General features: G+C 42.4%; 3 protein-coding genes across 7 annotated transcripts in view; 1 reads left to right on the forward strand and 2 right to left on the reverse strand.

Annotated features, from left to right (window-relative positions):
• Positions 1 to 14690: 14690 nt before the first annotated feature.
• Positions 14691 to 35003, reverse strand: LOC133018518 (WD repeat-containing protein 37). 2 transcript variants are annotated; one of them, XM_061084894.1, is made up of 14 exons: positions 34869 to 35003; positions 31635 to 31804; positions 25187 to 25283; positions 24653 to 24748; positions 24464 to 24528; positions 20026 to 20161; positions 19353 to 19424; positions 19159 to 19203; positions 18540 to 18616; positions 18185 to 18422; positions 17806 to 17947; positions 17393 to 17527; positions 16835 to 16949; positions 14691 to 15663 (listed from the first exon to the last, which is right to left on the reverse strand). In XM_061084894.1, exons 2-14 carry the CDS (start codon positions 31770 to 31772, stop codon positions 15532 to 15534), a joined length of 1488 nt encoding a protein of 495 aa, XP_060940877.1. In that variant the 5' UTR covers positions 31773 to 31804; positions 34869 to 35003; the 3' UTR covers positions 14691 to 15531. The 2 variants fall into 2 exon arrangements, with proteins under 2 accessions (XP_060940877.1, XP_060940876.1); XM_061084893.1 differs by having other exon boundaries at positions 18185 to 18425.
• A 437-nt stretch (positions 35004 to 35440) lies between these two features.
• On the reverse strand, positions 35441 to 44352 carry gtpbp4 (GTP binding protein 4). Its single transcript, XM_061084058.1, has 17 exons — positions 44244 to 44352; positions 42508 to 42678; positions 42278 to 42381; positions 41436 to 41572; positions 40908 to 41008; positions 40564 to 40656; positions 39910 to 40101; positions 39076 to 39141; positions 38701 to 38790; positions 38481 to 38591; positions 38297 to 38374; positions 38027 to 38078; positions 37832 to 37932; positions 37444 to 37641; positions 37171 to 37236; positions 36224 to 36367; positions 35441 to 36096 (listed from the first exon to the last, which is right to left on the reverse strand). The coding sequence occupies exons 1-17, from the start codon at positions 44289 to 44291 to the stop codon at positions 35944 to 35946; spliced, it is 1905 nt and encodes a 634-aa protein (XP_060940041.1). The 5' UTR covers positions 44292 to 44352; the 3' UTR covers positions 35441 to 35943.
• A 2342-nt stretch (positions 44353 to 46694) lies between these two features.
• The window catches only part of larp4b (La ribonucleoprotein 4B), a 25842-nt gene continuing 1094 nt past the window's right edge, over positions 46695 to 71442 (forward strand). The window contains exons 1-16 of one of the 4 annotated variants that reach the window (XM_061083789.1): positions 46695 to 47279; positions 51541 to 51674; positions 59063 to 59243; positions 61472 to 61645; positions 62012 to 62093; positions 65166 to 65302; positions 65946 to 66049; positions 66573 to 66683; positions 66882 to 66935; positions 67059 to 67265; positions 67458 to 67564; positions 67698 to 67961; positions 68757 to 68781; positions 69059 to 69229; positions 70273 to 70466; positions 70960 to 71071. In XM_061083789.1, the coding sequence (XP_060939772.1) occupies positions 51594 to 51674; positions 59063 to 59243; positions 61472 to 61645; positions 62012 to 62093; positions 65166 to 65302; positions 65946 to 66049; positions 66573 to 66683; positions 66882 to 66935; positions 67059 to 67265; positions 67458 to 67564; positions 67698 to 67961; positions 68757 to 68781; positions 69059 to 69229; positions 70273 to 70466; positions 70960 to 71071 (2004 nt within the window). In that variant the 5' untranslated portion in view covers positions 46695 to 47279; positions 51541 to 51593. Of the gene's footprint in view, positions 47280 to 51540; positions 51675 to 59062; positions 59244 to 61471; positions 61646 to 62011; positions 62094 to 65165; positions 65303 to 65945; positions 66050 to 66572; positions 66684 to 66881; positions 66936 to 67058; positions 67266 to 67457; positions 67565 to 67697; positions 67962 to 68735; positions 68782 to 69058; positions 69230 to 70272; positions 70467 to 70959; positions 71072 to 71442 lie in introns of all 4 variants that reach the window. The other 3 variants (XM_061083788.1, XM_061083791.1, XM_061083790.1) reach the window with 3 other exon arrangements.

A 71442-nucleotide genomic window follows, 5' to 3' on the forward strand; every position in this document is an offset into this window, starting at 1 on the left:
TGACAATATCGGCAGAAATGTTGAGATGTACTGAAATTTTCTGTAAATCCACCTATGTTATGTGACCCCAAATTGTCACCGGCAATGCAAAAGACAGTTGCCTTAACAATGTTTCCAGAAATATTCTGTCCATTTGTCTCCAGTTCTGCAAGATCGGTTATCAATTGAGAGAACACTTTCTCGTGGCCAAAATATTTGAAATCAGCTTCTCGGCACAAAAGCAAAAGCTGCAAGTTGTCAACAGTGGATCGATGAAAAGGTTCAAAATTTGCTAGAGTGAAGTAGACTCCAAGAATCTTATGTTTTTTCTTTGCCGAGCCGAGGGGATTTACCACCTCAAAAGCATCTTGATAAAGTATGACTTTTAAAGTGAGCCCTGACTCAGCGAAAAGAGGGTTGGATTTAAATACCGATCCATCACAGACATCATTTAAAATATGAGGTGTACTTTCATTCTCAGACGTAGAACCCTGTTCCAGCACATAGGTATGTTTTAGCAGAGTTGTCAATGTATGTTTTATGGGAACATACTGAGCATATTGCTCCTTTCTATTTTGATCAAACCCCAAAAAAATGGGTTGTGGATGCACGTATGGAAAATTCTCCTCAAAATAACATTTTCTGTTGTACTGTGTGGAAAGGGAGGAGCTGCAGGAACCATGAATATCTTCATCATCTAGGGTCTTTAACACGTCATCAATTTCAGTCTCAGATAGTTCAGTTTTTGTTTGAAGAGATGCTTTCAGTTGACTTTTCGTTTACTGCAGGCACATTCCATTAAGACTATTCATTTCTTCTACAATCACCTGTATTGTAGAGGAAGGGATAAGTTGTTTGACCTGCAGTTTCATATAAAACATGCACAGATTTCTCATGTACAAACTTTTCATTTGTGCAAGGTCTGAGACATCTGCCTCAGGCTCATCATCAGCTGACCCTTCATCTGCCTGGCTTTCAGCAACAGAGGACTGAGACTCACTAGGAACTGAAGGAGGACAGTATGCACCAGAGACATGCAGAGCTGTGGGGCTTTTGTGCTTCCTAGATAGGTGGGCTGTGAAAGATGATGTCACTGAAAAAGTTTTATCACAGTCTTTAAATGGGCAATGCACTACCTCTCTTCTTGAAATGTGAGACTTTAGGTGACAGAGAAGGTCTTTAAGGTCGATCAACTGTTTCTGACAATGAGGAAGTTGACATAGAAAGGGTGCCTGCAAAGTTGGACACTGTGACACAGTGGATGACTGCCGATGATGGCGGTAAACATGACATTTAAAAGCTTTGTAATTTCTGAACTGAAACTTACAACTTTCCATACAACACGCATACTGATAATGTGGCTCATTTCTATGAAGCCCTTGATGCATCACATATCCTTTTAGGGTATTCCCTGAAGCACCACAACTACGACAGGTGTAATCTTTTGACATCCTTAACTACAGTGCAGTACTCACCTTTTACTCCATGAAATCAAATCACACCATCTATCTGCAGAGAGAAAAAAACAACAACTTTATGAATCATGAAATCTGCCAAAATCAAAATAAATGCTATTGGTTGTGAAATAGTTGACCTCAACTGTGTTAGCCAATCTCCCCTCAACTAAATAAAACATTGGTTCAAGGACATGACCGTAATCTCTCTCTTTTTTTTCTTCATCGCTCACTGAAAACAGTCTTTGCCTGGAGGATCCCTTGCCTTAAAGCCCAGGCAAAAGCTTTAAAAGTACAGCTGTCATTTGGGAGATGAAGGCAGGGTTTTCCCTATCACTATAACCCTTGCTTAACTGTAATGAACAGGCAAATAAAAAAAAATAACTCAGCATGAGCAACTTTTTTTTTCCACATCCTTTATTGCTGCAGGAGCAACAACATCCTGCTACAAACAAATGTAGGGCTGCAGCTAACGATTATTTTCATTATCAATGAATCTTTCGATTATTAAAACGATTAATCAATTACTTGTTAAACCGATTATTCATTTATCAAGATAGTTGGCGATTAATTTAACCCTCTGGTACTGTGTGTGGGTGCGTGTGTGTGGTCGTGCACATGCGCCAGCCCACAAGTGCACAGTGCTGATCAGTGAGGGGGGGGGGGCCCGGGGCCAACGTGAGTGCGTGCACAGCCCTGCACACGGAGCCGCTGCAGAGGGGCCGAAGCCGCGGGCTGCAGACCCCTGGCCACGGCGAAAGAGCGATTTGTTTACTGCTCCGTCGTTAAAGAGATGCATACGTCAAAACATTAGTTCGGCTTTAATATTTGTTCCGCCTCACATTTCCTCCTCCCGGTCACGTGTCCCACCTGTTATGCCTCCGTGCGCGCCACACAGTTTGAGAATCACTGCCCTAAGGGTATAAGTGTGTGCATTTTTTGCCCACAGTGTATTATTAAGTTACATAAAATTAAGCTTCCTAGCCAAAAATTATGCCATTTCAAGTCATACAGTGAAAGTTATGGCCCAAAATCGAGTGAAAATGTTGTCATAGTAAGTTAACATTTCAATCGACGATTCGGTGCCTTTTGCCGACTGAGTAAACTCAGAGCCATGGTGGTAAATAAAGATACTTGCCTTGTAGCTTCGTCCTTCCTCCAGCCTCGACGTTAGCTGCTGTTCTCTGAAGTTTCTGTCGGACCAACTCGAACGTGAACCGTCGCACGCGCGGTGGTTTTCCATCTTGTTCAGCGTCACGTGAAAGACGCATGTACAGTGTCCCAACAGCCAATGGCATGTCTTCTTGTTCTCAAACAGGTTCTGTTGACCAACCCAAACGCGAGCCTGGCTTTTCACAGCACGTGCTCCAATGGCATGATGTTGTTCCGGTCCAGGCCCCAGTGTGTGCTGTTAGACTTTTATTTTTTTGTGGTGTGTGTGTACGTGTGTGTTTCTGCAGGGAGACATAGCAGCAGTAGAATGTCTCCTGATTAAACGTGTTTTTTGTTTTTGTTTTTTGAAATAAATAATACAGTGTGGCCCTGCAATGTTTCATACTTTCTATTACTTTCTATTTCAATAATTATATTTTCACTGTTTACCTCTGAATTGCTGAAAAGCAATTAGACACAGATTATATTAATGCTCTGTCATTAAGATCTGTTCTGAATGACAGAATATACAGGTGCATCTCAATAAATTAGAATATCATGGAAAAGTTTGTTTATTTAGATAATTAAATTCAGAAAGTGAAACTCATATATTATATAAATTCATTACACACAGATTGAAATATTTCAAGGGTTTATTTCTTTTAATGTTGATGATTATGGCTTACCTCTAATGAAAACAAAAATTCAGTATCTCAGAAATTAGAATATTGTGAAAAAGTTTAATATTGTAGACTTACAATGTCCCACTCTCATCAGCTTATTAACTCAAAACACCTGCAAAGGTTTCCTGAGCCTTTTACCTCTTGAGCTGCACAATGGTCTCTAAGGCTGGTTCAGTAGGCTACACAATCATGGGGAAGACTGCTGACTTGACAGTTGTCCAGAAGATACACATTCACACCCTCCACAAGGAGGGTAAGCCACAAAAGGTAATTGCTGAAGACGCTGGCTGTTCACAGAGTGCTGTATCAAAGCATATTCATAGAAAGTTGAGTGGAAGGAAAAAGTGTGGTATAACAGGTGCACAAGCAACAGGGATAACCACAGCCTTGAGAGTATGGTGAAGCAATGGCCATTCAAGACTTTGGGGGAGATTCACAAGGAGTGGACTCAGGCTGGAGTCAGTGCATCAAGGGCCACCACGCACAGACGGATCCAGGACATGGGCTACAACTGTTGCATTCCTCGTGTCAAGCCACTCCTGAACCAGAGACAACATTAGAAGCGTGTTACCTGGGCCAAGGAGAAAAAGGACTGGACTGTTGCTCAGTGGTCCAAAGTCCTCTTTTTAGATGAAAGTCAATTTCATTTGGAATTCAAGGTCCCAGAGTCTGGAGGAGGAGTGGAGAGGCACAGAATCCAAGTTGCTTGAAGTCCAGTGTGAAGTTTCCACAGTCGGTGATGATTTGGGGAGCCATGTCATCTGCTGGTGTTGGTCCACTGTATTTTATCAAGTCCAAAGTCAACGCAGCCGTCTACCAGGACATTTTAGAGCACTTCATGCTTCCTTCCGCTGACAAGGTTTATGGAGATGCTGATTTCACTTTCCAGCAAGACCTGGCACCTGGCCAAACTGCCAAAAGTACCAATACCTGGTTTAATGACCATGGTATCACTGTGCTTTATTGGCCAGCAAACTCACCTGACCTGAACCCCATAGAGAATCTATGGGGTATTGTCAAGAGGAATATGAGAGACACCAGACCTAACAATGCAGACGAGCTGAAGGCTGCTATCAAAGTAACCTGGGCTTTCATAACACCTCAGCAGTGTCACAGGCTGATCGCCTCCGTGCCACGCCGCATTGATGCAGTAATTCATGCAAAAGGAGCCCCGACCAAGTACTGAGTGCATATATATGAACATACTTTTCAGTAGGCTGACATTTCTGTATTAAAAATCTTTGTTTTTATTGATCTTTTGTAATATTCTAATTTTCTGAGATAGAGAATTTTGGGTTTTCATTAGCTGTAAGCCATAATCATCAAAATTAAAAGAAATAAACACATGAAATATTTCACTCTGTATGTAATCAATCTATATAATATATGAGTTTCACTTTCTGAATTGAATTATCGAAATAAATGAACTTTTCCATGATATTCTAATTTATTGAGATGCATTAAAATCAGCACCAAAAATAATATTATACACAAATGACTGAGTGTTAATGGAACTGTGTTTGCATCTTACAGTCTGGCTAATAAACTGCCCTTGACAATATGAGCATGCTATGAGTGAACATCCAGTCATCATACAGTGTGTCTGCTTCAGTACTGAAGCAGCAGCTGCAATAAAGTAGCAGCATCTCCATCAGTGAAATGCTTTATTGAAAGCATTTAATTGCAGCTCACTTGGTAGTGCTGATGCCCAATAAGCAGAGGCTATATAGTCCTTGCTGCAGCAGCCCTAAATTCAAGTCCAACTCTTTGCTCTGCATATTATTCACCCTCTCAAGCTTTCCCCTTTCCCTATGTCTCTCCAGATGTCCTTTCAAAATAAATGTTAATATAATGTTAATAAATGTTACCATCTAGGTAATCACAGTAATTTTGGTTATTTTCAATGAAAATATTAGTCAATTAACAAAGAAATTCTAGTAAAATTAAAAATTAAATAGTTATTTTACTATTAATTTCTCAGTAATTTTAAATGATTTCTTATTTTTTTTATAGTTTTAAAGTTGAATTTAACAGTTTACTCCCTTAAATAACAGGCAAATATTTGTGAAATTACGATACATTTGTGAACGTATTTTAACAATAAATATGTGTATTTCTATTTGTTTTTTTTGTAAAAAAACAGAAATATCGTGGGTTTTCACAGTTACAGTAATTTCATGTTATTTTACATTTGACATGTAAAATCACAGTCTCTTCTTGTAAATTGAATGGTTTTTTAAAAATACAGAAAATATCTGTAAAATAAAAAGTAAAGTTCTGTTATATAACGTATTTTTTTTACAGTGTGGTTCGATTCCTGTACGCTCAGCTGGAGCTGCTGCTCTGGTACAAACACAACTATTCATCTTGTTCTTGGTCGGAAACGCCACAGACGCACAGTTTAGTTTTTTAGTAGAAGCGATCGAGGCTCTGCTGTCGACCAATCGTGAGTCGGCCTCAGCCACATACTGCGAATAAAGATGGACGCCACATAGGGTTGCAAAATTCCGGGAATATTCAAAGTTGGAAACTTTCCATGGGAATTTACGGGAATTTACGGGAATTAACGGGAATATACGGGAATTAACGGGAATTAATGGGAAATGTTGTGGGTAATTTATACTAACTGTATTTACCTTGTCATACACAGACATAAATATAAACATTTTGTTTTGTCATAGGCTGATTTGAGCCCTGAGGAAACTTTGGGCACTTGACTATATGCTTCTGCATCGTTGTGTCATTCTTAACATAGGTCTTTGCACAGTATTTGCAAATGTACACAGCCTTTCCTTCTACATTGGATGAGGTGAAATGTCTCCACACATGAGAGAGTGCACGTGGCATTGTTCTGTAGAATAAGATGAGAAGAAAGTTTGTAAAAAAACACTAATGCAATGCCAGAGATATAAATAGTTAGCCAAACAATTGGAATCGTCTGTAAACATATTTTACAATTGATGGATAAATGAATGGAAATAGTCTAGATGAACAGATGAACAATCCTCAATCAGCATGCTAATATATTTTCCCAGTAATATCATGGAAACTTACCTGACTAGTCCTGCACTCTACAGCAGGCCTCAATAGTCCTGCTGTAGAGTGAAGCATGCTGGGAATTATCTGTGCATGTAATGGAAGAATGCACAGTGGAGGGTTGAAACTCAACGTTCCATACATCTTTAAAATAGAGTTTTGAATGATGTTTTTATTGCTCAGCGTTTCATTTGCGTTTTTTTTGTTTTTTTTCAAAATTCCCAAAATCCCGAGCTTAACTTCCCATGGAAAGTTTCTGGAAAGTTTCCGGAAATTTACCGGAAACTTTCCGCCTTTTTGCAACCCTATTGCCACATCTCAACTTCCTCCCACCATCCAGAGATGACGCCAAAATATCCTGGATACTAACGCTGAGATGTTTGTTAAGATCAGAAGATATCAAAGCCTTAAACTTCGATTGTTGCTGATTTAGTCTCAAATATTTAATCACACGCAGACATGAAAATGTTTTCTTTAACTTTTTAAAGGTCCCAAAAATATCACAGTAAACTTTGTCTGATTATGTAAAAAGTGTTTTCAGCCTTTTGCCAGAATCTGGTTTTGTTTCTTTTCGCGTTGAAACGTGAATCGTCTCTTTATGTCATATTTCTGTCTCTCCTCTCTCCAGTCCTCCGGCAGACGGCGAGGAACAATCCATCTTCGTTCCAAATGAAGGCGGCGGCTTACGGCTGCAGGACGGCGTCTTCTTCCACATGTTCGTCAGCTCGTCGCCGTGTGGAGACGCTCGACTCAACTGCCCCTACGAGACCAGTGCTGCCTGTGAGACACACACGATTATACTGGTGTCAGACCAGAACACTCTGAAAGGTTTCAGCTAAAAACAGAAGATAAATATCTAGTATATTGGATCAAATCATAACGACTTGATTATGCTGCTGCTATTATCATCTGGTGCTTCAGTCAAACATTCAACATTCAACAGAAACGTTAGAAACCTGTCGGAGTAAAGTCATGACCTCACTCTCCGCAGGTCATGAGCATCCTCACCCGATTGGCTGCTCCTTAACGAGGTAGTTGACGTGCAGGGGGCGGGGCTCTGGTCACTTTCTATCACTCTGAGAACATAAAGTCCGATTTGCTGCTGACACTCTGATTGGTTCAGTTGTTTTTGTAACCACGGAAACAGACACATGACAAGAGATTGAAATCAGTGAAATAATAAATCAGTGCAGAAGATATCTCGCTCTATGGAACCTCAGCAGTTATGGCGCCTGATCTGATTCCTCCTCCTCTGTCAGATCCCGGCCGGAGGTGTCGCTCTCACCTCAGGGCGAAGGTCAACGGGGGGGAGGGCACGCTGCCTGTCACGGCACGAGGAGCCAATCAGAAACGGGACGCTCCGTCGCCGGGGCAACGTCTGGTCTCCATGTCCTGCACCGACAAAATGGCAAAGTGAGTGTGAGTGTGGATTAGAGTTGTGACATGTGACCTCCCAGGTGATTAACTGAGTCGATTTTGGTGGTCAAAGGTCAAAGGTCACACTTGCTTCAAAAACATGTTTTGGCCTCGAGGGAATTTCTTCAGCTTTTGATCAGTCATATTTGAAGTCACTGATTACCTGAGGTGATTTCAGTGCTCCAGGGTCAAAGGTCAGAGTGAATATGAATCTGAAAAAATAAATATGTATGATACGACTGCAGAACTGTTTTTTGTGTCGACAGGTGGAGCGTGGTCGGCCTCCAGGGGGCGCTCCTGTCCCACCTGGTGGAGCCGGTCTACCTGCACAGCCTGACCGTGGGGACGCTGAGCCACACGGGTCACATGGGCCGAGTCCTGACCCGGCGCCTGGCAGCCGTCAAGCACCTGCCCCCCCCCTACCGCCGCCGGCCGCCGCTGCTCAGCTGTAGGTCCACGTGGCGTCGACACACAAACACAAACACACACTTCCTCCTGTGTCCTGGAGACATGTGGTGTTGAGACGACTGAGAGAGAACATATCAGTCCTCTCAATATTTCAGATTTTTATAAATCAACAGTCATGAATTATTTGCTGGGAAATAAGTGAAAATGGCCCAAAAAAATTCAAATAAATAAATAATCCAACAGTAATAAGAAAGATTCCTGGATTTCCGGATGTTCACCAAAATAAAAGGGCCTCTCTCTCGGTTCACGTTTCGTGGAAATCTGTTCGCTAGTTTTTACGTCATCCTGCTGATTAACAAACAAAACAACAACAAACAAGCTGACAGGGATGAAAACAGAACCTGATTGGTGGAGGTGATATTCCAAAACATAACGAGAATATAATAAAATCCACCACGACCGGGCGGTTTCATGGAATTCAATCTAGCTGCAGTTGATTGCTTAATTAATTAAGATCCATAAGTTTCTACCGGAGGAAAATGTAAAAAAAAAGCCATATCTCATAATGTAAATTGAAAAATTCACGAATCCACAGCAACATTTATTTTTTTTAACTTATTTTTTATTTCGTTTTCAACAAAACAATCTGCATTTTCAGACAGTGACTTTCTTGGTCCATTTTTTCAACTGTATACAATATTGTTATACATGGTATTCAAGTACAGTGTGCAATGCATAGAAAGAACAACAAACATCAAACAGTGCTCACTCCGAGAGAAAAAGAGGGGGGATAAGAATAAGAATAAATGATTGATTACATACGTAATTTATTAAATTAAAAGAAGAAAGAAAAAAGAAGTTAAAAAATGGCCACTAAATGCAAAACAGCAGGCTTCCTGTTGTGTTTTTCTAATTACACCGAAAGACTTTCTTGTTTGTCTGGTCATGATACACCTGTGTATCGATTTTTGTGAAGACCGGTTAATGTGAACACGTTCCAGGGGTCTCGGGGGGGCACCGTTGAGCCATTTTGCGACGCCCATTGAAAATTCCTTCAGAATACGTAAATTTTCACCACTTTCTAACTTTCTGCAAATTTTGGTAAGAAATTGAGCATGTTAAAGCCCTCAAAAAGCCAATTCTCCTCCTTGGTGAACATCACGTCTTCCACCATGTGACCACGTGGTTTCGTCTCCTCAGGTCTGAGCGCGGTGCGGCCGGCGGGGGGGAAGGCCCCGAGCGTGAGCCTGACCTGGAGCCGGGGGGGCGGAGGCCCGGAGGAGATCAGCAGCTCCACCGGGAGGAGGCGGGACTCTGGGACGCCATCGCAGCTCTGCAGGAGCTCGCTGTTCGAGCGCTGGCGGGAGCTGCAGCGTCAGGTGGGTCAGAGCCCCCCCGACACGGGAACACACTGAACCTGCTGAGGGGTCATGTCAGGAGATTGCTCAAGGGAACTCAGGCAGAGAGGGGATGTGAGTGGCATGAGATTACGAGTAGATAACTTCAAACACAAATCACTGAATATGATTCACAGAATTCACTTGAAGGCAAATTGTTTAATTTCGTCTGTGTTTTTCTCTTTTTAACCTTTAATAAAAAACTGTTTTTCTCATGAAGAACAAAAAGCAAAAGCACGAGCGGTGAACTTATCCTCATATCCACATTAAAGTTGCTTTTCCAAACAATAGAATCTGCACAGATTCGTGAAGATGAGACGTTGGCTGAGATCTACCAAATAATTTAACAACAGAAGGAAAGCAACTTCTCTGGAAAACAGCACATTGTCCCCGAGCTCTGCCACATTATAAGTGCTTTTAAAAGCAACTCCTTCCAATGGGAAATTAAAATATGTATGACTTGGCTTAAAATTTGATGATGGCAGAAAGAGTGAATATATATTTATATAACTAGCACCTGGAGTCTTTAAAGAAGCTGCTCTTAATATCAAAGACAAATCATTTAATCAGCATTTAAAGACTAAACTGAGCAAAAAGAGAGAGAATATTATCCTTAAGCGTTTGATAACAAAACATCAACTTAACTCAGAAATCTGCTTTTCCATAAAAGAAATGTTGATGTTTGTAAAACTGACATTAAACATTAAATTAACTCTATAGATTATAACACAAATGCTCTTTTAATTCCTAATTGATCGAACCTGAAAATAATATGACTGGATAACGTGATAAGTCCTTTTGAAGCTTTACAGTTTGAGTCGTCCATCATGAGCTGAGATCGTTAGAATAAAGTTTCAAGGAACAATAAGCAAAGCACGAATATGATTGGAGGGAAACAAATCGCTGTTTCTGATTTCTGACATTCTCACTCAGCAAAACTTGGATGTGAATAATGTTTGATTTAGATGTCACTTCCTGGTTTCTGCTGTTGAATCAGCAGCATGGCATTCTGGGAAACCATAATTAATGTTATTAGTTACACCTGCAGTAACAAGTCAAATGTCTGCTGTGTAAAATGTGTATTTTCATGGGAGATATGATTCATTACAAGGAGGCTGAAGTATTTACAGACGTTATTTTTAATCTGAGGCAAAACATGAATCCTCCCGAATATCCACAAATCCATCGTGTGTCATTTGATTAGCGAGACTGAAACTCACCTTTATGTCCGTCTCTCCTTGTCTCTCATGGTCAGATATCGGGCGCCGGAGCCTCGACCGGGACGTACGCCGGCTCCAAGCTGAGCGCCGGACGCTACCAGGGGGCGCTGCAGCAGTTCACCAGCGCTCTGCAGGGCGCCGGCCTCGGGGCGTGGCTCCGGAAACCTCCACCGCCGGGGGGGTTACCCGTCAGCACGTGAGCCGCTGAGTTCGATGCTGAAAACGGAAGGTCGGCGTGAAGGTCGGGGGAGTTTACATATCGATGAAGCACAAAGAATGTGACGCTGGATAAAGAAGGAGGTTACGATATAACCTCGAAAAGACGACTTACATAATTATTTATCATTCAAACGAGCACAAAGGACACACAGCAGGAAGTAAGATAAAGCGGGAGCAGAGAAACGTTAGCGTTTAGCCTAAAAGCTGCTAATGTCAGCTCTGGACTTGTGTTGCCAACGACTTATAATTTAGCTAGCCGGGTAGAAAAATCTCTAAATGCTGCTAGATGCGCTAATTGCTGCGTCTACGTAAGAATCCGATAGCCCTTTACCATTAATTCCCTCAGTATTTTAACGCATCCAAAATTCCCAATAAAACTGTTTTTGTTTGAGTGAGAAATGGTGATTGAAACCGAGCCCGGAGACGTTAAGATGGACGACGCGTCTCAGCTTCCTGAGGCCAAAACACTCTGGATACAGGTCGTGTCCCATCTGCTGACATGGTGGAGGGTTCATGCAGCAAGCCACCAGGGGGCGAATCAGATGATTCAGATTCTCTTCTGAGGATCAAGTCGAGTTGTCCATCGAGTCTATGATCTGCGCTGCTAAAAATCGTATAACTGCGATGTCCCTTGAAGTATCACTTCATACTTCATCTAAAGAAAGCAGTTGTGCTGTTTTCAGATATTTTTACACATAAAACAAGTTCGGAGCAACGAGCTAGCGTTTAGGTTAAACTTTAGTTTTCTAAAACGTTGTTAGATTTGGATTTTTTTAAAAAGAAAGTCACTAGTTGGGTCTAAAGCTTCTCGATATCGAGCAACATATTGGTTATGCTCTGCTCTGGAGTCTAATGCTCTAGCTAGCTTAAAGTTCAACCATCGCAGTATCACCAATCAGCTCTAAACATCGTCTTACCTCTCAGCCACGAAGGCTACGCTTCAGTGTTTGTTTGTTTGTTAGTCAGCAGGGAAAACCATGGATCTGATTTAGAAGATTTTTGGTGTAACATGGTGAGATACGTCTCTAGCCTCGGCACTCGGAGCGCTAGGCCTCTAGTTTCATATGTTCATTAATCCGTAGAAATGAAATCCTAAATAAACCAAATAAACTGGTGGCACAAGAAGAAGAAACATTGAGGTGAAAATGGTCCAAAGTCAGTTTTAAAAGAAACATTTAGAACATATTTGCTAATATCAACAATCGGACACGGACAGATCCTCCTGATGTGTTGTAATTAATGTGAATGAAAGGTCAAAGGTCATTTTTGCTGTTAAATACCCAAAGAAAAACCAGTTGAACTTCCAGTTTTATCTTCCATCTACTTTTAATCCTGTGAGGACCCTTAAGATAAATCCTATTTTATTGTGTTCGGTTTCTTTTTGAAAATGTTCGTTGTGTTGGTAATGTTGATCCTACATGTTTGTGTTGCTCACCGTTTTAATTGTGTTGCTTTTGTTTTCACCCTCATGCATTTTGAACAGTGATATAATGTGCACATGCTGCCACCTAGAGGGAGCTTGTGGACATTACAGGATGTGCAGTCCAGACCAAACCTAAGAAAATGCTTTTAAAATGTAGTTTTTTCCATTTATATAATTTTAATGATTAATTTAGTTACAAATATCCCAAAGGTCGTTTGTGTAGAAGTTGTTTTCTATGTCTGACGCCTCTGAATGTTTCTGTGAAGGTTTCCTGAGGATTTCTACTGAACCCTGGTGGTGTTTATTGAAATGTAAACTTTTAATATTCGGTACGCAGAGATTATGTAGTTTATATTGGTCATGAGTATTTTTACCACTGCAAATAAATTGATTTATTTGTGATAGTTTCTGTGTCTCGTGATGAAATTGAACTTGAATTATTATGACGCCGGTGATCTCTGGGTTTCAAAAGAATAAACTCACACACACAGAAACCACTCAATGACAAAACATCCCAACACTACCAATGGTTTATTTGATTTCACAAGCAGACGCATGTTCCAGTTACAATCAACAGTTTCATCTTTTTATTATCTTGTGAGAACTGATGTGTGGGCGTCGGCTCTACATCAACCTGTCATCACACAGAACACTGAACACCGAGGAGCCAGCGTGACTGAACACTCACGTGGAACTGGTGAATTATGAAAGTGGCTCAGTGTTGGTAAAAAAGTAAAGATCGAACACAAACACACAGATTTTAATGTTCTTCACACAAACTAAACGTTGCAAAAACCAGAAATATGAAATGTAGCCTCATGTCATATAAAGGCTGACTAAAGAGCTGCAGCTGTAATACAAAGTGCAGCCACCAACAAACGGTTATAGCTTGTAACTTACTACATTTGCCTTTTAGACAAGCGCTGTGTTATTACAATGAAATCGTTACTGAGAATTCTCTATTGCTCGGAATACATTTCAATAGGCTCGCTAATTGTTTTCATATGAACGACACTGGAAATAAAAGGTTGTTTTTTACCCTCAAAGGAGAGAAATGTCGATCACGTCCAGAGCCCGACTGATTCATCGGTTTGCAGATATTAGAGTCATATCGGCGAGTATCAGCATATATTCATTTCAAAGTATTTCCTCTTATTATTATTAGACTATTTTTTTATCAAGTTATTCGGCAGTAAGGTGAGGAACCACTTCTCCAAAGATGATGTAGTTGTCTGAAATGAGATCTATATCATATCAGCATCTTTGTTTACGTTTGCAGATAACAGACGAAATGAAGCATAAAAGATCTTTATTAATGTTCATATTTTGTCTTATTTTTTGTTTATTTTATCGGCTAATATATATCGAAAGAAGTTTTTACTTCCCAATATCAGAATCGGACTAAAACCCGTGTCTGTCGGGCTCCTTCCATGCAGCTTCGTTACAAACCAGCAACACAAGCTCCAAGGATCTAAAATGAGAACGAAGTGAAGAAGTGATCACTGTGACATGAACTGTGCTTGTTTGTGTTACTGCTTGTTTGTGTTACCACGGCAACTAACGAGCTGAACCACACACACGTGAGAACTACAGCCGCACCACGGCTACGCTGCAGTCCGGATTCAAACTGCCCACTACGGATTAAAACACGCTTTTAAACATCGACTTGTAACACCAGACACACACACGCACACACACACACGCACACACACAGACACACACATCATCTCAGCCTCTCCCATTCACTTGAACACGTGTTCAGTGTTTTCATGGCAGTGACGAAGCAAAGCAGGGACAGCGAACGCATCACGACACTCCTCCAGAGATTCGACTTGTTTTTAAAGTACCAAGACAAACATGACACTGACACAATCCCCACAACAGTGTTTCAACACTAACGACTAAAGGGCTCTGCCATGAATTACAAATAAAAACATTGCTATTATCTTTTTAACAATCGTGTTAAGTACGGATACAACAGCCAGGCCGGGCCTCAGAGGGTTTTATAAACCCGTTTTACACTGGACACCAATTATGACATATTTAGAATCAAGCCTTTTAAGTTAATCTAGAAATAAGTTTTGATCAAATTATAAAATGTGTTATTTTTCTGTGCAACGTGTCCAAAGCAATTAAACAGCGTCACTGGTACGTTCTCCTTCTTCGACAGGAGTTTGGATCGATGATCACTTTTCACCACGAGTTTTCTCTGTGGACTAAAGACTCATCATCAACTGTAAAAAGACAAGATGGACGAAACTCTTCCAGAAGTTTATCTTATCCCTCTGATGTTTGATCAGTTTGGTTTCAACTGGTTATTTGATGGTATAAAAGGTGCTGAGACGTGGTGATTGGTCGAGACCTCGATACCGAAGCTCCCTCCTGCACAGACTCCGCCTCCACATGACGTCAGAGAGCACAAGATGGCGGTACCCTGACATTTTGGTTATATTTTTGTACAACGGGAGGAGGTTACAGTCTAAATTACCTAACAAACATCTTGTTCGATCTTTTCCAAGTCACCACAGAAGAAGAACCAGACAAATTTCACGTTAAAGGAGAAAAGTAGAACTCTCCCCTCGTCCTACGTTCAGAAGCTGAAGTTATCTTTTCTAAAACAGGGTCTGGTATTTTTTCTAAAAGGTGCATTACTCGCTCAGTCAGACGTCTTCACACTGAGCAGGAGACACAACTAACTGTCACCTGACCAAACACAACAACACGTCTAAAAGCTTTTCTTAGGATAATGTGGATTATAGATGTGACGCTGTGGATCTCAGGTGTTAAAGTTCAAATCAACAAGCTAATCAAATATTAACTCCAGGTATAAACGACCCATAACTAATTAAACTAGTGGATTTTTCTGCCAAACTTGAAGATTATTTGTCTAACAGGTTAAATTAGCTTCAAGCAGGGGATGTGCAGCGCCTCACTTCCTCTCCTGTTAGAACTCTGTGCTTTTTTCACCAGTTTGGGTTTTGTTTCTGTTTTCTCACGTCGATGAATCGCCTCAACACACAGAAAACAAACAGTTGCGTTCGGGTTTATATCAGTGGTGGTGATTTCCAGACTGTTGGTTCCCTCCCAGGTGGCATGGAGCATCTGTCTTTGGTCGGAGTGTCACTGCGAGCGCACAGCAGGAGGTCACTTCTCCTGCAGCAGGGCGGGAATGTTGATGTTCCAGCCGATGGCCTGCCGGTCGAAGCCACAGCTGAACAGGTTGCAGGAGGCGTTGTCCTCACACCAGGCCGAGCAGCACACCATGCGCCGGTGACCCTGAGCACACACAGACACACAAACACAAACACAGCAACTGTTAGACACTGAGCACAAGGACGAGCTAAGTGCTGTGAGACAAACAAGAGAGTAAACAAATCAGAATTCATGTCCAGTGACGGATTAAATCAATGTTGAGAGTGAATGTTGCTGCAAATGCAAAATCTATGGAGCTAGAACAGTCTCATAAGTAATAAATGCACACAGAAATGAATACATGCGCAAAAAAGACCCACAAATGTATTTGGGGATTTATATATATATATGTGACTCAAAACACAAATACATTTTCAATGCACACACAAATATGTTTCATTCCATATATAAGTAAAAAAATTCACATGTAAAACATAAGATTCATAAACATATTTCCGATGCACACACAAATAGAAAATAAAATTACAAATATACGCATGTAAAAGTATTTGCAATCTTCATCAAATACATGTTTGGAGCTTGTTACATTCATATATAAACTGTTGGACCTGCATTTACAAAGTGCTTTTAATTTGTAAACCTCGCTGCATTTGTGTGTGAGACTTTTGAGACTCTCCTGACAGGAGCCTGATCCACAAATGCGTTTTTTCTAAGAGGGGATCGTCTGTAGCCAATCAGCTGTCTCACTGCTCCAAGCCAATCACGTGAGAGTGCCTCCACACGACGTCATTAAAACGCGCGCTGGAGGTTTTTTTCTAGAAAAACTTTACTAGCATAGTTATGCAGACAGTCTGTCTTTGTCAGGGTCTGTTCATTCCGGAGATCCAATGTGAGTAGAGTGGATTCATCAACGACATTTATCGGTTTATCAGGACTCAGTTTGCCTGTGGTGACTCTGTTGACTGGTGGGAGCCCTGACCCTGCAAGACTGTCCTGATCTTGATCACCTGACTATCTTATATATTTACATGTGTTCAGGTGTCTCTGAAAACCTTTGGAGGTGTTTTGGAACCTGATTCATTTACAGTCATGTGATCAAGATCCAGTTCGCAATAAAATCACCAGTAAAGTAATATTACTGCAGATGTAAATGTGGTTCACGTCGTTCTAGAATTCACTCAAAACTTTATATTTACATTTTTGAGGAGATACCTTAAAAGTTCGCTAATTTGACTGGGTGTGTGTGTGTGCGTGTGTGTGTGTGTGTGTGTGTGCGTCTCCTCCACTGACTCACCTGTCTGTTGGTCCGCGGGAGGCGAGCCAGCCGCACCCCCGACATGTCGAACAGTCGGACCTGCCGATTGTCGTGAGGGAGAGCGATGATTCTCTGGTTCACCGACACGCTGATCCTGAGCAGGAGGAACACACAAGCATCTCAACAGTGTAACACACACAGGTGTTATAACATAGGCAGCTCCACATCATGTAGTTATAGGCATCACACAAAAGATAACGTCATTTTTACAGTTTGAATGAACAAATCAGCTTTTCTTTGCCACAAATCAGCGCAAATGTAAATAAAATGCAAACAAGCGTTATTTTAGGGTTTTGATCTATTGGTCTGAAAGAGGAAAACTGAAACATTAATGTTAGTTGCAGCCTTTAAACTACAAAGTTTGTTTTCTACTGGAGAGACATTTGACCAGTGCTGCTTCAGTTTAACAACCTGGTTATTGACCTGATACGTTAACGACCAATGTAGTTTTTCACCTCGAGCATCTTATTATCCTCAAATGTTCTGTATAATTATCTGTGTAAAAATCATCCACAGTGAGTTTGTGTTTTGTGAGACCTGTTGACAGCCGAGTCGGTGCGGATGGTTGCTATGGGCGACCTCATGTTCTTCAGGTCCCACACTTTGACGGTTCGGTCGTCGCTACCGGACACGACGTTGTCTCCGACCGTGAAGACAGCCGACGTCACCGTGCTGCCGACCACAAGGACACGGGTGAGAAACAGAACCTGGTCAAGCATTTCCTCTTGAATCCCCAACAACTCTTTTATCTTGTTCAAAACAAATCAGTATTTAAAGTTCAGAGAGTAAAACTTCTCAGTAAAAAATGCAAATACAACCTTGATGCATCTACGTTCTAGTTCTTTGGCTGTTTATCGATAGTATTTGACCTCACATACATGTTGTCTGTCAGTGTGTGTGTCTGTGTGTATCTGTGTGTGTGTGTGTGTGTGTGTCTGTGTGAGACTGACTCGGTGTGTCCCTGGAACACGTTGACAGAGTGGATGGACGGATCTCTGAAGTCCCACAGTCTGAAGGTGGTGTCTCTGGACGAGGTGACCACCAGGCGTTGGGTGGGGTGTGTGCAGCAGTGGGTCAGCTCCTGGTCATGGCCTGGACACACACACACACAGACACACACACACACACGTACACACACAATGAAATAATTACCTTTTGTTGCACCCTGCAGTTAGTGGGGTAACTATTGCGCCCTCTGCTGGATTACAAGCCAAACTACTTCAATCTCCGTGTTGCATTTAAGAATTATTTTGTTCCTCACAGTCAAACAAATGTTTTAATTCTTAATAAAACCTCCCAACTTCAACACGATATTTTCCTTCCTCCTACCAGTGAGCGAGTGAACCAGCTCCGACGTCTCCACATCGTACAGGTTGGCGGCTCGATCCCAGGACGCCGTCACCACCTGTTTGCCCCCCACCAGCCAATCAGCAGCGATCACCACGCCCTGGTGGCTCCGCAGGGTCGTGGTCGCCACGCGGACGGACGGACAATCATTCGGACCCTCGACTTCGCCGTCGGGCTCGTCTTTATCCGAGAAGTCCACGTCGTCCTCACAGGGCGTCTGCTGCTGGTGCAGAAGAGACAGACGAGGGACGGATGAGACAGGGGACGGACGTTTAAACAACTCACGCAACATCAGAAGTAACACAGCAACACAAACTGAAGGACTGTTGATGCTCACGCTCATATCAGCAACAGGCTGTGGAGTGGGAAGCTGGACCTGGTACCTCCAGATGTGAGCGGTCTGGTCTCCGGAGGCTGAGGACGAGACAAGGGACAAAGACAAAGACATGAACTCTGGAGAACGTCCACAGAACAGGGTCCGGACATTCTCTGAACTCTGGATAATTCCAGGAGATTATATATAATTCAGTGCAGGTCTGAAAGAAGAGTCAAAATGACCTGTCTGAAACTATCACGGGAGAAAAACAACTATCTGCACGGGAGCAGCTGTGTAAAGACTCTTCTGTTTGTGTCTGCGATTCCACGTGTACAGTGAAATGTTATTACAAAATGAAAAATCCCATTTATCTAAATATCGATACCAGGACGTTCTGCATGGCTCATAATTGGGTCTTTCCAGAAAATAAAAGTACAGAAAAGGATAGTGTGTACAGTAAAATGTACAGAAAAGGATAGTGTATACAGTAAAATGTTATTACAAAATGAAAAATCCCACACATCTAAATATCGATACCAGGAGGTTCTGCATGGCTCATATTTGGGTCTTTCCAGAAAATAAAAGTTCAGAAAACGAAAGTGTGTTGATACCACATTGGATATTCAGGATGTTTCCTCACCTGTTAGAGCCATCTGCTCAGTCGGGTGGAACTTGATGGAGTTGACTGCGGAGACATGGTGAACTGTATTACTTCACAACAGACAACATTCTATTTACTTTCCATCACATTTTGAAATGGCCTTTAAAGAGACACTTGAAAGAACATGGCAGAATTCAAAAGCACACGTTTCATAACTTCTATCTAAGCTTTACCTGATCCTTGATGGCCCAGATACTTGAGGAGGCACTTCCCAGTCTCAATGCTCCACAGCATCGCAGTGTGGTCTGTTGGAAGACATTGTAAATGAAAAATCATTTTTTCATTTCTAATGGAGGGTAAAAAGTATGAAAGCAATGGCATATATTGTTAATTATTTATTGTACTGTTTTGTTTTGTGATGTGTATTCTGTGCAAGCACACCGAGAGCCACTTCACCATGTCAAATTCCTTGTTGTGTAAACTTACTTGGCCAATAAAACCTGATTCTGATTGGTCATCGTTTTTTTTAAAACTGTGGTTAAATCTGGTATGAAATAAATGTTTCAGCAAGCGGTCAAATAAGATAAAAGATGTTAAGGTTTGACTATAAATGTGAGATTTTAATCTATGTAGAAGCTGCAAAAACAAAGAGACAGATAGAAGTAACTGTCACAGCAGCTTCAATCATACATTTCCAGTTTCACATGAGGTCACCTTGACCTTTGACCCCTGAAATCTGATCCATTAAGTTTTGAGAAGAAGTGAAAACTGGTCAAAATATAAAGAAATCACACTAAAGGCTTTCTTAAGATATTGTTTTCACCCCAAAACATAATTCCTTCACCCACGAACGAAACCTGACAAAGACCGAACTGGTAAAATAATGATAATAAAATGAGTGACTACCTGCAGACGCTGTACCCAGCACCACGGGCTGAGTCCTGGTGACGCTGAGGTCCCAGATTCCATCTCTGTGGCCCACGTACTCCCGGACCAGCTGGCACACGGCTCGGGACGTGGTCGCCTTGAAACTGGAAACAATCTGACACGACAACAAACTCCAGTCAACACACAAACACCTGAAGACACAAAGCACAGCTGTGTCGCCGACAGGGCTCCTACACATCGTGACTCCTCCTCGTCTTTGGGTTGTGAAGTCTGACTTTACTGTGATTCTTAAATATCACTTTGACAGAAGTTATAGTCGAGTTGAAGAATGTAAATGATGCATATTTTGGGGCATTAGGAACATAGAGTATAAATAAAGATGGACGACATAATTAAAATACACATTAAATCAAATTCTGTCATTTGAGGTAGATCTCATCAAGTTTGGTTTTATAAATTATTTGATGATGTAAAAATGGGCTGAGATGCACTACTGCACAAATTGAACATTCATCTGTAAAGATATATATTTAGATGTATATATTTTATTTTCTATTTTAAATTTTTGATTTTCTATTTCATTGTTATTCTATTTTATTCTGTTTCTATTTTTATTTTATTTTTTTGGGTTGAAATTACTGAGCATTGCTTAAAGAGAGTGTGTGACCCAAGCATTTCATTGACAGTGACTACTTCATGTTATCTCTGTTCATTTGACAATAAAAAATCTTGAATCTTGAATGATTGACAGCTGAGACTGGCTCCTGATTGGTCGAGGGCGTGTATCACAGACTGACTCCATCTTGGATGTTTCAGCTTCATTTCAGGATGTCAGGCGGAAGTGGAGTCAGGCGTCGTCCATGTTGATTTACACTCTACGATTAAGACCCAACACTTTGCATCGTTATAGATTTGACTTCTACTTATAAATTATCATATTTTTGAGATGCTAGGGGTTAAAACTTCCCCAGACGTCTCCGGAGCTGTGTAGGAACCCTGGTCCGATGGAGGGAGGAAGCAGAGGAGCAGAACTGAGGAGCTGCTCAGCAGAGGGTCTGTGTAGTATTCCGGGGCTAAGAAGCTTTGCCTTATTACTGCGTTATTTATATCAGTCCTGGGTTCAAGAGGTTTTACCAAAAATATCTTTGTTGGTACAGTGTTTGTTTCAAGCTCATCTGGGGCATATGACGGGTGGGGTCGCCATTAACGCCACCCGTCTAATGTTCCATGTGCTTTAAAACAGTCACCACCACTGACCATCAACCCAGATCTGGTGGCGACACACTGCATCTTGCTTTTATCATACCAGGATTACTGTAAGTGCAAAACCGCAAGAAAGAAAAATCTGGAGGGGGCAAAAAATACAGAGTTACGGTGAGACAGCGGAAAAAGGCCGGTGATTATTAAGAGTCGAGAGGAGTTGTGGTCGAGGTGTTTACATTGAAGATAGGGATGATACAAACTGGACTCTTGGTTGGTTTTGGACAGAGGCCGCTAAGTAAGTTCCAACTGAAAGGAAGCAGGAGATCACAGAGAACAGCATCATTCACCCGTCAAACCTTATCATCTGTTGAACCAAAGATATTCAACGACCGACAGTAGAAATAAAAAATAGACAACGAAGATCACATGATGAAAAACACCATAAAGGTGGCTGCTGGTTTGTTAGCACAGATTAGCAATAGATTAACATTTCTTTATGCAACGAGCACGTATTTCCCATCTTGATATTTGTTTTATTTACATTCCACAAAGCACGAGTTCTCTAAGCTGAAGTTGGTTTGTTTGATGATGTGAAGATGAGGGAGGAGTCGACCCAGGTAAAGGTCTTTGCACATTATCCTGTGATTCATATTTGTCGAACCTGTATCCAGACAAATGAAGCTTTCACATCAGCGTGGGGAATTTTCACTGATTCTGGGACGGTTTATTGCAGATTAAATTTTTCAGACTGTCATTTTTCCAGTGTTTTGCTTCAAACATGTACATATTAAACCAGAAAGCGAGTTTCTGACAACATCACATTTTGAACAACTTACAAAGTCATTTTTTTCCAGTTAGCTGCTGTGATGTAGCCGACTGGAAGCTGTGATCCAGACAAAGGCGCCACAGCCACGACTGTTTAAAAGCGAATTAATTACCTAAAATTAATTACATAAAACTATGATCTTGGTTTGAGTTGTTTCAGCAGTTTCTTCTCTATGTGCTGAAGCGGCTGTGATACAGTTAAAGCTCCTGAACCAGTGAAACTCCACATGTTCTCCTCCACTAGCATCACTTGTCCCTCCAGTACATCTCTCTGCAGCTCGGCGCTCAAGCTTTAATGTGAATAGTCAGGCTCGTCGAAATTCACCTGGGAATCATTCGTAATTTCATTCACATCATTCATTTGCGTTGCTGATTATGTGCAAAGGCCTTAACTTGAGTGTGTCCTGCTGTGCTGAGAATGATGATGAATCCAGAACTTGTTAAATGAAACACGGATGGTTTATTGGTGTTGCGTTGAACAAGGAAGCAACAGGGAATGTGAGGTTCAAGGAAAACATGAAGAACTGCAAAAGAAGCTCAAGGTAAGTGAACAGTGAATATAAAGCACCCAGCGGTTAATGCCCTTCAGTGTGTAGTCTGCTCTGGCCACATCAAGATTTGACTTGATTCACAGTAAATCTATATTGTAGATGTCTTTTAAAACAACTTGTTTTCTGGGTGATAGAAAAGAGGCTAAAGGCTAAATGGATGCAAGTGAGCTGTCACATGTTAAATCCCTGAGAAAAATCTCATGATTGGAAAGAAACACATTTGTTCTTCAGGATCTGAGCATCAGCCCATTCAATTTAACCCATTTAACCTGGATCCACTCAAAGGTTTCTTCCTTGGGACATCTGATCCCTCACCCCCCCACAAAATGTCATGGAAATCGGTTAAGTAGTTTTTGTGTAATCGAGCACATTCCTCTGCCGAGGCCCATCAGATCATTAGATTCAATCAAGCTGCAGCAAACTTCACACGGTCATAAATATCAATCAGCCTCAGAAGAAATTCCCTCAAGACGCTCCTGAGACTTTGCCTTCCCAAGAGTGGGATGGGCGGACGCAGGAAAACATGATGTCTCCAACCGCTGACGCCAGATAAAAACACACAGGCACACTTTGGGGGCTGATATCCATGAGTGTGTGCAGCTGGTTTGAAATTAAAGATGTATAATGTAAAGGTTCTTCATTAAAAATATCCCAAAACAACTTGACCTATGTTGTATATTTATTCGCAGCCGATTGCTGCTTAATACAACTTGAATACATGACCTCACCTGGGAACAGGATTTCATTGGTAATGGCAATGATGACAACAACTGCCATGATCCCATGAAGTCATCCAACAAGGCCTTTTGTTAAATAGTTGTGATTAAGAAACCCCTAGTGGCTGAAGATTCATAATTCACCTTTAAGTGAACTGTTGGGTCGTGGCGGAGGCACCGAGTCATACCGTTCTAGTTTTATTTCAAGATCAATGTCCTGAAGAACAAAAGATGTGTCGATATCTGATTTAATATCTGTCAACAGCCCAAAAAAGATATGAAAGAAGCTAAATCAGATACGGCCAAGCAGCGACCAGCAGACCACACACTCGTCAAAATGAAGCCATGATCTAAAGCAGGCAGCGAAGGCTCCTCCTACATGAGTATGATATTAATAAAGGTAACCACTGCTTCATGTTCTTGATGTCTCCAGAGTGTACCAGTATGTGAATGCCAACAAGTAGCCAAATCAAAATGAAGGGAGCAACTGAAAAGTTCTGTTAGTGAGAAAACCAGGTCGAGTTTCATCTCACACAGAAACAAAGAGCTGGAACTCCTACATTTGAATGACCAGGTCTCGTGGGGAGGGGGAGTCGTCCCCCTGGCTGGGCTGCTCATGCATATTGGCACACAAGGGGGAGAAATCATCAATGAATTACCCATGAGTCTCCGCCCCACAACTCCCAGCCGGTTTTGCTGAAGTTGCGGGTTCCGCCTACTCTGGCGTGGCAAGAATTAGAACGCGGCTACGAGCAGAAAAGGTGAGAGAGACACAAGTTCTTCTCTGAAACATTCAGAAGTGTTACTGGAAAACAACGAGGCCAATTTAACCTATTAAACCATTTGGTATTCAGTAAAAAGTCAATTAAGATTTTCTCTGCTGCACTGACACTGTAATATTAACATAATAATTTACCGACTTATCAATTGAGTGATAGAAATCAACAAATATGAGCCTGATCGACATATCGGTGTATCTGTGATTCTGTTTGCCGATATGGAAACTTATATTCTCATAATGATAATGGACTGGCAACAGATCATACACAAAAGCAGACTTAAACAACTGACAAATATACAATAATCATTTCACTATTTAATTCACGAAACCTTCATTCCCCTGCAAAAAAAGTTATGAGAAGAAATGAATAAAACACTCACTTTGCTGGTGGAAGCCTTGTAGGTGGTCTTCAGTTTCTGAGACAGCTGACTCGTGCTGTGACTCGCTGCGAGTTAATGTCAGAGAAATCATAATTAATAAGAGAAATAGCTGCAGCCACTGTTTACATTTCACGATACATGCACCGTTCAAAATGATGAAAACCCAGAGGAGTATGAAGTGCTGCTCACCTTTTGTTTTCAGAGCTCCTTTGGCTAAATCTGCTCCCTCGAAGGTTTGTCCGTCCGGAGCCAGGCGGTCGTTCAGCGTCTCGATTTCTCTGCGTACTGAGGAGGTCAAAGGTCACTGGTTCAAAATGAGACTGACTAGAAATGAGAAGCTTCTGGCTGCACGTTGGTAATCTAGTGTTTATTATTTATTTTACCACAAGATGTCACTACATTCCACACACTGAATCTTTAGATATAAAGGGCCCATTCTCGGGTAAAGAAAACAATCCGTACAATTTAGATGATTTTAACACCAGTGAAAACATCCCTGTGATTATTTCATATTCAATATCGGCCAGAATATCCTTCCTAAATCTCACAAATGACACCATTTCAGTTGTTTGATTAAATTCTGATTGAAACCCTCAGTTGGAAATTTTATATATTTAAAAGTCTTAAAGTAAATTGTGTTCTCCGTGTGATGATAACCGAGAAACCAAGAATATTAAATATTTTATTGAAACCACAGCCATTCTGCAATTTGTGATAACTCACACTCCAGGTTTTCTATGTAGAGGTTTTCAAACTCCCTCTCGATCTGGCTGAACAGGTCCAGCAGGTTGCTCCTCAGAGACAGGGGCAGTTTGGAGTCCTGCAGGGAGAGAACGAGGAGAAGAGTGAACGACCTGGATCTCCACCGAGGAGGTGAGAGGCTGATCAGCTGAGGAGAGGTCAGGGTGAAGGACACAGGTGTTTCAGGCTCCAGCCACACTCTAGATACGTCTGGCGCCCACTAGGGACGGGAATCGGCAGGGACCTCCCGATACGACCACGATACTTAGCCGGCGATACGATATGTATTGCGATTCGATATTACAATTTCCTGGGATTTCTTTTGGTTATTTTTTTGTTTTTTAAATACTGGACCATGGGAAAATGTTGAATCATACCTTCAAATACAACACAGTCAAATTCACTTAGAGCTTTACCAGTTTTATTTCAAATATTAACATTAACTTAATGACTGCCGGGCAGCCAATAGAGAATATAAATAAAAATGTGCCCTATTATTGTATAACCTCTGTCAACTGCACACAAACTGACAGATTAAGAAATGTATGCCACTTAGGCTACTTTTAACCAATAAATAAAAGGTAAATTAAATAGAATGAATAAAAGTTTAATTAAAATATAAACTTTGAAATAAACAAAAAGTAGGCTATTGTTGTTTGCATGTAGGCGATGCAAAGCTAGTGCTTGGGTATGTTTAGATTCTTGTGCAAAAACAAGAGCTGGTCAACATGCTCTGGGGTGATGTTGCTCCCCCCATATATCCCCCCCGGTATAAACCAATAAATATGTTTTAAAAAAAAAATAAGATTTAATTTAAAAAAAAATCGATTTGGGAGGCAGCATGGCGATTTAAATCGTTATTCACAAGAATCCCGATTTGTTACTGAATCGATTTTCCCCCCACCCCTAGCGTCCACACTACTCCGCTGAGACAGAGACTTTTGGAAACGCTGCTAAACCTGTGTTGTTTTCAAACCTCTTGGGCGGAAACGAAGATGTTTGGAAACAGAGACCTACACTCAGTCTCTCACGACCGCTTTGTTGTCACGATGTAGCCTCCTCTGATTCGTCAGGCTCTCATCGCTTGAGCCTCTTTCAGACGAAACCCTCAGCTTCCAGTGAGGAACACAACATGGAGGATCCATTACAAGTGTCACTGACCCTGTTGTTTAGTTAAACTCTGGATTATTTACAAGGACACAACTGTTTACATGTGGAGGAGACAGACAAGGCCTCTAGAAGAGCTGAGACTTGCGGGTCATGTGGGCAGGGTGGGCGCTCTAAGCAGATAACTCGTCTAAAGAGGAGGTCACACATCCAGGGCGGCCTAGGGCTTAGTATGGACGAGGATTAATGTTCCTACAAAGCCAAAGAGCTTGTGTGGACAGAGAGTCGTAGCAGCAGCACGGCTGAAGCTTCAGTTCGAGGCCGACTGTGTCTTTTTAACCCTCATTTGACCCGGAGGACACAGGGAGGCGTGGCAGAGACAGCACGACATTCCAGGGTTACATAGTTATACAAATAAACACACAATTAAAGAAAGTAGAGATTGTTGAAAGCAGATTCAGCAGATTGAGGAACTGGAGTCGCATCTGCACTCATGAGTGAGGCAGGTTATTATCAGAGCTTTGAATTATCCTTCGGAGACAAAATTATGAAACTGGAAACAGTTCTGGAGGAAATGGACGGAGACTTGAACAGCTGTGAAGCGACTGTTGGGACACAGCTTCTGATTCAGGTGAAATCAAGACCACACAACACATTTACTAAATACCAATCAAACCTAATCTATACCAAGCTAAATGAGCTAGCTCTAGAAACTATAAGGGGAGTGACACTTAAGTCTCAAACACGGGGACGCAACACCTGAAACTTACCTCCATTCTCATGAAAGACTCCAGATTATCAGGGGACTGGGACCAAAAAGGACCAGAGTGGAGAGAGACAGTCACGAGAAAAGGATAAAACTGTTCAGATAGAAATCCAGCTCCTGTCACAGTGACTGCGTGATTATTATTATTATTATTATTTATTTATTTTAAATGAAGCGTCGACAAAGGAAACTCAGCTCACCCATAACATTGTGTTGGTAAATAACCATAACTTGCTCAACTTTCAACCGATTTTTAAACGGTTTGGTTTGTTATAAACGTCAGAGATGTAGATATGACACTGCATACATTTGAATAATTATTTTCTAAAAAATGTAATAATTTATACAGTGTCATAGCTACATCTCTGACGTTTATAACAAACCAAACCGTTTAAAAATCGGTTGAAAATTGAGCAAGTTATGGTTATTTACCAACTACCAACACAATGTTATGGGTGAGCGAGCTGCCCCCTAGCAAGATGGCCGCCATGTGGTGACGTCCGGATCTATCAAACGAGACATCTAGTCTTTATGGATACTACGACAGAGCACATACGTGTTGGAGGCTTCAACAGAAACACTACTTCCTGTCAATTTGGCACCTCCAGCATGTCTCTCTGTGAGTGTGAATGAGGAGGACTGTCCTCACCTGTCCCTCTAGCATGTCTCTCTGTGAGTGTGAATGAGGAGGACTGTCCTCACCTGTCCCTCTAGCATGTCTCTCTGTGAGTGTGAATGAGGAGTGTCCTCACCTGTCCCTCCAGCATGTCTCTCTGTGAGTGTGAATGAGGAGGCGTGTCCTCACCTGTCCCTCCAGCATGTCTCTCTGTGAGTGTGAATGAGGAGGCGTGTCCTCACCTGTCCCTCCAGCATGTCTCTCTGTGAGTGTGAATGAGGAGGCGTGTCCTCACCTGTCCCTCCAGCATGTCTCTCTGTGAGTGTGAATGAGGAGACGTGTCCTCACCTGTCCCTCCAGCATGTCTCTCTGTGAGTGTGAATGAGGAGGACTGTCCTCACCTGTCCCTCCAGCATGTCTCTCTGTGAGTGTGAATGAGGAGGATTGTCCTCACCTGTCCCTCCAGCATGTCTCTCTGTGAGTGTGAATGAGGAGGACTGTCCTCACCTGTCCCTCCAGCATGTCTCTCTGTGAGTGTGAATGAGGAGGACTGTCCTCACCTGTCCCTCCAGCATGTCTCTCTGTGAGTGTGAATGAGGAGGCGTGTCCTCACCTGTCCCTCCAGCATGTCTCTCTGTGAGTGTGAATGAGGACTGTCCTCACCTGTCCCTCCAGCATGTCTCTCTGTGAGTGTGAATGAGGACTGTCCTCACCTGTCCCTCCAGCATGTCTCTCTGTGAGTGTGAATGAGGAGGATTGTCCTCACCTGTCCCTCCAGCATGTCTCTCTGTGAGTGTGAATGAGGAGGACTGTCCTCACCTGTCCCTCCAGCATGTCTCTCTGTGAGTGTGAATGAGGAGGCGTGTCCTCACCTGTCCCTCCAGCATGTCTCTCTGTGAGTGTGAATGAGGACTGTCCTCACCTGTCCCTCCAGCATGTCTCTCTGTGAGTGTGAATGAGGAGGCGTGTCCTCACCTGTCCCTCCAGCATGTCTCTCTGTGAGTGTGAATGAGGAGGCGTGTCCTCACCTGTCCCTCCAGCATGTCTCTCTGTGAGTGTGAATGAGGAGGCGTGTCCTCACCTGTCCCTCCAGCATGTCTCTCTGTGAGTGTGAATGAGGAGGACTGTCCTCACCTGTCCCTCCAGCATGTCTCTCTGTGAGTGTGAATGAGGAGGACTGTCCTCACCTGTCCCTCCAGCATGTCTCTCTGTGAGTGTGAATGAGGAGGACTGTCCTCACCTGTCCCTCCAGCATGTCTCTCTGTGAGTGTGAATGAGGAGGATTGTCCTCACCTGTCCCTCCAGCATGTCTCTCTGTGAGTGTGAATGAGAAGGATTGTCCTCACCTGTCCCTCCAGCATGTCTCTCTGTGAGTGTGAATGAGGAGGACTGTCCTCACCTGTCCCTCCAGCATGTCTCTCAGTGAGTCTGAATGAGGAGGACTGTCCTCACCTGTCCCTCCAGCATGTCTCTCTGTGAGTGTGAATGAGGAGGCGTGTCCTCACCTGTCCCTCCAGCATGTCTCTATGTGAGTGTGAATGAGGAGGCGTGTCCTCACCTGTCCCTCCAGCATGTCTCTCTGTGAGTGTGAATGAGGAGGACTGTCCTCACCTGTCCCTCCAGCATGTCTCTCTGTGAGTGTGAATGAGGAGGCGTGTCCTCACCTGTCCCTCCTGCATGTCTCTCTGTGAGTGTGAATGAGGAGGCGTGTCCTCACCTGTCCCTCCAGCATGTCTCTCTGTGAGTGTGAATGAGGAGGAGTGTCCTCACCTGTCCCTCCAGCATGTCTCTCTGTGAGTGTGAATGAGGAGGAGTGTCCTCACCTGTCCCTCCAGCATGTCTCTCTGTGAGTGTGAATGAGGAGGAGTGTCCTCACCTGTCCCTCCAGCATTTCTCTCTGTGAGTGTGAATGAGGAGGACTGTCCTCACCTGTCCCTCCAGCATGTCTCTCTGTGAGTGTGAATGAGGAGGATTGTCCTCACCTGTCCCTCCAGCATGTCTCTCTGTGAGTGTGAATGAGGAGGATTGTCCTCACCTGTCCCTCCAGCATGTCTCTCTGTGAGTGTGAATGAGGAGGACTGTCCTCACCTGTCCCTCCAGCATGTCTCTCTGTGAGTGTGAATGAGGAGACGTGTCCTCACCTGTCCCTCCAGCATGTCTCTCTGTGAGTGTGAATGAGGAGGACTGTCCTCACCTGTCCCTCCAGCATGTCTCTCTGTGAGTGTGAATGAGGAGGACTGTCCTCACCTGTCCCTCCAGCATGTCTCTCTGTGAGTGTGAATGAGGAGGCGTGTCCTCACCTGTCCCTCCAGCATGTCTCTCTGTGAGTGTGAATGAGGAGGACTGTCCTCACCTGTCCCTCCAGCATGTCTCTCTGTGAGTGTGAATGAGGAGGCGTGTCCTCACCTGTCCCTCCTGCATGTCTCTCTGTGAGTGTGAATGAGGAGGCGTGTCCTCACCTGTCCCTCCAGCATGTCTCTCTGTGAGTGTGAATGAGGAGGAGTGTCCTCACCTGTCCCTCCAGCATGTCTCTCTGTGAGTGTGAATGAGGAGGATTGTCCTCACCTGTCCCTCCAGCATGTCTCTCTGTGAGTGTGAATGAGGAGGACTGTCCTCACCTGTCCCTCCAGCATGTCTCTCTGTGAGTGTGAATGAGGAGGCGTGTCCTCACCTGTCCCTCCTGCATGTCTCTCTGTGAGTGTGAATGAGGAGGCGTGTCCTCACCTGTCCCTCCAGCATGTCTCTCTGTGAGTGTGAATGAGGAGGAGTGTCCTCACCTGTCCCTCCAGCATGTCTCTCTGTGAGTGTGAATGAGGAGGAGTGTCCTCACCTGTCCCTCCAGCATGTCTCTCTGTGAGTGTGAATGAGGAGGAGTGTCCTCACCTGTCCCTCCAGCATGTCTCTCTGTGAGTGTGAATGAGGAGGACTGTCCTCACCTGTCCCTCCAGCATGTCTCTCTGTGAGTGTGAATGAGGAGGCGTGTCCTCACCTGTCCCTCCAGCATGTCTCTCTGTGAGTGTGAATGAGGAGGACTGTCCTCACCTGTCCCTCCAGCATGTCTCTCTGTGAGTGTGAATGAGGAGGACTGTCCTCACCTGTCCCTCCAGCATGTCTCTCTGTGAGTGTGAATGAGGAGGCGTGTCCTCACCTGTCCCTCCAGCATGTCTCTCTGTGAGTGTGAATGAGGAGGACTGTCCTCACCTGTCCCTCCAGCATGTCTCTCTGTGAGTGTTAATGAGGAGGAGTGTCCTCACCTGTCCCTCCAGCATGTCTCTCTGTGAGTGTTAATGAGGAGGAGTGTCCTCACCTGTCCCTCCAGCATGTCTCTCTGTGAGTGTGAATGAGGAGGCGTGTCCTCACCTGTCCCTCCAGCATGTCTCTCTGTGAGTGTGAATGAAGAGGACTGTCCTCACCTGTCCCTCCAGCATGTCTCTCTGTGAGTGTGAATGAGGAGGACTGTCCTCACCTGTCCCTCCAGCATGTCTCTCTGTGAGTGTGAATGAGGAGGATTGTCCTCACCTGTCCCTCCAGCATGTCTCTCTGTGAGTGTGAATGAGGAGGACTGTCCTCACCTGTCCCTCCAGCATGTCTCTGTGAGTGTGAATGAGGAGGACTGTCCTCACCTGTCCCTCCAGCATGTCTCTCTGTGAGTGTGAATGAGGAGGCGTGTCCTCACCTGTCCCTACAGCTTGTCTCTCTGTGAGTGTGAATGAGGAGGAGTGTCCTCACCTGTCCCTCCAGCATGTCTCTCTGTGAGTGTGAATGAGGAGGCGTGTCCTCACCTGTCCCTCCAGCATGTCTCTCTGTGAGTGTGAATGAGGAGGACTGTCCTCACCTGTCCCTCCAGCATGTCTCTCTGTGAGTGTGAATGAGGAGGCGTGTCCTCACCTGTCCCTCCAGCATGTCTCTCTGTGAGTGTGAATGAGGAGGCGTGTCCTCACCTGTCCCTCCAGCATGTCTCTCTGCAGGCCGGAGCGCTCCTGCTCCGTGCTGTTTGTCCTGCGGATGGACAGACTGTGGGACTTCCTCTTCGTCTTGGCCTGGCGAGCGGCGGCGCTGCTCCCGCTCTCCACCGGCATCCCTCCTTCCTGTCCGGGCGAGACCCCCCCGCCTGAAAGAGTGAGGTCACAGGAGAGAAGGTCACCTCGGGGTCAAGGAGAGAAGGTCACCTCAGGGTCAAGGAGAGAAGGTCACCTCGGGGTCAAGAGGGCAACTGGGACTGAGTGACATGATGTTGTGGGTCAGTGTTGTGTAGATGAGTGACATGATGTTGTGGGTCAGTGTTGATGAGTGACATGTTGTGGGTCAGTGTTGTGTAGATGAGTGACATGATGTTGTGGGTCAGTGTTTTGTAGATGAATGACATGTTGTGGGTCAGTGTTGTGTAGATGCGTGACATGATATTGTGGGTCAGTGTTGTGTAGATGCGTGACATGATATTGTGGGTCAGTGTTGTGTAGATGAGTGACATGATGTTGTGGGTCAGTGTTGTGTAGATGAATGACATGATGTTGTGGGTCAGTGTTGTGTAGATGAATGACATGTTGTGGGTCAGTGTTGTGTAGATGAGTGACATGATGTTGTGTAGATGAGTGACATGATGTTGTGGGTCAGTGTTTTGTAGATGAGTGACATGATGTTGTGGGTCAGTGTTGTGTAGATGAGTGACATGATGTTGTGGGTCAGTGTTGTGTAGATGAATGACATGTTGTGGGTCAGTGTTGTGTAGATGAGTGACATGATGTTGTGGGTCAGTGTTGTGTAGATGAGTGACATGATGTTGTGGGTCAGTGTTGTGTAGATGAGTGACATGATGTTGTGTAGATGAGTGACATGATGTTGTGGGTCAGTGTTGTGTAGATGAGTGACATGATGTTGTGGGTCAGTGTTGTGTAGATGAGTGACATCGAGTTGTGGGTCAGTGTTGTGTAGAAGAGTGACATGATGTTGTGGGTCAGTGTTGTGTAGACGAGTGACATGATGTTGTTGGTCAGTTTTGTGTAGATAAGTGACATGATGTTGTTGGTCAGTTTTGTGTAGATAAGTGACATGTTGTGGGTCAGTGCTGTGCAGATGAGTGACATGATGTTGTGGGTCAGTGTTGTGTAGATGAGTGACATGATGTTGTTGGTCAGTTTTGTGTAGATAAGTGACATGATGTTGTTGGTCAGTTTTGTGTAGATAAGTGACATGTTGTGGGTCAGTGCTGTGCAGATGAGTGACATGATGTTTAGGGTCAGTGTTGTGTAGATGAATGACATGATGTTGTGGGTCAGTGTTGTGTAGATGAATGACATGATGTTGTGGGTCAGTGTTGTGTAGATGAGTGACATGATGTTGTGGGTCAGTGTTGTGTAGATGAGTGACATGATGTTGTGGGTCAGTGTTGTGTAGATGAGTGACATGGTGTTGTGGGTCAGTGTTGTGTAGTTGAGTGACATGATGTTGTGGGTCAGTGTTGTGTAGATGAGTGACATGATGTTGTGGGTCAGTGTTGTGTAGATGAGTGACATGATGTTGTGGGTCAGTGTTGTGTAGATGAGTGACATGATGTTGTGGGTCAGTGTTGTGTAGATGAGTGACATGATGTTGTGGGTCAGTGTTGTGTAGATGAGTGACATGATGTTGTGGGTCAGTGTTGTGTAGATGAGTGACATGATGTTGTGGGTCAGTTTTGTGTAGATGAGTGACATGTTGTGGGTCAGTGTTGTGTAGATGAGTAACATGATGTTGTGGGTCAGTGGTGTGTAGATGAGTGACATGATGTTGTGGGTCAGTGTTGTGTAGATGAGTAACATGATGTTGTGGGTCAGTGTTGTGTAGATGAGTGACATGATGTTGTGGGTCAGTGGTGTGTAGATGAGTGACATGATGTTGTGGGTCAGTGTTGTGTAGATGAGTGACATGATGCTGTGGGTCAGTGTTGTGTAGATGAGTGACATGATGTTGTGGGTCAGTGTTGTGTAGATGAGTGACATGCTGTTGTGGGTCAGTGTTGTGTAGATAAGTGACATGATGTTGTGGGTCAGTGTTGTGTAGATGAGTGACATGATGTTGAGGGTCAGTGTTGTGTAGATGAGTGACATGATGTTGTGGGTCAGTGTTGTGTAGATGAGTGACATGATGTTGTGGGTCAGTGTTGTGTAGATGAGTGACATGATGTTGTGGGTCAGTGTTGTGTAGATGAGTGACATGGAGTTGTGGGTCAGTGTTGTGTAGATGAGTGCCATGATGTTGTGTGTCAGTGTTGTGTAGATGAGTGACATGGAGCTGTGGGTCAGTGTTGTGTAGAAGAGTGACATGATGTTGAGGGTCAGTGTTTTGTAGATGAGTGACATGTTGTGGGTCAGTGTTGTGTAGATGAGTGACATGTTGTGGGTCAGGGTTGTGTAGATGAGTGACATGATGTTGTGGGTCAGTGTTGTGTAGATGAGTGACATGATGTTGTGGGTCAGGGTTGTGTAGAGTGACATGATGTTGTGGGTCAGTGTTGTGTAGATGAGGGACATGATGTTGTGGGTCAGTGTTGTGTAGATGAGTGACATGTTGTGGGTCAGTGTTGTGTAGATGAGTTACATGATGTTGAGGGTCAGTGTTGTGTAGATGAGTAACACGATGTTGTGGGTCAGTGTTGTGTAGATGAGTGACATGATGTTGTGGGTCAGGGTTGTGTAGAGTGACATGATGTTGTGGGTCAGTGTTGTGTAGATGAGTGGCATGATGTTGTGGGTCAGTGTTGTGTAGATGAGTGACATGATGTTGTGGGTCAGTGTTGTGTAGATGAGTGACATGATGTGGGTCAGTGTTGTGTAGATGAGTGACATGATGTTGTGGGTCAGTGTTGTGTAGATGAGTGACATGATGTTGTGGGTCAGTGTTGTGTAGATGAGTGACATGATGTTGTGGGTTAGTGTTGTGTAGATGAGTGACATGATGTTGTGGGTCAGTGTTGTGTAGATGAGTGACATGATGTGGGTCATTGATGTGTAGATGTTGTGGGTCAGAACGTCACACCTTCATGTCGGAGGACAAACACACAAAGTCCACTCAGCACCTGCGAGTGAGGGAGGAGACGATGCTCCGCCCAAGCTAATCCCAGCTAGCTAGCTGTTAGCCGTTAGCTGCTAACAGGCTAACGGCGGAGAACAGCCTGCCCCCGCGGGGACTCCACTCACCGGAACAGCCTGCCGGTACACGGTTCGATTCCCGGTGGTCTCTGGAGGTGTCCGCTCCTCCTCACATGTTCCGTGGCGGGAGAAACGAGCCTGTTTCCTGCAGACCCCGAGTGGACGAGCCCCGCTACAAGGGGAAGATCATGACGCTGCTTCCGGCTCCTTCGCAGTAAAAGCCCATCGAGCTCGAATCAGAACGCGTCATACTCTTGGTTTCTCGGTTATCATACGCAGTTCACAATTAACTTTAAGACGTTTTGAATACTTAGAGTTTGTGTTTAAATCAGAATTTATTCAAACAACTGAAAAGGGGATGTTTGTGAGATTTAGGTGAAAGGATATTCTGGCAGATGTTGAATATGAAATTATCACAGGGATGTTTTCACTGGTGTTAATATCATCTAAATTGTACGAATTGTTTTCTTTACCCGAGAATGGGCTCTTTATATTTAAAGATTGTGTGTGTTGAATGTAGTGACATCTAGTGGTGAAGTGTTGTGTTGCAGCCGGACCTGTGGAAACCTTCAGTCGTCAGCATAACGTAAATGAATTGGATAAAAAGGCAGACAACAGCATCCGTTCAGGTGAACATTTATTGGGCTCCCATGTTCTTTTGCACTTGTAAAGGAAGCATCACTTTATCCGAGGCAAACCCAGAATTTTCCAGAGCCACATACAAATTTCATGGCACAAAAATCGGACTTGAACTCTAATAACTGAATATTTAAGATGGGTAATATCAATCAGGATCCGGAATATGATCATGGCAACTGCATCATCATAATGCATTGTTTTTGAGCCTCTCATTGTTTTTGTCTGTATGGTTAATTTAGATAGAGCTGACAAACAAATACACAATATGATAGTAATCACTTATCACCTCAATGGGTTGGTACACATCCTCATCAGCGTTACCTTTCACTGAAGACCAGTTTCCTTTGATACAAGTAAATATATGTCAGGTTCTTTTTACCTCAGGGGAAAGTGGATAGAATGACAGACATAAATACTCTGTCCCAACAGAAGCTTCTTTAACCAAAGAGTGGTACGGTATTTATCAGTCCAGAAAAACAGAGCTTTATCTGCGGTCGTTGGTGCCGGACTTCCTCTTCCCGGCCAGCAGGTGCTTGGGTTTGAGGTCGAACACGTGTCTGTCGGCCTCTCCCTTCTTGCCCATGCGGTTCATGTCCTTCTGGGAGTGCTTCATCATTTTCTTTGCCTTTCTTGCCATCTGAGGAATAAACAAACAAAGACATTCAGAGATGAGTTTGTTCTTATACAAAAAAAACCCTAGACAACACATTTAACCTGCAGCAGATTTCAATAAATACAATTTGATTAAAGACCCGTTTACATACCTTGGGGTCTCTGACACCGGACTGGTCTCGAGGTGGACGGGAGGCGCTCTGGCTTCGGGTCTTGGAGAGCGGAGCCACTGAAGTTTCACGCTTACGTTTCTGCGTGACGCTTCGGGACCGTCGGGCCTGTTGTACATAGTGACTCTGAAACAAGAGGAAAGCATCAGTGTTATGAGACAAAATATTGAATTGAAGGGCCTTGGTGAAGTTGTGAGTTCATACACAAAGTCTCAAGTGTCACTGAGCAGAATCTGAAATCTAACACTTCGTGATTTAACCACATTCCAGATGTCAATAAATCCTGAGCCTTTCTGAAGTTTTGATCCAAGGTCGAATAAAGGTAACAGATTATTCAAAATCTTTAAAACATCAAACACTCAAAATTCTTAATGTTTTTCTCAAATGCTATATTCCACAATGATTATATAAACCTAAGACAGACTAAAAAGAGTAATACAGGGTTCATACACATTTTGACCAATGGATTTCCATGACTTTAATAACTTTGAACCAAATTTCCATGACCCAACATTTTGTGAAATCTTGGTGTATACGTGAAAAAGTGACGAAAAGTAGTATTTAAACTAACAATCAGAATTCCAAGGCATACAGTATACCTTAAAAGACACAAACCGAAGTATGCCTGCTTATATTTTGAACCTATTTCTTAAAAGCATGTGAATTATTTAAAACTCAGCGTAAATGAACGACATGAAAATATGAATGTAACAAATTTCCATGACTTTTCCAAAACTTTTGGGGTTTTATTGTTTTCCATGACTTTTCCAGGCCTGGAAATACACATTAAACAATTCCATGACTTTTCCAGGTTTTCCATGACCGTAGGAACCCTGGTAATATGTCATATTTCCATATGACATTAGGATGATTTTAATAATATTATAGTCAAAATATCCAGGAGGTTGTGATATGAAGGAAGAACTTACTCCCTCCTTGTTGCTCATGTCCAGACCGAGGTCTCCCATCTCCTTCTCCAGCTTTGCTCTTTCAACCTGTAAACACACAAACAAATCTTCAGCACATGTTGATCTGCTGGAAGCGTCTTCTCAAACTGGACTTTATTCTTTCAACCGTTTCTTGGCTCTAAATGCTGACGCTGTCCCAAGGAGCCTGGAGTGAATTCTATTGAAGTTATCACCAAACTTCAGGACTCCAGGCTGCAAACTATTGTTTCACATATCCAGCTTTTCCTTATTTACCTTGATAGCCGTCCTGGGCATGCGTGGCCCGTGCACGTCCTTCTCCTTCGACCCGGCGACCATGAGGTGCTTCTTCTCGCGGATCTGTTTTGCCAGAACACGGATTTCCTGCATCTCTTCGTCCTCGCTCTCCTCGTCAGAGTCGTACTCTCCGGCTCGCTCCTTCAGCTCCTCCTCTTTCTCCAGCTCCTCCAGTTTCTGTGAGGGACATTTATAAAAGTGGACTTTAGAGGACAGAGCGTATCATTTAACACAATTTTAAGGAAATGTATAATGTATAATATATATGCATGTGTATAAAACCCCATGACCTGACCGTTCCCCAATATTCAAACTCACTGCTGCACAGACTCTGACTCCAAAAGCACAAATTAGAGACGCGACTCACCTTCATGATGTCGGGGTCGATGTAATCTGCGATGTTGTGGCCCTGCCAGACCTCAGGGATCTTGTCCTGCTTCTCATCCTCGTTCATCAGATCCCAGTATTCTTAAAGCACAAATAAAATATCGACATTGTAAGAATATACTTCTGACAAATTCACAGCGGCTGCAGGATTATCGAAATAAAAAAGTCTTCTTACTCTGCAAGTCCAGGATGTATTCATCGCCTTGCTCCATCTCCAGATCTCTCTCCTGTGACATGAAACATTGGATTGTTTGTTATACGTTAAACTGGCAGAAGGGAACTAGAACTTCTAGTTCAGGAAAGTTATACACAGAACAACCACTGATGCATCGCCTTATTGTAAATACTCAAATTGTACTTATATAAAGTACTTGACTATATTTAATTATTTTCATCAACTCTGTCGTCTTTTTGACCATGTGCCTAAAGTCACCAGAATTCTTACCGTTTTGCGTTTGGGCGCATCCACCTCCATCGCCTTCTTGCGCATCAAAGCTCCCTCTGGGATGAAGGGAGGTCTCGCCTGGAGAGGACAAAAGAAAACAATCAAATTGAATAAATATCAAGGAACATGAAAGAAAGATTTGAGTAAAATTTTGCTTGTATAATTCAATTTGCCAAACTGGTACCTTCTCGTCTCTCTTGGCAGGCATGGCCAGGTGGAGCCGGTTGAGAACATCGTGGACCTTCTTTCCCTTCATCTTGGTGTCGACCCGATGGGCGAGGAGCCGGTCGCAGGCCTGAGTCACATGACACAAGTCACAGGTCATGAGTCACAACACGCTCGGTCACGGCAGTTTACAATACTTCATTAAACCCCAAGCAAACTCAACGTTCTCTGGCCATCACCTCGTTTTTAACCGCCATGACTCCCTCCTCGGTCAGGGTGCTGGTCTCGATCACAGGGATCTCATCAGCAGTGAGGTCCGCAAAGATTTTCTGACAACAGCAAAAATCCAAACAGTCAAAAACGAAGCCTCAACATTAAAACACCTTTTCGACAGACCTGCTGCATTCTTAATATATGACAGAAACTCTTGAGAAAGGCTGTAAACCATTGTACTGATATTATCTGGAGTGATGAAAACAGTCTAAACAAAACAAACTAAAAAACAGACAGTCCAACTACAGTTCATCACTTCCCATTTAAATTTGATTTAGCCTAAGAATAGATGTCTGTCATTCGCTAACACCGCGAGCTGCTGAGATGTTTGAATCACTCACCTGATTCTCCTCAGAAATCTCACTGATCTTCATCACATCACATTTGTTGGCGACGACGATGAGAGGCTGGAGAGAGAGAGGACGAGACAGCAGCATTACTTCATCGACTCTAACATCATCACCGTGGAAACGATCGCTGGGTTTTATTCACCCTCGGAGTGACCTGCCAAATACGCAGGACACTTTCTACTTTCTCCCTGAGGCGTTTAAAGTGAGCGAGTTATTCTCTCCTTTATCTCTCCTTTTCTCCTATTCTCTCCTTTCACACGTTTAGCCCTGAGGCAACACATGAGTGTCTGTAGCTTTTAAGACTGGGTGCAACGTTTGCGTGTTTCTCCCTTTAGTGCCGGATGACACGTCTTATCCCAGATGTCATCGCTTTTCAAGACATGACAGAATTTTTATCGTGATTCGCTGAAATACTAGTGGAAAAGGCATCATGGGAAGTGTAGTTTGTGCCCGTAGCCTTCCATCAAGTGGCGTTACAGACGATTGCTTACGATCTAAGTGAGAAAGCAAGTTTGAAGACGATTATGGCAGAGTTTCAATAATGAAAATATCAATAGAGAAGATTCAGAGCCAGACGATGTTCCTATCGACCAAGAGGGAGGGGGGTCTAAGAAATAAAAGATTTGGTAAACATTGGTAATTCCATCAGCTCTTCAGAAAAACCCTCTGGTTTCAGGTGGTTGTCACGTAGGTTTATAATCTGCGCCTCAGGTCTTAATGGGTTTATGAGTCATGCAGCTTTTGCAGCCCCCCTGTGATTCCTGCTTGTATCTCTGAGGCTGCCTCTTGCCGCTGTGCAGATGTAAAATCGTATTATCCACCGACCTTGTTGGCGAACAGGGGTCGGATGTTGTTGAAGAGCTCCAGCTGCTCCTGCAGGGTGTGACCGCACTGCTCCGAGACGTCCATCACGTAAAGAACCGCCGCTCGCAGGTGAGCCAGAGCCGTGATGGCCTGCATCTCAATGGTGTTCCTGTCCTCCAGGGGGTGGTCCAGGATCCCGGGGGTGTCCACCACCTGAGGACCGCAACCAGGGGGGGGAGAGTTAGGGAAACGGGCGGCACACTTCTGCATAGTAAGGCAACACACTACATTTTGAACTGATAGATTTCACAGATATCTGATATGTATGCTTAAATATGCAAATGTGGCATTACGTTATTATGATCAGACAATTCCAGAACAGATATGAAAATTAGATAAAGTAACGTTAAAAATTCATGTTTAACTTCAATGACACGTTAGAGGCACAAGTTGTTAGGATCTGTTTTTAATCACTGCATAAATAAGACAAACTGTCAACAGTCATAACAAATAAATTGCCATGTTTTTAGCAATAAACAATGCTTTAAATGAGGCTGTGAAATATATATGACCAGATATAAAAAGTAAAAGTTGATATAGGTATAATATGGTGAAGTGGAGATTTGTGACTCATTTGAGAACCTGTGTGTGTAGTGAATGATGTGTAACGTTTACCTGCCAGCGGAGGTACCTGTAGTCCATGTGACCCACAAACAGAGACTTGGTGGTGAAAGCGTACGGCTGCACGTCAACATCAGCTCTGGTCACCTGAGCAAAAAAATACATTTTATACCATTTAATAAACCAGGAGAATGTGTCTCTGAATCTGAAGACATTACTATGATGAATCCTGAATTCAAAACATTACATGCAAACGCTTGAAAATGAATTTCCCTCAAGATCTTGCAGAGTTAACTCTCATTGAAGGATGAAAGGCATCAAGCAGCCACTGCACACAATGACACACGTCTTATAAACAACTGTGACACACAATCGGTACACTGGAAGGTGTGTGTTACCTTGTTGATGAAGCTGGACTTGCCGACGTTGGGGTAGCCGCACAGGAGCAGGGTCCTGGTGTTGGGGTCGATGGTCGGCAAACGGGACAGATGCTGACGCACTGTTGGAGATCAACATCGGGTTAGGGTTCGTTTTTCATTCTTTAAATATTATAGACAGATAAAAGTATCACAGCAGGATAATAACAACATCTGAGCTGAAAAGCATGAATTGATATACAAGGATCAGTCCGTCGGCTGCATTACAACCAGGAATGTGAAGCATTGTGTTATGTTATACTTCAGAAACAGTTACACAATACAAAGCACAGGTTCTCCTCACTGCTTATTCCAAATAAAATGTTTGTTTTTTAATTTACTCCTTGAAATCTCAGACTTCAATCTGTCCCTAATATTCCATCGTAGAAGGCAGCTCATCTTCCATTTCGTTACAGGGCACAAAAATCAAATAAAACGGAATTGGACTCCCTTAAAAATCTGGAATTAAAACAATGACTATAAAACAAAACAAAGCCAAGGCGGTCTTACCCTGCTCCAGATACTCCAGACTTGACTTCTGCCTCTTCAGGATGGTGCACATACGACCCAGAGCAGCTCTCTTCAGCTGCTTACACCGATACAGAGAATCTCCATATTTCATCAGACGCACATAGTCTTTGGAAACACTGCAGGGTTGAAGAAAAACAAAAACAATTGGTTTTGTGTACATTTGTGTGTATTAAGGAATAGGGCTGCAACTAACGACTATTCTGATAGTCGATTAGTCACCGATTATTAAAACGATTAATCAACTCATCGGATTATGAATGACACAAATTCTGAATTGTTATTATTTAGCAAGCAGCTTTTAAATTTAGCTTGAGGTTGTTCGAGGCATGTGGTGACTGAAAATAAAGACAATAAAGATCGATAATTCATTAAAAAAAAAGTATTTTAATAAACTTTGCTGAATATAAGGGTACTGTTGACACAAAAGCAAAGAAAAATCAAGTTTTTGTCCATTTAAAACCAAGGACAGGCAAAGTGCTAATAAAAAAAAATAATTTAAATTCAAGTTTCCCTTTTTACTGTGAATCAAGAACAGGCCAAGTAATGATACTAAAAATAAATTAAAAATGAAGTATCCATTTTTCGTGTTAACAAAAAGGACAGGGAAAATAACAATAATAAAAATTCAACAAACGAAACTACAGTCTTCTTCAGACTAAATAATTGTGATTAAAAAAAGACGTTTGTCAGGCAATAGGATAACATTTCGCTTTTAAACTCGTTAAAAAAAAGTTTAAACCATATTTTTGTAATGGATTCTAGAATCCTGCATTTCAATTAAGGATTTTGTGCGTTGCCACAAACATTTGACCCAAACTTACTTGTCAATCAGGTTCTTGGCGATGTTGATCTGTCCTAGGGCCAGTTTGTAATGGTCCTTGTCGTACAACACGTTCATGAGATCAGCATAGAAGGGATGGATGTCCTGAGGGAGAAAGAACAGGTGAAGAAGGAACCGTTACTGACGTCAAACAAACAGAGTTCTTCCACAGAAGTGTCACCGTTAGAAAAAAGTTATTCAAAAGTATTCCAGAGAAGTACTTTGACTTACGTCGAGCTTGGGGAAGTCGGTGAGGATCTGCGAGAGGCGGTCGTGGCAGCTCTGCTGAGTGAACTTCACCTTCCTCATGTAGAAGTGTCGGATGCGGTGGATCTGGTAATGCTTGTGTATCACTGTGGGCGTCTTCCTTTGTGTTTTGGATAAAGTGATGTCGATGAAATCCTGCAGGGGGGGGGCAGAGTATACAGGTCAGGGTTTCAGAATCAGAATTATTTTTATTGCTACGTATATTTGCATATATTGGAAATTGCCATGTTGTGGTTGGTGCGCTTTACATAAAAACAAAACAACAACATATACAGTAAGACAATATATACAGCAGGGTGACGAAGAATTCACTTTATAGAAGAACAACTATTTTAAACTACTTTACAGCAGAGCATTGGATTCAATATTTTTTTCATCATTAAAAAAGGTTCTGCCTCCTCAAATGATTTTCCTGACATGCCTTTATCCCTTTAACTCATTTTGACTTGATTGTTTTTTACTTAGGTTTTTAGTTCATTGCAAAATTCGCTGTTCTGATATGAGAAACTATTGTTTGCATTAAATCTTATGGTTAATTTTCCTTATCAGGTTCTTCAGACTTTGTATTTAAAATTCCTCTCAATAACATTTACTGTTAAACTGCTAAATATCGAGCCTCAGTTACATTTCTTTGCCATAAGAGTTTGAAAATGACATCAGATTTGCACTGGAACTGCTTCTAAACATTTTGAAACCATTAACAAGCCAATTTCCTGCATTTCCCCCAAATCATTATTGACAGTTATTATCTGACAGTTATGTTATATGTGAAATAACTGTCAGATGTCCAAAAAGTTTGGCTTTACGTCAATAACTAAACTTTGTTTTCTTATTGTTTTGGTAATAGCAGTAAAATAAGATGGAAGCTTGTTTTATTCAGAACTGTTTTTGACTTATCGTCCAATACTCGTCCCTACATGTCCCTCAACATGTGAGGGACATGTGTAGGACATGTGTATTACATGTGTATTACATGGTTTTACAGAACAACAAAAACCACAAGTTAACGACACCAAAGTGCACTTGAACTTTTCCAGTTATCGTTTCCCAACATGTAAAGTTCCACTGGTCTGGTCTGATCAAACCAGTTCACTGTTAAAGAAGCACCAGACTGTCTCTGCTCAGGACACTGGACAGACTGATGTGAGGGTCCTGGGACGCCCCCCTGGACCCAGAGGACGATGACAGAGAAGCTGTCTTCTCTGGTGGACAACCAGTGCCCCCCCCCCTTCAGGACACCATCACAGCACTGGGTAGCTCCTCCCACCAGCTGTAAGACAGCACCACCAGCTCTGCTCTTTAACTCCACTTGTTCCAGTCTCTTCACTGAGCAACACATTAGTTCAGTCTGATCCGGTTACTGGACACTATCCCACAATGCACCTCTTCATACTTGTCTTTACACTTCATATTCTAGTACTATTATCCTCACACTTACGTATTATTACTTACTGATATCTATATCTGACTCTTAATGCTATAATATTTAAATGATCTTATCTCATCTTATCTTATGTGGTGTTTTCCCAGGTGAACGTGTCTGACCGGAAACCAGCTGCTGTCTTTTTTTACACCAGCACAACACGTGTCTTCTCCCCCCCCACCACGCTTCTCTAGTTTCCATCTTTCTTCTTCTCTCTAACAACGACCCGGAAGTAAGAGGAGTTTTAAAAGCCACCGGAAGCGAAGCCAAAACTCACCTTAGCGGTGGGAACCACCATAATCTTCTTGAAATTGTATTGGGCCATTTTGTCGCGACACGTTGGAGTCCGCTGGCCGCACTGGGAAAGGAAGGCTGGAGCTACTTCCGCTGCAACCGGAAGAGACGCTTCTTCTTCTACGTCTGGTTTAATGGTGGTTTGAGCGTTACCGCCACCTTCAGGATTAGGGTGTGGATGAATTGTACACAAATATTAAATTATCCTCGTGTAAATGTACAAAATATAACAAATATATGGACTTCAATCAAACATAAAAATAAATAGCCCATTTTGTGTATTTTTACACGTAGCTTTGATTTGTTTACTTATCTGAAACTGTTATGAAGAAACGTTTGGAGCTAATTCATATCTTACAATATGATGTGCACTCTCTTTCTGAATATGGTCTGATTTAAAAAATTTAACCTTATAAAAAGTAAAACATCCCTTTTTTTATTTTCAAAAGGGGAAGAGAGATTAACACTCATAAACTGTGCTTTAAAACATTTTTTTTTACTTGTCTGAGATCATATTTAGGACAGATTGGACAAATTTGAGTGGAGTGATCTGGATAAAGTAAAACATACCTTTTATGTATTTTCAAAAATACAATGATACAACAAAAAAAGAGTCTTTGGCTTGTCTTGGATTATCTATGCAGTGTACATTGTTTATCATGATAACTTCTTTTACCCAGCACCACAATGATAATATGATACATTATAATATAATATAATATAATTTATCTCATTTATTTTACTTGAATAATGAAATTCACACTCAAACACAACACTTTTTTCAGTGATTTTTTTTTATAACGTTTATTCAGATGTAAGAAATAATAGTGAATTTCTGTCACAACTAATGACGTCATAGAGTAAACAAAACAAATCAACAAACAAACACACGACAACAGTGACGAACAAACACTCTGCTCCATGTTAATTGTTATTCGCGGGGATCGAGAACGGGCCAATCAGCGGGCGCAGATTTATTCAGGCCACGCCCATCAACCCCTGATCACGAGTACGTCCGCGTGCGCCCACTGCGAGTCTCGACCAATCAGGAGGCCCGCTGAGAGCGCGGAGGGGAGGGGGGCGGGGGCTCGAGTCCTGTGTGACAGCTCCGGCCTCAGTGCTGCACCAGAGAGAGGAAGAACACGAAGAGGTCTCACTCCGCTCGCCTGACAGCAGCTCGTCTGGACTGTTTCCACCTGTAGAAGAAGCTCTGTGCCCTCAAAGAGTGTTGCTCATCTGTCCGTCTGTGATGGTTGAACATGGATCTAATGGTTCATATCTAGACTCTATCTATATCTATATCTATACTTTTAGTTTGTATACTCCGTAACACTTTTATATTGCCGCCCGTCCCGTCCTGTCCCCATTCATGAGTACCACACAACAACACAGTTATTGGGTCATGTATGATGAGTGAGGTGTTTTTCCAAGAAGCCCAGTGGCTCCTGTGAATCAATAACTGGTGTATAAACAGTATGAGTGGATTACTGGACTGGTCGCCCGGCCACACAATCCTAAAAAACACACAACAACCACAGCAAGAGGCCAAAAGGCAAAGAAACACCATAGAGACGGACACAAAATTACAACAAAATGAATACAAAGACTCAGGGATAGATACAAATAGACAACATGACATAACAGCATGAAAATAAGTTACAAAATTACAACAAATAGACACAAAATGACTACAGACACAACATTGTTAGATAATGTCAACAGAGAAAGCCAAAATGACAACAGAGACAGATACAAAAGGAAACAGGAAAAACACAGAAGGACTACAAAGACACACAAAATTACCACAGAGATGCAAAATGACAAAAAGGAGACACAATGATACTTGTTAATAGTATTTTATCCTCTGTCTCTTTTGACCACAGAAATATTCTATAATATAACCGATTGGACACTAAAGGACAATAATAATATATTTCTATAATTTAATACCTTTGATTTACTTGAGTTCTTTGAATTTATAAATTAAAAAATAAAATAACAATGGATTAAGATTTTATATTTAATATTGGCCCTTTTTATGTTATTTTCTTCATTACACATATGAATACTGTTCTTTTGTTGATATAAAGATATACATTTTATTTAATGTTTTACTTTTAAAACTCTAAAAACAAGGGTTTGTGTAACAGAAGGCAAAGTAAGACTTTCATGTACAGGACTGTATATATATGACAAATAAAGCACTTTTGTCATTTTCAGGGATTCTTTGCATCTGTCCCCTCCAACCACGGATGTTATTGAATTCATGTTTAAAACCAGTCGAGTCGTTCATTGTTTCTCTTTGTGTTATCTGAATCGTCCCTCTCCCCACTGGTGTGTTATCACCGTCGTTGTGAAAGCTTCCCCTGCCTCAGAGTGATCATCCCCGCTGCGGTGACGATCTTCGCGCTGCACTCGAAAGGGAAAGGAAACAGCGACTTCTCCATTCCTGGCGTCGTCCGTCGCGCTAACGAGTGTCTGAACCTCCCGGCGAGCAGCGGCTTCTCTCCGGCTTCTCTCCGGCTCACACAGGGACCCTCGCCCGGCTCTCCGACCTCCCTCTCCCGCAGAGCACCGCTGTCCACCGCGACCACCTCGCTGTGAAACCCCCAGGAGCCAGATTCATCGAGCCCGACTGCACGAAGTTCATAGGCAAGCTAGCTAGCTAGCCACCTAGCTAAGTCTCAGCTAGCTTGCAGTGCTGGTCGGGGGGGGGAGCAGCTTTTATTCTTTTCTTTTGTTTGTTATTTTGCTTGTAAAGTCATCTTTCGGGAGGGGGCGTCGCTTCTGCATCGTCCTACGACCCTTCGTGGCTGTTCCACCCGGGATTCCGACGCGTATTTGCGGTGTGGTTCAGAGCGGTAAGCCGGCTGGCTGTCGCTAGCGTGCTCGAGTTAGCCTGCTAGCTAATACCCTGCGTATTTAGCCTGGAAGCCAGTTGGAGGCCTCAGCTCCGGCGCCACCAGCAGCTGCCACCGCCGCCCGAGAGTCAGCGTGGCCCCGCGGTGAGAAGTGACAGGTGAGTCCGCTCCAGACACCCGGCCGAGCGCCGTCACAACACGGCTGTGTGGAGCTAGCTTCACCTAGCATCACCTAGCTTCATTTAGCTTCACTTAGCATCCGTTAGCTTGCATGCTAACTTGATGTTACTCCGTCTGGAAGGGTTCAGGAGGGGAGGGGGGCTAGTTGGGGGAATCCGCGAAATCACGCCGGAGGTCGCCATCTTTCCCCGGGTGCTCTCTGCTCGCCAGCTAACAAGACAGAACTATACTTTCCAGAACCAGATCAACTTTACACGGTGTCATCGCGGTGTGTGTGTGTGTGTTTCGCAGCCTCCATTTTATAGCTCCTTTATTACCGATCCTCCAGGCGGCACTTGGCACGCAGGAAGCCCGCTAGCGGCCCCTGGGCATGGGCATGGCGTGAGGGAGCTGCAGCCTGGAGGACCGAGGCAGCTCCTACAGGATCCTGCATTGCGTCTTTAGTGGTGGTTGCAGGTTGTGAGTGGTAAAGTGGATCCTAAACACTGGTCCAACCCCCCCCCACAGGGACATGCAAGATGCCTGGTGACCATCACTCCACCACCAGGAGCCTAAGCACCAGAAATAACCTCGTTGGCCCACTGCTGCATGTGTCACCAGAGGGGTTGAACCTCGGGGTTGTTTCCGAGCCACAGTTGTGTGTTTGCGTTGTGATGATGCAGGATGCAGAGAAGAAGGCGTGTGTGTGTCTAGGCCCAGGCCTGGTCTGGATGTTATGATTCAGTGCATCTGTAGATGTGTCCACACTGGGACCGGGTTCAGCCTTTTCTATGGGATGAGCCGGGTCGACACCACATTGCAAACCTGGTCTGGACTCGTGTGATGCTGCACAATCTATACAAACATTACTGTATTCTTTATACACTTACTGTGCTGCAAGGTGGATTATTTTCCTTACTCAAACAGCTTAGAACAACTGTATTTGACCTTGACTAATATCAATAATTTAGATTGAATCCCACCAGTGAGGATTGTAACATACAACATGAATATCATCCAGTTCTCTGCATGAACAACAGTCTGTCACAACTAGTTTAACACATTAGAACCACACACCACTAGACAAACACACAAACATTTCAATGTTGCCAAACCTGTATTCAGATGTGTAACAGCATCACGCACAGTTTTGTTGTGTGTTTGTTGTGTGTATCCCAGCTGCAGTTGTTGACTAGACCAAAGCTCTGTTAGACAATCACAGCAAACGGTGTTTCCCTGAGGTATTAGTAGTGTTTACATTAGACGTGCTTTATTTACATTGACAGCATGTTGATTTGAGTCTTAATCTAATTTAGTTTATAATACACTGAAGATGCTGTTTGTGTACATGTCATATTTTGAAAACTGTCCATTTTTAAGCATCACTTTCCAGAGAATCTTGTTTAGATTCAATCTGGAATTTTATTCATAAAGAATCCTGAACCGCAAATATTAGAAATCAAATCAACCAGTGGAGATTCCCAGTCTTTTGAGTGGCTCCCACTGGCCTGGCCTGCACAATTGTTGGGGAAACACTGGACACACAAAGTGTTATGATTTGCTGCACTGGATGTAAACAAACCTTTGTTTGTTGACAAGAAAACTCCACCAGGCTCCTTTTCGAGGGAAATTACCTCCGCCTGGGAGTTAATGTTTACACTCCTCTTTGTTTGTTTATCAGAAGGATTACACAAAAACTAGTGTTCAGATTTCCAAGAAACTTGTTGGAAGGACGGGACACGGGTGAGGACAGAGCCTTTTGCTCTGTTGCTCATTCGCACTGACAGTTGTATTTAGCTTTATGTGACAAATAAAGTTGTAATGGACTCGATGCCCGTCTGGAAGTGGCTGTTATGTTACTTTGACCTGTGGTGATGCTGGTTGCAGATTTCTGACTGAAACTGTAAAAGTGACCTGCAGTTAATGAGCTGTGGCAAGTGAAGGTTGCCAGTTCACTCAAAGTTTATCAATATTGACCATGTTGCATGTTCAAATCGCACCAAATTCTACACTGCACTTCACTGGGCCCTGAACAATACACATGCAGAGAAGATGAATGGTTCTGGAGATTTGCGAGTCTAAGATGAGACAGATTTCAGGAATTATTAGATAGATTTATAGTAAATTAATATTTGGTTGATTTAAGGCTTTAGAACCACCATTGAAGATGTCATATTGAGCTTAGCATTCTCTTTTTTTATGTCTCGTAGACACTGTTGGTAAATTGTTGAACTGAAAATGTAGGAATAACCCAAAATGTAAATAACTGGTAGTTCCAGCCGTAATGTGGATGCTGCAAAACCACAGACAACTTTATTAAATACTTATTCGTATCATTAACTGTTCCGTGGGGTGTGTACAGTTCAGAAAGGTTTTAAGTGAACCGTTCAGAGACGTTTATCACACAACAGCTGTTCTGATGACTGAGTAGAATTAACGGAGAGTTGTGTTCAGCCCCAATAATCACAACTGCATCACACAAACAAACACACACACATGCAGTGTATGGGAATCAGTATGTGGATCAGAGGTCACCAGCTTTACAGCCATGCCATTCTTTTTCTGCTTTGTATGCAAACACAAGGCCTCTGTCAGAGACAGGCCCCCGATTGTTGTGCTTGCATTATCGCAGCTTTACAAACAGCCCCATCGGGACAGGAGAGAAGGTGTTGCTGATGGTGTTTGGACTCGGTGGAGCTTCCTCCTCCTTTCCTGCCTGCGAACGTGTGACGCTGAGGTCAGATGAAGTGGAAGTGATTAATCATTAGGATGTCTGGTGCTGAAACTGCAGCCTTTGAGATGAATTAGTGATGCTGAAAACCTGATCCACGCACCAGTGCTGCCACATGTTGTCTCCATCGGTTCATAAACAGTCCAAGGCTTCGTTCATACGACTATGTTTTCATTTGACGATTCATAAACCATGCTACAGGTACGCCTGGAGTCAAAACTGGATGTTTTACAGTTTTAGAGCTACTCAAACAGAGGTGTGGAAGCGTTGCTGGCATCAGTTTAGTGAGAAAACTCTGGGCTGTGTTTAATATTCTGGACAGACAGGTTTTTTACATTTACAAACTGTATATTAACACTCACAATCATTTGCTGATTGGGTCTTTGCAACCCTTCCTTGATTTGTCAGACTCCTATCGGAAGAAACCCACTGTCATTTCATTAGCCTCGGCTACCGGTTTAGAACGCAACACGGATAATCAATTAGGAGCTTTGCTGACCCTGTTGTCTTTGCTAACGGCTGTTGTGTTTACATGTGGAACAGACAAGCTGCTATTCAAGCAATCCGTGTACAGTGGAACACGCATGACACGTAATATTCGTCTTCAGCCGTGTTAGTATGGACGGGGATTAAAACTGATACGGAGCCAAAACACTCATGTGGACCAAGTAGTATCCAGTCTAAAGTTCAACGTTAATTTATATTGATGCACGTTGGGCAACATATATAACCATGAGCTCAGCTTTCCTTGTTGGGATTTACGTGCATCATTTATTTTTCATGTCGCTATATATATCAGTTGGATTGTGTAATAGATGTGTAATAATTGATTTTCCTGTTCCTTGTTTTAAACTCTTTAAAACCTGTCTGTCAAGAGATCAGTCCCGTACACCAATGTCCCTCCTCTCTTTCCGTAGCTCACAGCTTTAGCGAGATGTGTTGGCAGCAGTTGACGGTTAATTTTTTTTATACTTTTGTCACCAACTGCTACTCAGCATTTGTAAAGGACATTAAACCACGAAAAATCCATCAGAAGTATTTATCCCTTTGGTGAGAAAGTAAGATAAATACCTGCCCGTGCTGCTTTTGTGATTTTAGAGTAACAAAGTGATAAACACGAAATATTGATACCTGTGTCAATTGTTTCATATTTCATGTGTGTTGCAGATTTATACGTAGTTAAATTATATACTTAAGAAGTCAGGATTTAACCAAAATACAGGGCAACAGATGGTTAATAAAAACATGTCTGAATGAGAGGATGAGCAGCTTCTCAATTACATATCTAAAGTATATTCACTACATGTCATTGTGTGTACAAACCAGCTATGAAAACATGTCTCATTCGTTAGTAAAACAATATTTTGATTGATGGATGTTCTCCAGAAGCGTCTGTGTGCTTTGTTTGAAGGTTCAGACATCTGTGAGACACTGTTCCCTTTTCCAACGTGCTACAACTGGTTTTATGGTTCTGTGATAAACATGTGCTCTTGAATCTAACTTGTCCGTCCCCTCTGTCCCCCCTGTAGCTAACTTGGTGACGCAGAGACTTCTCCCTGAGGAGCCAAGAAGCAGACGGCTCATGACTTCTGACCAGGACACGAAAGTTGTAGCTGAACCACAGGTGCAGCAAGTGCAAGAGGCAAAAGAGAACTCCCATTTGGTGAGTTTTTTGTGCTGAATATCCAATAATCTTGATGTATTGACTAGGGGTGGGAATTGGCAAAAATGTGACGATTCAATAGTATTGCGATTCTGCGATATATTGCGATACTGCAAGTATTGCGATTCAATTCTGCGATATGTTGCGATTCATGTCCCCCATATTATTCAAAGGCATTACAAAAAATGAGGAAAATAAGACTGCTCAACTCACTTCAAATGTCACATTTAATTCTGTGAACAACATTGTCTTCTACACATTAACTGAAGTGTAAAAACTTTGTCCTTGAACATTCAGGACACAGGACCTTTGTAATTATTTTCTGAATAGGAGACCTCTCACATGAACGCTGAGCTCCCAGCACATAACTTACAATTATTTAAATACAATACAGTAACATCAAGCAGACATAATAGAGTAACATAAACCTGAGAATAATCATATAAATAAGAGTAACCTAGAGCTTCAATCAAATTGAGAAAAATAAACAAAAATGTGTACTACTAGAGTCCAGTCCAGTTGGCTGCAAGGTCATGACCCAAAATGTTAAATTCATTTGGGAATATTGGCATTTTTGTTCAGAGAAAGGAGTTGGTCAACCTGCTCAGATGTTAAAGTTCCTCTGGGCTGTTACAATGTCTCCTGCAGTGGAGAACATTTTAAAAGTTAAAAAAAGCGGGTGCAAAATATCGCGATACTGAACAGAATCGATTTTTTCTCACCACTAGTATTGACACAAGAATCCAGTCTCATGCATATTGAGTTTCAGGTGACTGTTGAGCCTGGTTGAGGTCGGGCCTGTACCGATTGTCATTCTAGTTTTGTCTGTTTTTAATTTGTCTTGCCACAGCTCAAGATTTGATCCACTACCCTATCTCCTAGATAACAATTATTAACATGATTATGTTTTAATTATGATATTATGTCCGGACTGGGTGTTTGCAGTCTCCAAGTCACAGCCTGCTTTTGAATAGGGTCGATTTCCCACACTGATTATGTATAACAGAGAAGTAAAGGAACAGAGAGGCTGCTCTTGTAACTAAATAAGCATGACCTGTTTTTATTTCTCTCTTTTCATGAGCCTGTCGTGGCCCTATTGATCATAGAGGTGACATTTTGTTCCTTGTTGGAGCATGAAAGCCAGGACTTAAAAACAGAGCGGTGCATGGTGGGTGCAGCAGTGCATCAGTGGATGATTGATTCCCATGGATGGGATGTGTCAACACCACATTACGCACTGTCTACCAAACAAGCTGCAGCTTAAACCAGGGCCTCGGCAAAAAGTGTCTGAAAAACAAGATGTTAGGTTACTATCATCAAACTAAGCCCGGGTGTGGGTGTGGTTGTTTGACGTCTTACAGCAGCTCTTTCTTCCTGGTGTTCACTTGGCCCTTTGTCTTGTTATGCTTGCAAGATTCAAGATTCTATTTGTTGAATGTGTGTGTGATCTTGTCTTAGTTGCTCGCTTTTCCTCACACTTGAATTTTTAAAGTGGTTAATTCTGATGCTGTAACTGATGATTGTCATACTGTGAGAGCCCTTGTGTTGATGGGGATGTTTAGACATTTAAATAAGTTATTTATTGATGTAATCTGCCTTTTTAACACAAAATGTTTCGCTTAACTTCATTTAAGTATTAGAAGTTTTAAATGATTATATATATATAGTGGCATAGGTGGGAATGGCTTATGATTGCTACAAGGAAGAGTGTGTCTGAAACTGCGAAAGGTCACCGTGGGTGTTAATCAGAGATTTGTCATAACATAAACCCAAGTCGATAGTTTTCATCAACGCAGACGAATCATCCAGCAGAGTTGCTGTAACTCATGTTTTGGAAACTATTTTTAGAGCGGTTGCATTCAGGATTCCGTGTTCCCTCTGAGCCGATGTTTTACTGCTGCGCCAGCCGTCATCCATCACGCAGACCAAACAATATCAGTCATCGCCCCACCTTGACCTCAGAGGCGGAAGTGGTGTAAATGGGTCAACATGAGCAGTTTTAATAGAAAACAAGGTGCAGAGGAAGTGTCTGACGTGTACTTCCTGAGCAGCTAGACGAAATTAAGCTGCTAATATTTAATAGGCTAAAATAATTCACTTCAGTTTGGCTTTTATTCAGACCTGTTTTGCTGACAGGTCCGTGTTTTACTGAACGCACATGATTGCTGTATGAAGGGATGATTACCATCTTTGTTGTATGACCTGGCTTCCACCTATTTTCTAAGTCTGTAGAAGTCCAGGAGAGAAGATGTGTGAACACAGTAGGAGTTTCCCCGGCACGTGGAGGCGACAGACGCAAAAATGAAAAAGAAGAAACTAATATACTTAAAAGACATAGTATTAGATCGTTAGATTTGTGCTCTTGCCGATATCCAACCCGGCATTTTGGGCCGTAACTGAGGCATTTCCTAAGCTTGTATAAGTATGTGAACCTCTGTCATAGACCGGTATTTTTGTTCCTTTTCACAGGATGATGTAGTTGCTTTAAGATGATGGTTTTATCTATAGCACATATTAATTTGCAGGCTCTATAGCTTCTGGTTGGCCCTGGGTGCTACAAAGCCCTGCAGGTTTGATTGACGCTAGCGCATGTGAGTTTTGCAAAGAATGTCAGGGCTAAATGTGGTCACCATGGTGGGATATTACACCATCTTTCAGCAAGACACTGGTAAATCCTGGTTGTGACGCCTTAAGACCCGCCCTCCCCTTGCATGACTGGTGCAAAGAAAATACAATGAAGCTCGGTGGTGAATTGTCTAAGTGATCAGATAGCAAAACGCAACTGCTGCTTCAATATAGAGGAAACCCAGGGAATTAGATTGAGGGAGCGAACCAGTAATGTGTCACTAAGCAAACTCAGGGAAGTGTCGTCATGTTCCCCTGGTGGGTTTCAATCAACCTCTTTAAATAGGAAAGAATGTGGAACTAAGGAAATGGGTAAGAGGTAAGTGGATGGCCTTCAGGCAAAGAAAAAGTTATTTTTCCTGAGAACTCTAAAATTAGGAAATGGAAACAGCCCACTGTCTTTTTCCGCTCTCATTTACGCATGCTCGAGATTGGAAAGAAGATTGGCAGAATAAGGGAAGGGGAAACTCTGGTCCTTGATGGAGTCCAGTGGGGTAAGGCCCTAGGCTGTAGGTCTCATTACGAGCCGGGATTAGTGGTGTGATAAGCGGCCAGGGACCCAAAACGCTGCCTCCGGGGTTGAATATGCACAGTTCGGGAAGTCAAGGTTCTTGAGCAAAGTCAGTTTCCGTTATTAAAAAGTCATAAAAGGCTCAAGTTCAGTCCAGGTTATCTTTGTAATCGCTCATTTTATGTTTATAGACGAGTCACATGCTGCTGCCAGTCGACCTCACAGTGAACAGCGGCTGAAATCATGAACAAGAGGAAAAGTGACTTTGACAGTTAAGTTATTTCCTCAGACTTTAGATAAAATGGCCCATTGACAAGGCTCCAAGCTCGTTTCTGCAGTATTTAACTTGGGGAGAATTAATTAAAATATCACTTAAACAATAAAAATAGGACTTGTGAAATAAGAGAGTTTTTAAATAATCCTAGTCATGTGTCATGAGCAAAAAATTCAGGTGAATAGAAATGTAATTCTTTCATCTAAGTAATCGAAATATGGTTTAGATCCAAATCAAATTGGTGCCATAGTAACACAAGCCATGTGGTTCTACCAAACCGTACACACACACACAGACACACACGCACACACAGAATGATTCACCATATGCTTTGCACATATGTGTTAGAAACAGACCAGAAATTGAACATGACCTATTTATATCCCTGCACGTAAACTCGCATCAGTTATTGACTAAGACTGGAAAGAGATGATGACTCAAACTGGGGTCAGATCCTCATCGTAAGCAACGTGCCCCAGTTTTTAATAACATGATATATGTAAACAAATATGTCAATGATCAAAAACCGCCATAAAAGTATCATACATAGTAATAATATTTTATATTTTTCCTGCGTTATTTGAACCCTGATCATAACTTACAAACACAAATTCATTTTTTTAGTATTTTAACTAAGTGGTGATTAGTCCAGATCAGGCTCAATCTTTGTGTTTGAATACGTCACAAACATTAAAAATTTGTTCACATGAAAAATACAGCAGGAGAATTGCGTACACAACAACAGGAAACGTAAAAACATTAAGGTGAGGGTTGGCGATTGTGTTGAGCATAAGGAGGCAAGACATATTTATGTATAATTTCCACCGTGGAAAGAAAATCCTCCCTGAAACTCGAATATTAGTTCCCTTTAATCACGAAAAGCACTTGAACCTCATCGTCTTTCAAAGTCGACGTCAGCATCCTCTGTGTTTGGCTCCTCTTAGCATCCAGATATTAGTATTCTTCCAGTTTCCTACCAGAAAACCTTTCTACTGTATTTTCACTTGTACATTTCCCTGACATTTTAACAGGGTGTTGGCAGGAAAGTTCAAGAAAATGCTTTAAGCACCTTTCCATTCTCACATACAGCTCCTCCGGATAATTTCAGTAAAATGTCCGGACTTCAGTGCATGTCTGAAAGCGGCTATAGGGAATATTGGAAATTGGAAATATTGAATTGCCTTGAAACTCAAATGCTCATATCATATTAAAACATCTGCGTAGTAACGTGTGTTCAGGATGAAGCATCTTACAGCCGTTGAGATGCATTTGACTCCTGAATGCTCAGCACTCATCTAGCCCATTGTCTCCTGCAGCCCAGTATCTGTCAGACAGGGACGATGAGCCTCAGCTTCAGATGGATAAGATCCAAATTCTGCTGTTTTGCTTTCTCCCCTGAAGGCCTCTGCTGTCCCGGACTTTATCTCCGCGGCTGCTAGCTCGCCATCATCCGAGATGCGCAGCAATAAAACCAGCGCTACACCGGCCGCCCTCCGGTGACACTAACAATAACTTGTCTCCGTCCGCCGTTCATGATGAATCACATCGTCTCGTCTCCTCCCAAAATACACCCTCAATCAGGGAGGCAGCTAACCTTTTCCTCCTTTTGTGGAGGAAGGGAACATTTTTAAATTTTGAAAGGTCAAGCGGTGCCCACAACGGTCACATCCGGTGACGTCAGCAGCCGTTTCTATGGCAGCCAGTGGGGCTGGAGTGGGAGTTTCACGTTAGTGCAGGGCTGGATTATGAGCACTGGTGGGGGGGGGGCGTGTGTCTGTCTGGCCAAACGCATCCCAAGTTATCTTGTAGCGCAGCGTTTGTGAAATACGACCCAGGAACTGTGTTTGTTTTTTTACGGCCATCTCAAGATCCAAGATTCAAGATTTTTTATTGTCAAATGAACAGAGATAACATGAAGCAGTCACTGTCAATGAAATGCTTGGGTCACACACTCTCTTTAAGCAATGCTCAGTAATTTCAACCCAAAAAAATAAAATAAAAATAGTATAAAATAGAATAAAAAAGAATAAAATAGAATAACAATGAAATAGAATATCAAAAATTTAAACTAGAAAATAAAGTATATGCATCTAAATATATATCTTTACAGATGAATGTTCAGTTTGTGCAGTAGTGCAAATATTCAAATTGGCTTATTATGGTGCTGGTGCAAATATGCAAATATTCCAGGGTGCTGGTTTGGTGGAGTTATTGCAGTTCAGAGGAGTTTAAAGGTCTTATGGCCTGGGGGATGCACCAAGTCAGGCTTACCTCTCTTTCCTCACTCCTTGATTATCTTGCTTTCTTTTGTTTCTATTACTGATTGTTTTTGCAGCTTCTTGAATAAGAACCCGGTTTTCCCAGCTTTTCTCCGAGCAGAATAATCTATTAAAACCAAAGCTCATGACGGCCGATTTAATTTGAGTGATGCCTCAGGGTTGATTCAGGCTTCGTTTGAGCTCAGGTGTGCAACTCAACACTCCCTCCTCAGCTCCAGCGTTTCACCGGAGAATGACTCACTGCAACAGCGACAAAGCAAAAGCAGAGAATTATGTTTAACAGCAGCGAGAAGAGAGCCAGTCAGCGTTTGCAACGTCAGCCCGGCCCACCCAGGCAACGGAGCCTCAGCGCTGATATCAGATCTGTTGAATCCACCGAGCCGCTTGGATCTCAGGGGCCAGACAGAGCGTGGCTGTGATTTGATGACGGGTGATTTAAAGAGGTCTGCTGGTGGCTGCTTCACTTGAAGGAGCCTGGTTATGGCTTGGGGCATACAATCCTGGTCTGGAGTCTTCCTCTGACTGCCTGCGAAGATACTTACACTCAGTTTATGAGTGTGAATCATGGATTGGATGCAGTGGAGTCTTCTACCACCAGCGGCAGGAAGCGTCTGGCCCGTTTTGCCTCAGGACTTAAATGAAACGCTGGCTCTCACCACGGCTCTGGGTTACAGTCTGTTAGCCGCTGAGACATGCGTGCTGAACTGCTGCTTTGATTCTGTGAGTATGCCCAGCAGGGGGCCAAGGGGAATCGTCCTGGTCCCCTTCAGATTGTACCGGCATCTTAGTTCCTGTCAGATTTTGTTGGACCGAGGAAACAGTGATAAAATTGATCTAAGATTGTCTGTGAAAGGATTTTCTCAAGCCAGGAATAAAGTAATGTAGGTCTTCCCTTTCAACCTGGATTCAATGTGTGTTCCTCAGTTATAGATACAGTGCTCAGTTGTGTTCAGTAACCTTGTACAAAGACTCAGTGAAATATTTGACAATTTGTTCAAGAGAAGGGAGAATATGTTATTTTAAACTTTCAGTTTTGTTTTCCCGGTGATTGACTTGTCTCCTGCATCATCTGCCCACATCAAGGGGGGAGTATGGATTTCCTGTATAGATTTATTTCATACTCAATGGTTATGTTACATCAGTTCTAATATTGTTGTTTTGTCTTTACTGCAAATGGATTCATATTTTATGTATCTGAATTTTTGTATGAATGTGTTGAGTATTTTTTGATGTGAAGTAATAATAAACAGTCTTTATTGCAGGGACACTACAGCTGTATTCAAAAACTCAATATATTCAAATTAGCAGTTCACATCTCTTTAAATTCATTTAATATTAATACATCTATATTTATATTGAATGAAGACGGTGTGTAAATCATTAATAAGGGAACAAAAAGCAAACAAGGGAAGGTGTATTTGATGGGGGTTTTATTCACGACCTGAAAATACTGCTTCTGACTGGACAGTAGAAACAAGCAGCAAATAGCGCTGGACACAGCTATAGAATACAGGATTGGAGCAAAACACCAAGTTATATATGTGTTATTTTTTAATGATGAGTGTAAAAAGGTTTGGTCCAATGAGTTGATGAGTACTAATCTTCCTTTTCACTCTAACCTCCTTTTGAAGAACAGGTACACATTGGCTTAAATTGACATCTGACTAACAACTGACCTACTTCTGTGGTCTCTTCACAGGAATCCGCCAAGGTTTCAGACCTCAACCCCAATGCGAAAGCATGGGCCAACCACATGTTTAGCCTGGACCCGAGCGGGAGTGCTGACACCACAACTGCTGCCCTGCAGCCATGGAAGGAAGGCTGCGATAGTTTGGCTGACCCCGGCCCAGAAGGTCAGCCAATAACTCCGGAAACAAAATGTAATGACATCATCTATTTGTCTGTTTTTGGCAACAACAGTAAATGCAATGAAATGATTATCAATGTCAAACGTATTAAATTCTAGTATTTATATAGTACCAGCGACATATATTATCTCAAGGCACTTTACATAGTAAGTTCGAGACCTTACTGTATTATAGAGAACCCCAGCAGTGTGTTGTTAACACTGACAGTAGTGAGCTGGGAGCACACACACACACTGACAACATGACACAAGGGATAGTCTCCATCTTGTCCTGTGTGCTAAGAACATTTGACAAAGCTCACACATACATTTTGAATCGCAAGGTGAGTAAAGCAGGTTCTTTGGAGTCGTATTGGTTTGAGAGGAAAAGGTGAGGTGGAAGTGTGTTAGTTTAAAAACAATGAAGGGAAGTGGAAGTTCGAAGTGAACAGTGGCGATAATTAATTTGTCCTTTTGACTCCAACAATGAACGTTATAGATGAGTCATTTGAAGTTGTGGGGTCAGATGGAGTTGAGCTACTGAAGGAAGTAAAGTAAAAGCCCAATCTTCTGCTCATCTGCCAACCTATCCCCCAAATTATATATATATATTTATGTGATACTCTATGAGCAAAATAACAGCTACGCCCAAACCCCAATTTTAGTTTGCCTTTGTCTATTCTTGTCACTTTCTCGTCATGCCAAGACACCTCTTTAATCATTCATGCTCAATTTAGTATGAGCTATGAATATTCCGACTGCAGTCACTGTTCCCTCGGCACAAATGACCATAATCACTCACTCTAATGTGCCCGGCCAAGTATAGCCAGCGCAGAGGCAACCAGGATGTGGCGGAGAAACAGAAATTATTGATTAGTCTGCGTTTGACTCTGATTGACGTCCTGGCCTGTTTCGCCTTCTCTGTCTGCGCAGACATTTGTGGAACATTTATTGCAGAAGTTGGGTGACGTAGCAGAGTCGGGTCATTCGTGCAGAGGCCTGTTTCCACAGACTCACTGTGACTTTGTGTCATCAGGGAACAAAAAATACTGTTGATAGAGTATTATTTGTTTCTTTGAGCAAATAGAGATCTATCGGAGATGAGGGTGTTTCCTGCTCAGCACCAGGAAGGACTCATGGATTGAATTCAGGACATTCACTCTAAGTTTTAGCCATTGAATTTCTTTTAACATTTTTTGCTGTAAAGAGAATTTGTGTTGGGCCGTCTTGTCTTAATCGTCACTAAGGGAGAAGTAGACTATCTGTTTATGTACTTTAACTTAAAGAGCAACCAGACCTTTATTTGAAACGGCCTTATTTCACAAACACTTTGCAACCAACATTTATAATTTTTCATTGAGACATCTCCCCAATTTAATTTGCAGTTGGTGGTTTGCCTGTGTCACATCCTTCATTTCCTCTTTTCTTTAATTCAAGTCTGTCAGCTCAACAAACTTGGTCCTGTCGTATTATGTCACCACTTACAGATGTTTCACATTAAAAGCCTCAAGTGACTTAAAAATTGTTATTCTTTACTTTTGCAGTAGACTTTAATTGTGAAACATTTGCAAGAACTATTGAAATTTCAGGTATAAAAGCTTAATCGTCCAAACATTCATTTTATGGCAATTCTATTCTTCATATACCATATTGAGGATTATAATACTAATTGGATTTTGTTGTTATAGAGTTAGTGCTGCGGAGGTGTTTTCAATTTATCAGTGCAGCCAAAGGTCACGAGTGTTTTTACCCAACCTTTGTTTGTGCTGAACACGCCCTGCGTAGATTACTCTATTAAAATGTATTTTTTATTTGTTTTATGTGTATGTGTCGTAGACTAGAAAAGAGGCCGTCTTTGTAGACAAAGTAGAAAAAGGGGATGAGCTTGTGATGTCAGTTGCTTTGGATCAGCGTCAGGCATTAATTATCTAATGTACAGGTTTATCTCTTTAATTATTAAGCTGCTTTCAGACGTGCACTGGATTCCGTACAATCTCTTCTGGCTTTGCTGCATGTGGAAACGTGTGTGTCAATCAAGTAAAAACTGCAGATATTCCCCCGGTGAGGCCGTGTGAGAGAACAGAGCAGTGGTCATGTTGATGGCGTTTCTAACACGGGACAGACAGGAAACCCAGATCTATCACCTGCATGTTCCGTTTCCTGTTCTTTACATCTGAAAAGAAAATGGAAAATGTTCTCTGGAGTCTCAAACACGAGAGGTACTTAAATAATGATTATCCTCCCTCTTGTTGATTGTCACAGGCTATGAGGGCAGTGAAGACAAGGCTTACAAGGAGCCGCTACTCGCCGGCCCAGATGAGCCTCCACCGGTACCTGTGATGCTGGCTGAGCCGGCCCCCCCGGCCCCCGTCACCCTGGAGTGCGCCGAGCCGGCCTACACGGAATACACGGAACCGGGACAGCCTGGGCACACAGGTGGGCTGGTTAGTGACTGGTTGCTTGTAGGAGCAGGCTATGGGCGGGTCACAGATCAGTATGGGGGGGGTTGTACAATGTGTTTATTAAAATGTCTGTTCAGTCTCTGCAGCGACCAGTAGATAAATTGTTTGGGCTCTAAAGATGCAACATAAACCATTTTTTCTCTTGTTCTTCTTCTTCACGTCAGTAAATGTTTTGTTTCTCACCACCTCTGCTCCTCTCCGCCCACATCCTGCTTTTATTGTCATTTTTGGTTTTACTCGACCTTCCATCTCATTGGTCTTGAACATGTTCGGCTCCCAGGCTCAGAGATCACCCGTACTGCTCTTTATTTTACGAAGATATTTCCTGTATGTGTGTCAGCAGGCGGTGATCCCCAGCCTGAGAACCCCCAGGAGGGCTTGAGGGAGCACCTGAAGAAGACCCTGGAGTTCTGTCTCTCCCGGTGAGTTTACCGTAGTAATTTAACTTTATCATTTTATCCCATTTTATATCTCAATGAGCCTCTGGTGGAATTTTTGACGTGAGACTTGAGAGCTTTGAGCTAATAGATTTTTGCTAGACAACTAGGGATGGGGGAAAAAAATCGATTCAGTTACAAATCGCGATTCTTGTGAATGACGATTTTAAATCGATATGCTGCCTCCCAAATCGTTTTTAAAAAAAATTATATATATATTTTTTTAAAACATATTTATTGGTTTATACGGGGGGGGGATATATGGTGGGAGCTACATCACCCCAGAGCAAGTTAACCAGCTCTTGTTTTTGCACAAGAATCTAAACACACCCAAGCACTAGCTTTGCATCGCCTACATGCAAACAACAATAGCCTACTTTTTGTTTATTTCAAAGTTTATATTTTAAGTAAACTTATATTCATTCTATTTAATTTACCTTTTATTATTTGTTTAAAAGAAGCCTAAGTGGCTTACATTTCTTAATCTGTCAGTTTGTGTGCAGTTGACAGGGGCTATACAATAATAGGGAACATTTTTATTTATTTTCTCTATTGGTTGCCTGGCAGTCATTAAGTTAATGTTAATATTTGAAATAAAACTGGTAAAGCTCTAAGTGAATTTGACTGTGTTGTATTTGAAGGAATGATTCAACATTTTTCCATGGTCCAGTATTTAAAAAAAAAAAATAACCAAAAGAAATCCCAGGAAATCGCAATATCGAATCGCAATACTTACAGAATCGCAATACATATCGTATCGCCACCTAAGTATCGTGATAGTATCGTATCGGGAGGTCCCTGCTGATTCCCGTCCCTATAGACAACCCGAACTCAAGTCATGTTGTCATCTGGCATTGTTAGTGGTGCTGTGCTTTGGATGGAATCATATATATATATATATATTTTTTTTTTTTAATTTTTTTTTATTGGTTTTCACAATTGAAGATGAAATCTCATACATACAGACGTATATGAAAACATTTTTTTATACATCTTCGCGACTCTAGCCCTAGACAAGTGTAGTCTGTGTGCTACTTTGAATTGGAGTAGGCCATGTCTGGCACAGATTGATGAGGAGTGTATCCTTGTAAATATATTTGACCATTCAGTATCTGTGATTTGTAAATTGGAATCATATTTTTAAAAGAGAGACACGAGATATAAGGACAAATATTCTACTGAACCTCACATTGGCCAACCTTTCAGCCTCATGTTTCTGTGGTGTCTCGGCAGCTGCTTCACACTTGTTAATGGAGGAAAGCACTTAAAATCAGCCACAGCAAGAAAGATGTCTGCTCCTTAGTGATCATTAGAGAAAGACAAGACCAGAAAAGAGAAACTCAGTGGAGAAACCCCTCTGCTTCCTGAAATATTAATGATTCTGGTTTGAACAGCATGATGCTTTTGTTTGTCATTGTCACATCGGTCGTCCTAAATTTCAATCTATTGTGTCTTAAAGCCTTAAAGGTAACTTGCAGAAACCTGCAGTAATTATTATGATTAATACATTACTTACTAATTAAGACAGTTGTATGTATTGTCAGCATTGTTTTCATGTTTCTCTCTGTGGGCGTCAGGCGTGGCTGCTGGTTTTCAGAGGAATCATAGCCTCACAAAAGACTTTTTCCTTCCTACTGTTTATCAGCTTGGAAAAGTCACAGAGTAAACTTTATAGTCTGGTTTAAGAGAAGTAGCTTCGTAAAACCTTCAGTGGGTGCACCAAAAGAAAATGAGAAAATATCTGAATGAGCTCTGTGGCTGTTTAGAAAACCACTCGGCAGCCGATTGTGCAAAAGCTGTGAACAAGAGAAGGTTCAAGAGTTGCACTTGTGGCCAGAAGGTATCACTTCACATTCTCCAATCTGTCCTCTCCAATGTATCGTAAAACAAAGCAGTTAATTTTTATTTATTTAGTGAGGTTTGATGTGACGTCTCTCGAGTGAGGAAAGGTACGACTCAAACACACTCAACCGTTTAAATACAAGTAAAAATTCAACACCACATGGTGACAACAGGACATTTCACTGTCTGAGCCGTGCCCTGAAAGTAGGGGTGGGAATTGGCAAAAATGTGACAATTCAATAGTATTGCGATTCTGCGATATATTGCGATTCATGTCCCCCATATTATTCAAAGGCATTATAAAAAAATTTGGAAAATAAGACTGCTCACCTCACTTCAAATGTCACATTTAACTCATTTAACATTGTCTTCTACACATTAACTGAAGGGTAAAAACTTTGTCCTTGAACATTCAGGACACAGGACCTTTGTAATTATTTTCTGAATAGGAGACCTCTCACATGAACGCTGAGCTCCCAGCACATAACTTACAATTATTTAAATACAATACAGTAATATCAAGCAGACATAATAGAGTAACATAAACCTGAGAATAATCATATAAATAAGAGTAACCTAGAGCTTCAATCAAATTGAGAAAAATAAACAAATGTGTACTACTAGAGTCCAGTCCAGTTGGCTGCAAGGTCATGACCCAAAATGTTAAATTCATTTTGGGAATGTTGGCATTTTTGTTCAGAAAAAGGAGTTGGTCAACATGCTCAGATGTTAAAGTTCCTCTGGAACGTAACTATATCTCCTGCAGTGGAGAACATTTTAAAAATTAAAAAAAAAAAAAAATTTGCAATACTTTGTGCTACAGTATCGATAGTATCGCGGCGCAAAATATCGCGATACTGAACAGAATCGATTTTTTCCCCCACCACTAGTATTGACACAAGAATCCAGTCTCATGCATATTGAATGCTCAGATGTTAAAGTTCCTCTGGGTCGTTACTATATCTCCTGCAGTGGAGAACATCCTTTCCTCATACACACTAGGTATCTTTTAAGCTCTGAAACTCTCCTCGTCGGGGCTGTTACATATAAAATTGTAAATAAAGTATTAAAAAAAAAAAATTGCAATACTTTGTGCTACAGTATTGATATAATCGCAGGTCCAAAATATCGCGATACTGAACAGAATAGATTTTTCCCCCCACCACTACCTGAAAGTGTCCCTAACCTCTCCTCCCTCTCTCCTTTGTCTCCCAGGGAGAATCTGGCCAGTGACATGTACCTCATCTCCCAGATGGACAGCGACCAGTACGTGCCAATTGTGACGGTGGCCAACCTGGACCATGTCAAGAAGCTCAGCACCGATGTGGAGCTGATCGTCGACATTTTACGATGTGAGTTAAACGTCGATTAGGAGCCAATCAAAACGGACTCGGGGATGTCGTGTGTTTTCTTTGTTTGCTGCCAACATTCATTAGTGTGTGTGTGTGATTTCATTAGTGCAGCAGGACTTTGAAGGTGGCTGCTTTATCTGCTGACTGGGCGGAATTTTTTTTCAGCATTGTGATTGAAGTTGATTTCCCAGGAGAGGTTGTTGAAGTGAATCCAGCAGAGCCTCGACTGCTCTTCGATAATTTATATACATTCCTAATTTACCACCTAAAGGAATCCTCTCTGCCTGGAAGCTACACTTCTAGTTCATGGCTCTTTGCTCTAAAGATGTAGTCAATTAATTTTCACTCCTTCCTTGGTTGTTTTGGACTGTTGGACTTTTCAGTTTAGTCTGGACCAGTATCAGGTGTGAACGGTTCCTTAGACAAAGGCCAAACTTTAGTCTCTGTTCAGTTCGTTTGGAGGGTGAAAACATCCTTTGATGAAATGCTGCAAACAAATTCACTGGTGCTGGTGTTTGGCCTCATGTGTTAGTAATTCATGTTTACACTCATCAACAGTATATTTGTTTATTTTAAATCACAATCTGCGAATGCTTCTCTCAGTTTTTTACCATCTAAAACTCATCCATCTGTTTTCCTCCAGCTCTGCCGTTGGTCCAGGTGGATGAGAAGGGGGAGAAGGTGCGGCCCAATCAGAACCGCTGCATCGTGATCCTCAGAGAGGTTCCAGAGACCACGCCCATCGAGGTCAGTGAACGTGCTTTATTGTCACCGTGGCAACAAGCTAATCATTGACCCGTGTTGTTCTCCCGGTAGCGTGAGTCAGCAAAGACCTGGAGTGTGGTCACTGGCTCTGATCACAAGCTGAATACAGGCAAAGCTCACGTGCAGTGAAGGCACCAAAATATCTAATATGAACATTTAATATGTGTGATTAATAGTTTCACGTCATGGTCACATTCACATTTCTTTGTTGGCCTTTTATTCACAGTCTTGGTAGTTCTGTGCTTAAAGACAAATACTAAATTCTGAAGCTTACATATTTGGTTAAAATACAGTTCTTCTAATACTGTAACTTTTTTATAAATAATGATTGTGTCATCCAGAGATGCAGTTAAATCAAAGAAGTTATATTGTGTGAGAGAGCTGCATTGGTGCCACTTACATGTGGTCTGGTGTATGGTAAAAAACTGTTGGTTGTCAGTGTGTGAACAGTAATACACTCTTTTGTGACCTCCTTTGACCTTTGACCTGCTGTTTTGTGCCCCAGGAGGTCGAGGCTCTTTTTAAAGGGGACAACTTACCCAAGTTCATCAACTGTGAATTTGCCTACAACGACAACTGGTTCATCACCTTTGAATCAGAAGCAGATGCACAGCAGGTAACAAGTGAAACATGTACATTTAATGTTATCACTCTGAGCCCCGAACCTTGATATCAAATGTTTTGTTGTGCATCCTTTTTTGTATACTTAATTTGGGTTCTTACAAAAGACTCATCTCGTACTCTGATGTTCCTGATTACATTTAAACCAAATTTCTACCTAATGTTGTGTCGTCCACTTTACTTTGGGATAAAGGCATATCAGTATCTGCGGGAGGAGGTGAAGACCTTCCAAGGGAAGCCGATCAAGGTGAGAACCACCTGACACACATATACAAATGAAGCCTTACACCAACACCAGCAACACAACACAGCTGCTTTCAGACCTCAGTAAGTAACGGCTCACATTCATTTCATTTTCCCTGTTGCTCAGGCGAGGATCAAGGCGAAGGCAATCGCTATCAACACTTTCATGCCAAAGAACGGTTACCGGCCGGTGGAGGTGAACCCGTACGCCCAGCAGCGCTACACGTCCTACTACATCCCGCCGGTCTACAGCCCCCAGCAGCAGTTCCCTTTATACAGCCTCATCACGCCACAGGCCTGGTCGGCCACACACAGCTTCATCGACCCTACGCTGGTGAGTTCCAAACCAGTGGCTCATTCAAAACAGTTTGTTTCTTTAAGTCAGTCTTTCGGTTTGTTCTTAAATTAAAACACCTAATATTTAAGCTATTTCCTGCTACAAAATTTCGAAAAAACACTCATATAAAGCATTAGTGTGTTAGGATTCCTAATAATGCTGCTAATTAATCTGTTTCCTCTTTACCAGGTCGCCCCATTTCACAACAACCAGTTCCTCAATGGATTTACGACATCACACAGTTTCAAACCAGCGACGTCCCCCCTCACTGTCAGACACTACTCGCTCAGGAACAGGTTTGTGTCTCTGTCTTCTCCGATAAAGATTCAGAAGAAAACATCGTCCAGAGTTCATGTTTCCTGAAAGCAGCTTCTTGCTTGAGTCATTTTTCCTCATCTTCTTCCCTTGAACGTGTTTGTGTCCCTGCAGGAATCACAGTAAACCTCACTTGAGGCCGACCCTCCCGACAGCGGACCGCAGCACAGGGCTTCTGGACAGCCCGGCCCTCTTTCCCAGCTTCCCCAGCGAGAGACTCAACGGCGTGCGCAGCAGCCCGCCCACACGACTCCCCGCCAGCCAGCCCAGAACGAGGTTACCCTCCACCGCGGCCTTCCCCCGGAGGGACACCGTCGGAACAGGGCGAGTCACTGAGCCCACATCCACAGACTACTCCCTGGGCATCGGGAGAGGAAGGTACGTCAGTTTTTTCACTGGATAAGAACCACTAGGTCCAACTTAACAGTGCTATCACACAATAAAAGTACTATGGGTCTGAGAAGTTTTTTAAAATGTCCCTTTAGATAGATAGATAGATAGAGTACTTTATTCATCCCCGAAGGGAAATTAAGTTGTCATAGCAGCCGGTATATTTGAATACAATAAAATACAATACAATACAATACAATAAAATTAAAAATAAAAGGTAGAAAGAATAAAAAAACAGAAGCACAAGATAAAAATACAATAAAATAGGTAGATAAGGTGCATTGGCAAGATGATGGTAAAAGTACTGATGATATGATGGTAATGTTATTGTTAGACAGTATATAAGAATAGTACAGTATATATAGTACATAATATATATTTATATATGATAGTAATTATACCAATATAAAAGCAGTATATGGTAATAATTTAATGATCCTTTATAGATCTTTCTATAGTAAAAACCACAAAAGTTAGAACATGAAACAAGGAAGAAAGGGTCTCATCACGTTGTACATGTTTCTTCACGTGAGATGTAAATGTTCTGGTAATGTGTGAGAGTGGTGAGGAGAGAAATGTTTATATCTCTAAAACAAAAAATGATGTTCATAGTTCATATGACTTAAACTCTCATAAACTCCAGAGTAGTTGTGGTGACTGTGGTGTGGAATCAGTATTTACTTTGAGTGAAGTAAAGTCATTGATTCCCTGAGTGGATGTTTGAGTAGATGTTGGTAAATTCAGATGTTCTCTTTTTTAAAGGAAAACTTTTTCTGCTTCTAGGAAAAAAAGGGATGAAAAGTTTACAGTAAGTATTATTTTTTGTGTCTTTGTCTCTATATTGTAGCCGATTATTATTTATTCTCTTAAATCCGTTTGTCCTTGGTGTGAATTTAATTTGTAGTTTTGTGGTGCGACAATGACAGCAGGGTTGAAGTTATCCTGTAATATTATTCACAGTATTTTATTTCCAGTTACTCCTGTGAGTTCAAAGCTGTTTCCTCACTACCGCTCATAGTTTGGCTTTGTTTGTGTCGCAGAGTTGTTTGTGTCCTTTTGACTTTGTGTTTGTTGCCGTCACGCAGAGAGCGACGCCCCAGTCGCCACCGCCTCCCCCCAAACCCCCGTCTCCGAGCTTCGAGCTGGGCCTCTCCAGCTTCCCCCCCCTGCCCGGAGCAGCCGGCCAGCTCAAGACAGACGACGTGTTCGACAACCGGCTGGCCAGCAGCGTGGTCGTCGGAACGGCCAAGGAACGGGTACGCACTGGTTTTAAAAAAAAAAAATTACTTTATTTACAATTTTCAGATACATAACAAAGTGTTGACAAGACATAATACAAATTCACAAAGAAAAACAAAACATAGGGTAAAAACACACACCAAAAACAAACAACAAAATAATAACAAGCTGCCAGATTACTCAATTACATATATGGTCTTTTGGAAATGTCTCAAAGATAGGGCCAGGTAACAGGAGTAAGTGAACAGAGTAATACAGCTGCATGTACAGTACAGTACATGCTATAGCCAGGTAGGTCAGAGTTTCTGTGGAGTTAAAGATCTAAAGCAGGTCCCCATGTTCTCTCAAACCTTTTCTGTGTGTTGCCTTTGTGTTGACGCAGTTTTTACCATTTGAATAACAGAGAACATCTCGTTAAGCCAGTGTCGGACTGGTTTTAACCTCGAGCTCTGCCCGATGGGTCTGGTGTTAGGGTTCGGTTCTCAACTGCTTTAATTCCACAAACAAAGCTGCCATAAATATATATATATTGTTTTAAACTTATTTTTTATTTAGTTTAACGAAAAATATGCATTTTCAGACAGTTACTTTCTTTGTCCATTTTTCAGCTGTATACAATATTGTTATCCATGGTATTCAGGTACAGTGTGCAATGCATAGAAGGAACAACAAACATCAAACAGTGCTCACTCCAAGAGAAAAAGAGGGGGGATAAGAATACGAATAAATGATTGATTACATACACATAATTTATTAAATTAAAAGAGAAAAGAAAAAACAAGTAAAATGACAATAAAACCAGGGATAAAGCTATAGTAATTGTCCAGAATGTAGTATCATTGGTGCTATATGCTTTTCAGAGAGGATGGTGTATAATGTATGTGAATAGGGAGAGTTGACAGATAACCGCTCAACCCGAGGCCCAGAGCGAGATTAATTAGGAACCCTCATCCTTATATAATTTGATCACGCTGTGTTCATCTGCTTATCAACACGTTTACATGGACACCACAACTTGCTTTGTAATCACTTTTGAATCTCCTGTCTCGTGTCTTTGCAGAATGTAAGTGCAGAGTCCGCTCCTGGAGCCGCTCTCTCCCCAGCCGGCAACAAAGAGCCTCTTCGGTCCCCCACCTCCCCGATGCCGACACACTTCCAGCCCTCGCCGACCCCGGCCCCGACCCCGGCCTCGACCCCGGCACTGACCCCGGCTGCCGGCCCACCGCACAGTCCGGCTCCCTCCCTCCCAGCAGCGTAAGTGTCCAAGAACCTCGTCAGGTGGCACCGGCGTCTTTAAGAAGCAGTCATCACACATAGTTAGACAACCTGGATCACTAAGGTTAAGCAAGTTAATTGTAAGTTGTGTGTTTGTGTGTGTGGCACCTCCCAGCACTGACTCCTCAAGGCTGGCAGCTTATATTTTCAAGCTTTAGCTAAATGGTGAAGTTACACTTTGATTGCCAAAAGTCATGTCCTTTGGCAATAGTTTTTTCTTCAGTAAAATATTAATTATTTCCTGGTTCCAATTTGGACAACCTGGCAATGTACCATGACTACTTCTGGAATATGCAAGCTTTGGATTGTGTTGTGTCACATCTCTATTGTCTAGATTGTTGGTGCGACCCGAGGATAAGAGGGTCTCACACTCTGACTTATTCTTTATAGGAGTGTAATAGTTCCAGGACGTCTGTGTGATATATTTCACTGATGATTTCAATGACCATGCTTCCTGTTTTTATCGTTGTAGGGAGGTGAAGGTGATGGAGGTGAAGCCAAAGGAGGTGCAGTTGTCCGTGGAGCGAGTCCCTGGCTCTCTCTCCACTGCAAGCAAATCAGTGCAAGTCAACGGCGCTGCCACAGTCAGTATTGATTTCTGCTTTCACCCTTTTCACCTCAGTCTCCTCTCCAGACCTTTTTTTAAATTCTTATCCCTCCTCACACGTCTCAATCACAGACAAATCGATTCCTAGCGTGAATAATGTGGGTAAATTAATCTCGCCTTAATTCTGCAGCGTCTGGTATTGATTTTGATTTACAAACGATTAAATTTCTCACACTTCCTGGGTGGAAAAAAACGTTTGCTTCTTAAGACACACACAGGTTTCAGTCTGAAAGTAACAAAACTCGGTAAAGACTACGGTTGCAAAATTCCGGGAATATTCAAAGTTGGAAACTTTCCATGGGAATTAACGGGAATATACGGGAATTAACGGGAATAAAGTGGAAATGT

Source organism: Limanda limanda, chromosome 13 (genome assembly GCF_963576545.1).
Source record: "Limanda limanda chromosome 13, fLimLim1.1, whole genome shotgun sequence".
Taxonomy (NCBI): domain Eukaryota; kingdom Metazoa; phylum Chordata; class Actinopteri; order Pleuronectiformes; family Pleuronectidae; genus Limanda; species Limanda limanda.

Excerpts from the sequence above, each read along its gene's own strand:
- LOC133018518 (XM_061084893.1), bottom strand. The coding sequence starts at position 31,772 with ATGCCGGTGGAGAGCGGGAGCAGCGCCGCCGCTCGCCAGGCCAAGACG. Across the intron at positions 24,749-25,186 it reads CTACATAGAAAACCTGGAGT|TACGCAGAGAAATCGAGACG; the intron begins GTGAGTTATCAC and ends TGACCTCCTCAG. Across the intron at positions 17,948-18,184 it reads GCTGGTTCACTCGCTCACTG|GCCATGACCAGGAGCTGACC; the intron begins GTAGGAGGAAGG and ends GTGTGTGTCCAG.
- gtpbp4 (XM_061084058.1), bottom strand. The coding sequence starts at position 44,291 with ATGGCCCAATACAATTTCAAGAAGATTATGGTGGTTCCCACCGCTAAG. Across the intron at positions 38,079-38,296 it reads ATGCGCCCAAACGCAAAACG|GAGAGAGATCTGGAGATGGA; the intron begins GTAAGAATTCTG and ends TTCATGTCACAG. Across the intron at positions 37,237-37,443 it reads TGCCCAGGACGGCTATCAAG|GTTGAAAGAGCAAAGCTGGA; the intron begins GTAAATAAGGAA and ends GTGTGTTTACAG.